We start from the raw sequence: 72,089 nt of genomic DNA on the forward strand, positions 1-72,089 counted from the left end.
CTGAGTCCAGCTCAAGGATTAATCGTCAGTCATATCTTTTTTGATGACGTTCCCCAACAAAACCTCTTATCAGATATAGGGTTTGCAATTATGTTTTCCCGTTCTTAAGTTGCCTTTTCATTTGTTGACTGTCTCCTTTGCTGTGCTGAAGCTTTTTAGCTTGATGTAGCCCCAACTTGTTTACTTTTGCTTTTGTTGCCTTTGCTTTCAGTGTCATATCGAAAAAAATCATTGCCAAGACCAATGCCAAGGAGCTTTTTCCGTATGTTTTCCTCTAGTGGTATAAGACAGAGGTCCAGTTTCATTCTTTTGCATGAGGGCATCCAGTTTTCCCAGCACCATTTACTAAGGAGACCATCCTCTCCCCATTACGTGTATCTGGCACTCTTGTCAACGACTAGTTGATCATATATATGCATGGGTTTCTTTCTGGGCTTTCTACTTTGTTTCGTTGGTCTGCTCCTATTCTTTGACAGCTTTCTATTACATTATAGTTCTCTTTTCTTATTTATTTGTGGGAGTTATTTATATATTAAGAAAAGTAGCCCTTCATCTGTGATAAGAGTTATAAAATTATTCCCAATTTACTGTTTGTTTTTTCCTAAGTATGTTTTGCTCTGCATATCTTCAAAAAATTATATAGTTGAATTTATTAATTCTTTTTCTGTTATAGTTTGAGTATTGTGTTACACTTAGAAAAAACCTTCCTCTTTTAAAGTCTCCCATGGTGTCTTCTAGTTCTTTCATGCTTCCATCTTTTTACACTTAATCTCTTATTCACTTGGAACTTATTTTGATTTTAGGTGTTAAGAAGTGATTAGGGGTTCAACTTTTTTTTCTCAGAGAACTAGCCTCTTGTCCAAATATCACTTCTTTAATTATTAAGTCTTAAAATCTAAAATGTATGTTCCATTTTATTTATTTTTTATTTTTTTAAAACCTCCTATAAACCAGCTGTTTTTTTTTTTTTTAACGTTTATTTATTTGTGAGACAGAGAGAGACAGAGCATGAACGGGGGAGGGTCAGAGAGAGGGAGACACAGAACCTGAAACAGGCTCCAGGCTCTGAGCTGTCAGCACAGAGCCTGACGCGGGGCTCGAACTCACGGACCGCGAGATCGTGACCTGAGCCGAAGTCAGCCGCTTAACCGACTGAGCCACCCAGGCGCCCCTGTATGTTCCATTTTAGCAAGGACCTGTTAAGCATCTATGAACACAGGCTTTTTTTCTTTTAAACTATTAGTAAGATTAATTAATTATATTAATATTGAATCATTCTTATATTTCTGGAATAAACCTAAGTCATGGTATATTATATTATTTTCACATGCTACCAGATACTTTAATTAATAAAACATTTGGCAGTTTTTGCATTGATATTCATAAGTGAAATTGGACTATATTATGTGTGCATGCTATCTTTGGTAATTTTGGTACCAATGACATGTTCTCTTCATAGAAAGAATGAAAGACTTTCTTTGTGTGTGTGTGCTCTAAGACAGAATTAATAGCACTGGAGTCAACTACTATTTACTATTTTGGTGGAACTTCCTTGTGAGAGAAGGTGGGCCACGTGTTTTGGAGGTGAAGGTGAAGGTGGAACTGAAGTAGTGGAAAGATAGTTCTTTGGTAACATTTTCTGGTTCTTCTATGGTAATCGTTTGATTAGATTTTCCATCTCAGGATCTATTTTGGTACATTTTATTTTCTTATTACATCATCCATTTTATCCAAGTTTTCAAATTTATTTGCTTAAAGTTGAGCAAAACTAGTCAAATCTATAATTTGTTTTCTATATGTGACTTTTTCCCACTTATTTTTTTTTATCACAGCAAATGTGCATTGCCCCCCCCCCCCGGTTAAACGATTTTGCTGTTATTAATTTCTTTTCTAACCTCTGGATTTATTAGCCTTTATTACTAGCTTCTTAATTTATTAATTTCTTTTATCATTACCAATTTCTTTATTCTGCTTTCCTATGTTTATTTTCGTATTTTTAACCCTTAAATTGGATAATTAATTTACTTCCACTATAAATTTGCTTATGAGCCAGCTTTAACTATGTCCAAACAAGCATCTGTATGCAGTATTTTTATTTTCTAGATATTCTGCAATTTCGGTTTGACTTCCTCTTTTTCCCAAGCCAACTAAAACACTTATTTAAAAGTTCAAGTAGTTGTGACTTTTTTTTTTATTTGTTTTTTATTTGTTTTTTTTTTCTCCCCTTTCTTGAGAACACTAGAAAGTTATGTATCTTGCCCTTCACTGCATTTGAGTTTTCCCCCGGGACTCCTCTTCCCCCACTTTCTCGCACCTTTAATGATAAAGATCAAGAGGAATGTTCTCCTTAAAGCCCGACGAGAACGAGGGAACCCTGCAGGCCAGTAGAAGAAACAGCAAGCCAGACCCGCAGGTCCTTTGGTGAATGAGGGCCAACCCCTGGTTCAGTAGGCACTGCGCCAAGGAGAAGTAGGGACCACACCTCCGCGGGCTTGTGGACGATTGGCCAACCGTCGCCTCCGAAGTCCTGCTCTGTTCTTTGATTGGTTTTGACGGAGAGGCCCCCACGACGCTTTAGAGGCCTAGCGCCTGACTGGGACCTGGACGGTGGCCTGTGAAGGACAATAGGCTTCCGGAGCGGAGGAAAGGTTTTGCAGGGAGTGGGAAGCAGCTGGTGTAACCAGAAGTCGGAGAGCGACCGGGTTGTGGAGCCATGGCGGCAACCTCTGCGGTGTCGGTGCTGCTCTTGGCGGCAGAGAAGAACCGGTGGCTGCGAGTCCCGAGCTTGCTGCTGCCGCCGAGGTAACGTGAGGCGGAGGGGCGGTGGATCAGCGTCCGGGGTCGGAGGCAGGGGTGCTGTAAATGGACTCCTGCACGCCGAGAGAGGTGCGCGGGGACCGAGGATCGAGCAGGAGGAGGGGAGAGCGTTAGGAAAACCCCAGCCCCTTTCACGGTGTTCTGCTCTGTCTTGGCATCGGGAGAGAGACCTGTTCACACCCAGCCCTTCCTTTTCTTCCCCTTGCTCCCCGTATCCACTCTGCAGCCTCTATTTGCCTCTGTTTTTCCATTTTCGGGCAGTGGGGGAGGGGTGGAGCTGGGCCTGCCACATCCCTGCTTCCCTCGCTACAGGGGCAAGAGAGACGCTTGTACAGCTGCTAACCGTTAACATGGTGCTTTCACTGCATTCCCTGTGTGGGGAGTGTTGATGATCCCCGTTCTGGTGAAGCTCAGAGGGGTCAACGACTTGCTCAAGTTTACACAAGGAGTAAGAAATGGAGCCAGGACGCCCCTCGAGCCCTTTTCGGTTCAGCTAGCCCCGGTCAGGTGTCCGGTTCAGAGACTCTGTGGAGTTCTTTCTCATTGTTGGAATGGATCAAGCTAACAAAAGTAAATTTACCTTCCAGAGGGTGAGAGGTTGGTTTGTTAAAAGTTCTCAGAGGCAAGTTTGAACAAAGCTATGACTCTAACTAACCTGACCCCAGATCAGTTTCAAATTTTGAGCTGTAAGTTTCAATGACAATAAATTTGGTAGTGAAGACATCCTCAGGTCTCCTGGTAGCAGGCTTCTTTACCTTGCTTTGTTTCTTCCTCCTCTTCACCTCCTCCTCTGTTCTGGAAAGACAGGGTAGCTTAGTGCTGAAGGGCACAGACTGTGCTGTCAGAAGCCAGGGTTCTCAGCTTTGCTACTCACTAGCTGTGTGCCCAACCTTGGGCACATTACTTAGTATCTCTGTGCTTCAGTTTCCTGACTTAGGAGGAGGTGATGATACTATTCCTAGAGGAGATAATATTAGTACCTAGCACTGTGTGAATTAAATGAATTAATACATGGAAAGAGGCTCAAACAATCTGGTGCATATGAATCAATCCATAAATACAGCTTTTGTTTGCTTTTATTTTCCACAAATTACTGGAGAGGTATTTAGATTTGAGTTACTTAATTGTAGAACTAGCCCCAGAGTAAAATAAGACAGTTGGTGAAAGTAATGTTAATGCTCTTTTCTTTCTCCTGGTTTTTCTTTTCTTAGGTTTCCAGGGCTCTTCAGGATATTACACAGACCATTTTCTCTCTCTTCCCTCTCCCTCTCAAATCTTCCCTACTGTGTGTAGAACTGTTCTCAGGTAGCTGTCATCCTGGAAAATGTTACAGTTGTTAATGGCATTAAGGAATTACAAATCTTATCATTATAGAGAGTATTTTCATGTCTTGTATGTCATAATTCTCCAGTAACAAAGAGAAATGAAGTCTAATGGTGGAATTTTAGAAATGAGAGTATACTGGTATAGAATTTATGTTGAATCAGGGTGGGATTATCTCATGGAAGCAACTTCTTAATTTTGTTTGTTTAAGCCATTGTTTTAAGCTATAGCTTGGATAATGGTGAAAAATGGAATAGACCTATCAAAACATCATTGAGATAGAGAGGATTATGTTAAGTAGTGTGTCTGTATGTGATTGTCGGTCTGTTTTCACTACAAAATCACAGAGGAAAACTTTAGTTCAGCAATGGCCTTGAAACTTAATCAGGATCTTAAGCTGGATTTACCAAGAAACAGCCATTTTATAGATAAATCTGTCCAGGACAAGCCTTGAATCTTATAAAAAACTTATCTGAAGAATGTGATGGGAAGATGCTGTGAACCAGAAGATACCTTTTAAAGATAAGGAAAAACAGTCTTTCTCCTTGAAGATTAAGAGAATGAGGTCAGTCAAATTGGAAAGAAGTGGGAAAGCAATAGCCTCCTGAGAAAGCTGTCTTGTGGGACTCAAGTGCCAAAGCTGTGGGTCTTCCCACCAGCCCTTCACGGATGGCAGCATCTGATTGAGTTTGCATCAGAGAGTAATGACTGTCTGACCTATTGTTATAATCCCGCCCCCTGCACCCCTGCCCCAGTGAAATGCTAGTTCTGTTCAGTTACATAGCTATATGCATAGTGTATACATGCTACACATACATAGTTGCTTAGTATCTAATGTACATTGTGGTTTTTATCGCCCGCTGTGTACATGATCTAAAATGATTAGTTCTTTATGACCATAGTTTTAACAAATCTCCCATGTATGGGTGGAAAAGCCTATGGTGGAATTCCTTCTGTAATTTGGTTTTTTCCCAGTGTATTCTTTTTAGCTGACACCAGATAGGCATTATACTTACACTTTTTTGTTCCTAAAGTAAATCTGGCCTGCTTTCTGTTACCTCTGGGTTAAAGTTTTGTTACTTGCTGTATCAATATGTATCATGGAACTTAAAAATTGTTTTAGACCTGGGGCGCCTGGGTGGCGCAGTCGGTTAAGCGTCCGACTTCAGCCAGGTCACGATCTCACGGTCCGTGAGTTCGAGCCCCGCGTCAGGCTCTGGGCTGATGGCTCGGAGCCTGGAGCCTGTTTCCGATTCTGTGTCTCCCTCTCTCTCTGCCCCTCCCCCGTTCATGCTCTGTCTCTCTCTGTCCCAAAAATAAATAAAAAACGTTGAAAAAAAAAAAATTGTTTTAGACCTTAGTAAACTTCTACCTAGTTAAGACACCTCAGACAAGTCACTTAGCCTCCCTGATTCTCCATTTCTTATTAATACAAGGATTCAGCTTAAGTTGTCTACTTTGAAAACTGAGAAGTATCTCTTGGTGTCTCCCGTCCTGTGTGAGGACACTGAAGTCTGAGTTGTAAAGTGAAAACTGGGTCTTGAGAGCGAAAAAATCTTAGATGTTACCATAGTTACTCCAAGGCTCGACCGCTCCTACAAAATCTTAGTATTTATGTTTTTGCATTAGGGGGCCATAATGAAAAAAGACTGGAGAAACACTGATGTAAAATGACTTGCCTGGTGTCACCAGCAGCTGGTCAGTGGGGGCTCTTCTGGCCCCACAGCCAGCAGTCTTTCTGCTGCCCTTGATCAGCTCCTTCTCTTTACTTCTCTGGGCTTAATTGTTCAAACCTTAATTATCAGGGGTTGAAGAAGATTGGTATTTTTCAAACTGTTGTTTGACCAGCATATTTTATTTAATAAAGTGGAATAGAACAGAAAGTATCAAAACACAGAGAAAATGTTCTGTCACGAAAATTCTGTTTTGTGTGTGTACCAACTTGTGAAGTCAGATACAATTTTACTTGAGTCGAAAGAGTTTGAAAAAGCTGAACTGTATGATCTTGAAGTACCTTGGCTTTCTAATTGTGACTCTGTGGCCATTTGCCAGCCTCTGGAGCAAGCAGGTTAGGTGATCCATTCAAGGACACACAGTGCCAGAGAGAACGGCCAGAACTGTAACTTCCGGTTTCTAGAGTAATTTTCTTCCCTCAAAGAAAGTCTTATTAAGTCACTTTGTAGGCTTCAGGCTTAACTAAGGTCATATCTAGACTTGGTTTCAGGTTTTGAATTAATAAATCATATAATGACTGAGGGGCGCCTGAAGCCTCCGACTTCACCTCAGGTCATGATCTCACAGCTGGTGAGTTCAAGCCCTGTGTCAGGCTCTGTGCTGACAGCTCAGAGCGTGGAGCCTGGAGCCTGTTTCAGATTCCGTGTCTCTCTCTCTCACTGCCCTTTCCCCTATGCACTCTGACACACACACACTCTCTGTCTCTCTAAAGTAAACATTTAAAAAATTTTTGATTCTTTTGAAATGACAATGACTGATCTTGTATATCCTGTTTAATTATTATTCCATTTGGATTCATTTGCTAGGAGATGGACTTGGAGACAGAGAACCATGAAGTATTCAACAACCGCAGGTACGTTCTTGATTTGCTTTGGCTTTGCAGATTATGAACTAAGAGAGGGAAATGCTTAATTCCTTAATTTGTATATATAATTAGTGCTCATATATTTTTGAAATTTGGAATTTTCATGATCATTTTCTTAGTACGTATTGAGCCTTGGTTTCCACCTCTTTTATGTCAAATCTCCCGTTGTTGAGTCTACAATATATACAGAAATAATTGGAAACATTTACATTTATGTCGCTACTTCGGTCTGTCTGATCCCGTTCAGTGCCATGAATTGGAAAGGCATAACTCTGATGGTCTAAATCAGTGCTTTAAAACCATTCTGATAAGTGGCAGACATTTTTTCAAATAAAATTTTACGCGGAATTCCCAACGATAAAACGTATGAAAGTGTAGACACGGTTGATTGGGTGCAGCTTCCTCCCCACAACACACGCATGCATACTTCATCCCAGCAGCTCCTGTGACCTGTGACAACTCAGACTCCATAGATCCCCATAGGGAAACATTGTTTTAAGTTATAGAAAACCTTATTTGTTTTAGAATAATAGCCATTATAAACTGCCCAGGAGCATTTATTTCATGTGTGATACGGAAGTGCATTTTACATATTAACACAGTAACATGTCCTGTGGCACGGATGCCAGTGCCCTGGTGCGGCACTCAGCGTTCATGCAAGAGAGCCATACGTCCCTGTGTTTGCGTGCAGAGGGATAGAGGCGATGGAGTTGAGTGACTGCAAGTTCAGATTCTGAGGTGAACCTAACCTGGGTTCAAATCCTGGACCTGCTATTTCTTTTAGCCAGTATACTTTCAGGACAAAATGAGCATAATTTCAGGAAAGTAGTATCTCTTTTAATTGTAATTCCTTTATCTTTAAAATTTATGTAACAATAATAGTATCTACTCCATAGGATTATTGTGAGGATTTAAATCCAGATTGAGTCTTTAGCACAGGACCTGCGGCATAAAAAGTACTTACTAAAGACTAATTATTATTAACTATGAGGGGTTTTTTGGGGCTATTGTAATTTGACCTTTGGCATATCAAAGCATCTTTTCATTTTAAAGTCGAAAAAGCTGAATAATATAAGAGTTTATGTTAATGAGGGTATCTTGGTTTTCGGGGGCATTTGGGTGGCTTAGTCGGTTAAGCGTCCGGCTCTTGAGTTTGGCTCAGGTCATGATCTCACAGTTTGTGACTTTGAGCCCCGCATCAGACTGTGCACTGACAGTGTGGAGCCTGCTTGGAATCCTTCCTCTCTCTCTCTCTCTCTCTCTCTCTCTCTCAAAGTAAATAGACATTTTTTTAGAAAAGGGTATCTTGAATTTCAGTGAGAGGAAATGCACTAATATTAGTTAAAATGACTATTTGAGACTCTGTTATGCTAATTTTACCAAAACAAATGTTTATCAGCTGATTAATATAATGGAATCTTTATTTTGCTTTCTCATTCTTTGTTCTCCAATAACATTTGTGTATGATTTTCATGGTGTTTAAGCAGGACGAAACATTGCCAAGGTCCTCATTGCAAACAGAGGAGAAATTGCCTGCAGGGTGATACGAACAGCCAAAAAAATGGGAATACAGTCCGTGGCTGTTTATAGTGAGGCCGACAAGAATTCCATGCATGTAGACATGGTATGTTGTTAAAAACCGAAAGTCAAATTTTGTGATTGTATTTGTTTATTATGTTGGTATTTTACTCCTTTATGTTGACATTTTATGTTTGCTAGTGTTAATAGGATATAAGTGGGTAAGTTCAAACTGCTCACTAATTATCCCTGTTGGGATACATTTTCCAAACGTAACACCAGTTGAACTGAACAGTGTGTTTTGCTGTGTTTAGTTGACTTACCAGCAAGGTCCTGTCTTATCAAGGGTTGGTTAAAACAGTTCACAGAATGTGGCCACAGATCATACTTTGAGTGGCACATATCCAGGTCCCTGATGTACAAGAAGGATCCAGATCCCAGTCTTAGCAACTACCACATACTGGCCAGGGGATCTTTGACAAGTCATCTGATGTTTCTGAGCCTTGGCTTAACTATAAAATTATAACTGAAAGGATCCCATTTCCCTGAGGTCTGTAAGTGCTACCAGTTGTTACTAGCTATTGTTCACCAGACAGAGCCAACCATGGGTGAATTCAACTACTGGCCCACAGCAAGATTGAGCAGCGACAAATTCATGGCAACCAGCCTCTGCTCTCTGGGCACTTTTCTCTCTCATTCTGTGTGTCGACCATCTCAAGCCTGCTTTGTGCCATTCTAGCTGGTGACTCTCCCTCCACCCACCTATTCTCAGCAGATGATCTTGATTCACAGGGAAAGCAGAACTGCGCTTCCTGCCGCAGAATCTCTTCACTGCATCTGTGTCTGTCCTTGTCCCGTTCAAGGCCACTTGTCTTCCTGTGCTCTGGAGTCCTCCTCTTACCTTTTCAAGGATCTTCCATCTTCTTTTCGCACTGTATTCTGTCACTCTACTTCGTCTGCTCCCATGGCTTTGCTAAACACTTCCGAACTTCTATTTCTAGCCCAGACTTCATTTTGAGTGTGATACAGGTATACCCAGCTGCCCACTTGACGTCTCCACGTGGATATGTGACAGGTACCAAACTAATATGCCTGACATGGAACTCATGACTTTGATCTGTGGTGAAGCTGCTTTTCCTGCACACTTCCCTCACTCAACAGATGACACCACCATTGCCCCTAAAAACTATAATGCCAGAGATCTGGGAGTATTTGAACATCTTCTGTCTTCCTGCCACTCTACATCCTTCCCCTTCCCCATCTAGACAGTCACCAAGTGCTGTTTATTCTGTTTCCCAAACACTTCTTTCCGCTTCTTTCTGCCCTCTGCCACCAGTACCTTAAGTCGTAGCTGGCATCACCCCCACCGGCCCGATGTGGTAGCCTCCTAAGTGGTCTCCCTACTTTCATCTTGACCTCTCCCACGGTATGTTCTATGTTTCATCCAGACTGATTGCCTAAAATCAGATTTTTGATCTTACTCCTCTGCTTTAAATAACTTAAGCCTTTTTATCATCTATCGGACTAGCAAGAATTAAAAGACGGATAATATTCAGTGTTGGTTAATGTGGTTAGAAATTGGTACATTGATGGAGATGTGTGTTGGTGACACCAGTTCAAGGGATGATCAACCAGCCTTCACCCAGCCTTGCAAACATACCTCTAGATCTCTGTCCAGAGACATGTTCACATGCATGTGCAAGCAGAGGCATGTATAGGAATGCTGCTAGCATCCAGTTTTTTGCCATTATGACCTAAATGTCTGTTCAGATGTATGTGATTAAATGAACTTTGGTGCCTCCATACTGTGGAACATTATGCCATTGTTATAAAAAATGAGGTAGACGTATGTGCACTAGCAAGGAAAGAGCTCCCAAGACCTACTGTTAATGAAAACAACAATTGCAGGAGTTTGATCCTGTTTGTGTAAAAACTAAAAACAAAAACTAAAACTGTATATGTTTATGTAAATATATATAAATAAATAGGAATATGGATATGGAAAAAATATGTCCCAGAGATCATAGTGGTTTTATCTGGAGGAGGTTTGAAGTGAGGGAGAAGGTGGTGCCAAAAGACTCCTTTGCCTTTGTATTATTATTCACATTATTTTAATTTTTTAATTTTTTTTTTTTAGAGATGAAGAGAGAGAGAAAGAGAAAGAGAGAAAGTAGGGGAGGGGCAGAGAGAGAGGGAGACACAGAATCCGAAGCAGGCTCCAGGCTCTGAGCTGTTAGCACAGAGCTCAATGTGGGGCTCGAACTCCTGTACCGCGAGATCATGACCTGAGCCAAAGTCTGATGCCCAACTGACTGAGCCACCCAGGTGCCCCTATTCACGTTTTTAAGAAGGAGAATGGATTTGTGTTTTGTGGAATTAAAGTTTAGAAACAAAAAATGACAACCAAAAAAACCTCATTATGTGTTACCTTAGGAGAAAATCCAAAGCTTTAACCTCCCGTGAGGCCCTCTGAAATCTGTGCTCCCTGGTCTGTCCAGACACATCTCTGGTCCCTGACCCCTTGTGCACTGGGCTCCAGCCACCCAAGCTTCTCTGTCAGTCCCTCAAATGGGCCAAGTTTCTTCCCACCCCAGGACCTTCATATATGTTGTTTGCTCTGTTTGGGAGGCTTGCCCCCATCTCCATTCCTGTTCTCAACTCCACATCCTACACCCATTTGTCTGGCCAAGCCCTGGTCATCCTGGAGGAGCCGCTGATCTTCCTTCCCAGTCTTTCTTTGAGCACCCTTAGGCCTGATCAGTCTTCCTCTTCGCCTGCATTGTGTCCTTTGTTTTTCCTTCATGACCTTTCTCACAGTTGTCATTAAATATATGAATGTGTGTTTGATGTCTGTCTCCCTCTAGACAGGGACATTGTTTACTCTTGTACAGGCAGCTCCCACCTCAAAGCATGGCACATGGTCGGCATTCAGTAAGTCTTTGAATAAATGAATGATGTTTTCTGTCTTGTCTGCTTCAAGGGATGCGGTGATTATGTGAAAGTTTTAAAGGATGGTATAAAGGAGTTCACAAATGGATAGAAAGAGCATTATCATCCTGCCTAAATAATTATACAAACTTCAGTAAACTTCATAATTTTATTTCTTGCTGTATACAACTGTCCTATGTTTTGTCTCTTGGCAAATTGGCAAAGTTTTGGCATTAGATACATTTAAAGTTATTATTGTTACTAAGGATGATACTGTGGTTAATGCCTATTGCTTTTTATCCTAAAGACATTTTATTTCACTCTATCTAGTGTTTAGTTTATACATAAAAATCAAGTTTGGGCATCCTCTTCTTGCAAAGATTCCAAACTGGCTTATTTTTATAACATAGACATGAGCTGGTCCTTCTGTTTCTTATTTCTTGCATTGTTCTTGAGGAGCCACCCTTTTTATTTATAATAATCAGATGACCCTGAAGCAGTTCTGTCGTGTACTAGTGTGTGCTAGCCGTGTAAGCATGTAATATTCCTCAACAGGCAGATGAAGCATATTCTATTGGCCCCGCTCCCTCCCAGCAGAGCTACCTTTCTATGGAGAAAATCATTCAAGTGGCCAAGATCTCTGCTGCTCAGGTAATAAGATCATGCCGGTCTGGCTTAGACTGGCAGGATGGATGGGGGCAAAGGTGGGGCTGATAAACACTGCATCCGGTTCACTTCTTTTTTTTTTTTTCCCCTAACGTTTATTTATTTTATTTTGAGAGAGAGAGCGTGAGCGAGAGAGGGGCAGGGAGGGGGGCGTGGAGAGAATCCCAAGCAGGCTCCACAGCTGTCAGCACAAAGCCCCATGCAGGGCTCAAACTCACCAACAGTGAGATCATGACCTGAGCTGAAATCAAGAGTCGGACGCTTAACCAACTGAGCCACCCAGGCACCCCAGTGTTCTGTTCTTTAGAATCAGTTCCTAGACTGAATAACTTAGGCATTAATTTATACACGCAGGTACTTAAAATATGTTTGTTTCTAAACTTTTTAGTTATCTCTTGGAGTAAAAAACCCCTCGGAATGTACAGAGATGATACTAATACATGGACTTTATATATTTCCTTAGGAATGCAAGCACTATAACAGAAATAGCACTTCATATGTTTATCACGTGTTTGAACATACATGACACAGTATTATTACCTCCATTTTACAAATGTAAAATCTAATGCACAGAAGGTTACATGATATCCAAAATCATCTAGTCTCGCTAATCAGAGCATGTTCCATGGCATTGTTTGGGAACACTGTAGAAATGCAGACTCTTAGGCCTCACCCCAAGCCACTGTAGTTTATATTTTTATGCATACTTTGCATTTTTATTAAGCTCCCCAGGTGCTTTGAAAGCAAAATTTATCATTGAATAAGACAGGATTAAACAAGAGTCTCCCAACTTCTAGCCCTATATCAGATGAGGCTGAGCAGTAGAACTTCGTTGCCCTGCATTTTGAGAAAAGGGAAGGTAGTATTTACTCAGAAATTTCAGGCTTCAGACACCTGGGTGGCTTACTCGGTTAAGCATCCAACTCTTAATCTCAGCTCAGGTCTTGATCTCGGGGTCGTGAGTTCAAGCCCCACATTGGGCACCACACTGGGTGTGGAGCCTATTAAAAAAATAATAAATGAGGGGTGCCTGGGTGACTCAGTTGGCTAGGCATCCAACTCTTCATTTTGGCTCAGGTCATTATCTCACGGTTTGTGAGTTCAAGCCCTACATCGGGCTCTGCACTGATGGTGCGGAGCCTGCTTGGGATTCTGTGTCCCCCCCCCCCCCCCCCCCGCCCCTCTCCCATTTGCTCTCTCTCTCAAAATAAATAAACGTTAAACAAAAATAAGTGAAAAAAATAAAGAGTATGACTTGTTCTCTCCACCATGGGAAGAACATATCTCATTTCTGCTTGAAGATAGAGCCAACAGCAACAACTTTGGATCTGTACATACGTTTGAACAAGCGCAGCAGAAAGGTTACAAACTAAAAGCATGGAATAAATTATTTTGGCAGAGATTTAAGGGTAGGAGACAACAGTTTGTATCTTTACTGGTAAAGGCATGTTAGTACTATGGAATGAACGACGTTAATAGGCTTACAATCCTGTGATCCACTAGAGTGAATTGGCGGCTAAATACATACATACTTGATGGCTAGAGAAATTAGCTCCCTGGTTACAGTAGTGTTGTTGAGTTTTCCTTTCCGATATATTCAAATGCTCAAGAATTCTGTGATCTGGATATATTAAATTGTTCTTAATATAAATCAGCTAAAACTTCTTGAGGCCATTCCCATAATGTGTGGTTGGACTTTATTTTTGTAAGGCAACAGCTGCCTTTCTTTTTAGTTATAGAGAAAGAATATTTATCTAGTTCATCAGAGTTCTCTTGAATTAAGTATCTGTTCAAAAGAAGGGAGGCTAGCAACACCTCACCTTGAAAATGAAATTAAGGAAACAGTTATATTCACAATAACATTAGTAAAAATCAGTTAGCAAAATCATTTGAAGACCTATGTATGAAAACTATAACATGTTGCTGCAAGAAAAGAAGTTCTAAATAAATGGATAGATGTATCATTGGAAGAATCAATATGTTACGACGGCAGTTCTTTCCAGATTGGTCTGTAAATTTAAGGCAGCCTTTATCAAAATCCCAGTTGGCTTTTTTTTGGTCAATATTGACAAGCTGGTCCTAAAATAGCCCAAAGGTCTAGTATATAGTTAAAAGAATCTTGAAAAGACAATAAATTTGTAGACTCTCAGATTTCAGAATGCATTATAAAGCTACAGTAACCAAGACAGTATGCTATCAGAAGAGTAAATATAGTCAGTGCAGCCACATAGGAACTCCCCAAATAAACTCACACATATATGGTCAATTCATTTTTTAACAAAGGCGGTAAAGTAATTCAGTGGAAAATGTAGTCTTTTCAACAGATTGTGCTGGAACAATTGGATATTTATATGCAAAAAGATAAACCTAAAATCACCAATGAAAAGGAGTGATGTGCTGATACATGCTAAAAAATGTATGAACCTTGAAAATGTTGTGTTCAGTGAAAGAAGCCAGTCACTAAGGACTGTATGTATTATGTGATTCCATTTATATGGAATGTCCAAAATAAGCAGATCTCTAGAAACAAAGTGGATTAGTGGCTCCATAGGCCTGGACATATGTAAGGAATGGAAGATAACTGCTAACAGGCATGGAGTTTCTTTTTAAGGTAATGAAAAGTTACATTATTAGATCTTAGTAACTTAGACTATGGTAATGATTGCACAATTCTGAATAATAATAAAAATCATTGGATTGGCTAAGTTTATGGCATATTAATTACATGTCAATGAAGATGTTTTAAGAATGCAGTATCACAAAAAAAAAAAAAGAAGAAGAATGCAGTATTACTGCATACACACTAGAAAGGCTAAAATCAAAAAGACTGATAATACCTCATGTTGACAGGGATATGGAGAAACTTAGAACCATCATACATTGCTGGTGGAAACTCAAAATAGTACAGCCACTTTAGAAAACTGGCTGTTTTTTAAGAAGTTAAGCGTATATTTACCATATTTTGACCCAACAATTGCTTGTGCTCCGGGGTATTTACCCAAGAGAAATGAAAAATATGTTCACACAGACTTACTTGTACATGAGTGTTCATAACAGCATTATTCAAAATAGTCCAAAACTGGAAAAATCCAAATGAATGATAAACAAAATGTGGGATATCCATTCAGTGCGTAAACAAATGTAAAAAGATTTATAAGAAGAAATGAACTATGATGCATACAACAAGGCTGAACCACAGAACATTAGGCTAAGTTAAAGAAGCCAGACACATAAGACTACGTACTATGTGGTTCCATTTATATGAGATTTCTTAACAATGGCAAAATTCTAAGAGATCAAAAAACAGGTCAGTAATTGCTTGGTGCTGGGAACAGGAATTAATCAATTATGCATAGAAGCACAGAGGAACTTTTTCAAGTGATATAAGTGTTCTAAAACTGGATTGTAGTAATAGTTGTACAGTTGTATAAATTTGTTAAATTCATCAAACTATACATGAGTGAATGCTGTGTATTGTAAATCGTGCCTAAAAACAAAAAGCTGCTAAAAAACCAAGGAGGACTGGGAGATAGACCTGTTTCACTTTGCCTCAAATAAATAATATTTGATATTTATATAAAATTACTAATATTGAACTTTGGTTTTTAAAAGACCTCCAACTTGGGGGGCACCTGGGTGGCTTAGTCAGTTACTTAACTGACTCTTCATTTTGGCTCAGGTCATGATCTCACGGTTCGGTTCATGAGTTCAAGCCCCGAGTCCGAGTGCACTTAAAGCATGGAGCCTGCTCAGGAGTCTCTTTCTCCCTCTCTCTCTGCCCCTCCCCTGCTTGTATGTGTGCATGTGTGTACTCTCTCTTTTTCTCTCTAAAAAAATAAATATAAACATTTAGAAAAAAGACATCAAACTGACATTAAAATGTGATTGTCTAGCATTTTATTATCTAGGATTTTGTTGTTTGCTGTCACTAAGATTTGGGTTTTTCTGTTCATGTGACTTGCCCAGATATCTGAAGGGCACCCCTTTAATTTTGAAACATAACTATTCTTTGAATTTATCTGTTTTGAAATAGTGTTGGCTGTGCTTTTTTCTTCTTACATCCTCTTGGTTATAATTATTATATATACTTATTATTTTTGAAGAACAAAAATGCCTTCGGGGCTGTTGAGGTTAGAGAAGAAGTTGCTTTATCCCTCACTGAATCATGTAAGCCTATTCTGCTTTTTGCTTTCCTCTGTATCCTCCCTTTTTGCTGTCAGTATGTTTGCTCTTAGGAATCATACTGTTCTTCGGGTACTAATTTTCCTGTTCTGTGGGCTAGAAAACCAGATAAATTTCTTAAAATTCTGAGTAAGTTGTAAGTGACTAGGTTAACATATAAGGAGGTCCTTGTTCACTAAAGTGTATGTAGACTTTAATATATGACTTTTTGTTTGCTTCTTAGCTTTTTTTCTGGAAAGGTGACATTGGCAGATAGTGACCTGAAGATAAACAAGGTATTATTGTGCTAGTGTGTTCCTTTCAGCTTTTGGGTACCATGGTTTCAATTCCAGGCCAGCTTTGTATGGAGACAGAGTGAACAACACCCGCCCCCCCCCCCCCCCCCCCCCCCCCCCGCCCTTTACTCCTGCTTGCAAATATTCAATTGACATTCTATCCTAATAGCAGTATAATTAAAATACCGATTTGGGGAGCACCTGGGGTGGCTTAGTCGGTTAAGCATCCGACTCTTGATTTTGGCTTGGGTCATGATCTTGTGTTTCATGGGTTCAAGCCCCACGAATTGACAGTGCAGAGCCTGCTTGGGATTCTCTGTCTGCCCCTCCCCTGCTCGTGCTCACACTCTCTCAAAATAAACAAATTTTTAAAAGCATGTAAAAATAAAATACAGATTCTTCTATATGATCCAACAATTTCACTTAAATACCTAAAAGAATTTAAAGCAGCGACTCAAACAGGTACTTGTACACTAATGTTCATAGCAGTGTTAGTCACAAAAGCAAAAGGTGGAAACAATCCACACGTCCATCAAAAGATGAATGTGTAAAAAAAACTGTGGAATATGCAGTAATATTATCCAGCATGAAAAGGAATGGAATTCTGACACATGCAACAACATGGAAGAACTTGAAAACATAATGCTAAATGAAATAAGCTGTACACAAAAAGAAATATTGTACAATTCCATTTATATTAGGTGCCTCGATTGGGTATTCACAGAGACAGAAAGTAAAATAGAGGTAATCAGGGACTGTGGAATTAATATTTAATGGGTACAGAGTCTCCGTTTGGGTGATGGCAACATTCTGGAAATGGATAGTGGTGACGGTTGCACGGCATTATGAATGTCCATTAATGCCAATGAACTGTACGCTTAAAAGTGGTTAAAATGGTAAATTTTATGTTGTGTATATATTACCACAGTAAAAAGAAGTATAGATTTTTCTGGTTCAGGTAAGTCTTCAGAACTTTAGTATGAACGTTTCAGATATGTCTTTGGAAACAGATCTTGATAGTACCCATAGTGTACCTATCACCAGTGTAGGGAGAGGCTTCCTCAGAAATATGACGTCACCTGCATCACAGTGCTAAGTTTGTCCTTCCATTCTCACTTCTAGGCTATCCATCCAGGATATGGTTTTCTTTCAGAAAACATGGAATTTGCCGAACTCTGCAAACAAGAAGGAATTATTTTTATAGGTCCTCCTTCATCTGCAATTAGAGACATGGGTATAAAGAGGTATGAGTTTATATCTTTTAAATATAACCATAGGAAGGTCAATTGAAATGGTCTATCTATAATAGATATGGTAATCCATGGTTGTTGTTATAGGCTTATGTGGTTTATCTGCCACTCCAGTGAGTTACAGAAGTGTTCGATTCATTAGCGTTTCTAATCAATATCTGGATTAGTTTGGGGAATTTTTTTTTTAAATATATTGTCAAATTGGTTTCCATACAACACCCAGTGTTCATCCCAACGAGTGCCCTCCTCCATGCCCATCACCCACTTTCCCCTCTCCCCCACGTTTGGGGAATTAAAAACAAGGTGGGATGAACTATCACATAAAAAACTGGATTCCTAGTTATCACAAGAAAACTAATATTTTAATATTTGTGTTAATATTTGTTGTCTCAGACTGCAGTCTTTTTTTTTTTTTTTTAACCTCTGGGATATTTTATTTAAAAAGTTCCCTTGTATTTTGTAGATTGGGCTGTTTTGTTCTTCTCTTGTATGAAATAATTCGCAGAATTGAGGCACCTCCTCTTTTTTATTCGAAAGCACATCCAAATCCATAATGGCTGCTGCGGGAGTGCCTGTTGTGGAGGGATATCATGGAGAGGACCAGTCGGATCGGTGTCTGAGGGAGCATGCGGGGAGAATAGGTTATCCTGTCATGATTAAAGCCGTCCGTGGTGGAGGAGGAAAAGTAAGATTGTGCGTGCTCATGTTTTTCATTTCAGGATAGTCTTCTCTGTTTTATTTAGTTTGCGGTCTTAACTATCTTGCCCTCTTAGGGAATGAGGATCGTTAGATCTGAAGAAGAATTTCAAGAGCAGTTAGAATCAGCACGGAGAGAAGCTAAGAAGTCTTTCAATGATGATGCTATGCTGATTGAGAAGTTTGTGGACACGCCAAGGTGGGTTTGGCTTTTTTTCTGAGTCAGATTTTTAAAATTAAACTTTAAAAGAAATGTAGGCAAACTATATGAAATGGAAAGTTCTAGTAGTACATAATAAGTACCTTAAATTCCCCAATCCCACCCCCTGATGTAACCACTTAGTGTAGTATGGTATGCATCCCTCCAGGTATTTTCTAAGTGAATAGAAATACACATACGTATACTCACAGAGTACAAACTACATACAGAAGTGCAGTGAGTAGAATCTTACATAGTATTACATGCTAATATTACATCATAGCCATCTTTCTGTCAGTAAATATAGGTCTACCTTATTCTTTTTATTGGGCTTAATAGTTCCATGATATTGATGTACCATTAATTTATTCAGTCAATTTCTTATTGATGGAACTTAGGGTTTTTTCCAAAATAAAAAAAAGGGGGGGCACCTGGGTGACTCACTCGGTTAAGTGTCCAACTTCGGCTCAGGTCATGATCTCATGGTTTGTGAGTTCGAGTCCCGCGTAGGGTTCTTTGCTGACAGCTCAGAGCCTGGAGCCTGCTTTGGATTCTGTGTCTCCCTCTCTCTGCTTCTCTCTCTGTCTCTCTCTCTCTCTCAAAAATAAACATTAAGATTTTTTTAAAAAATTCTTATAAAAAATTAAGTTTTATCTTACAGAACTCTATAAGCATCCATTGAGATTTTCAGAAATAGATACCTAAATTGAATTGTAAGTGATATGTTAACAAGTAATAATACTAACACCTCACCCTTATATTTCACTTACCATAATCTTACTGTCCTAATTCTGATCTAATTCCTGCAACAATCCTGTGGGTAGGCCTATTCCTATTTTGCAGGTGAGGACACTGAGGAACAGAGTGGTCATATGACTTGCTTGAGGTCTCCCAGTTGGGAAGTGGTGAAGCTGGGATTTGAATTCAGAATTCACACTCTAAGACACTGCACTAAACTGCTTCTCTAGGTACTGCTATAACAAATGCCACGTGAATTTCTAATTTTTTTATTTTCTGGAATTTTACTTTCACATGTATTGCTTAAAATAAGATACTGACTATAAAAGCTTCTCGTTTCATACATTTTGTGGTAATTATATATATGTATATAAAACCTGTTGGTTAAGTGACTCTATAAAGAATAATTCACTTGGGAACTATGTGAAAGGAGAGGGATTTACCTTGAAGGTAATATACCCTGAAGCTTCAGGCCCTTCCCTTGTCTGAGCCTCTTCTAAGATCTTATACCTAATTTTGTATTCTTCTTAAAGATGGCCCCCAAATTGTTTTTGTTTCAAGTGCTACAAAACTTCGAATTGACCCTGAGCATGGCATGCTAAGCTAAATTCATTTAGAGTTTGATAGTAAAAACAAAAGTGAATTTTAAAATAGGCCAGTTGATTAGGAGAGTGCGTCATATTTCCACCTTAGTGGAAAGTGAGGCAAAACTGGAGGAAATTCCAGGGTCAACTGAGGGCTCCCTTTCACAATACATTTCAAAGGAGAATAGGCTGACTATCCAAATTGGCATGCTCTTGAGTTAGAATTGCCGTGGAGCCATCAGCTAGCTATTCCAGTGACCATAACTCAATAACATTTTTCCAAGATGTAAATTCTTTGCATGTGAAATGTTAGCTGTATATTACCTCACATTGTAATTTGTTTCCCCAATAGCTTGGAAGCTCTTGGGAATCAACGACGTGGTAGTATGTTCCTTTTTGTTTTCCCCTATATATCACCTGGCATGCTACTTTCTTCATGACAGGCATCAATAATAATATTTTTTTATAATATAGAAGTAATATAAATATTACTATATTTATACTTATTATATTATTGTATATATTATTATAAACAAATATAAATTTCCACATTACAAACATGGAAAATACAGATGATAGAAAACAAAGTCACTCATAATCTCATTCTCCTAATATGAGTAATAGTATTTCTGTATATATTTATTCTGAATTTTCTAGTAATATTTTAATGTCATGGTAATTAACTATTTTACTATATAACAATTAATTATAGTAATTGATTAATTAATTACTAAATAATTAGCTGTTGAGTTAATGGAGTGCTGGAAGATTGTCAAGGTGGTGCTTATAACTGAGGAAAGTAGATATCAAGATGTTTTATAAATCTGCTCAGAACTGTTGAGCTTATCTGAAAGGCTGGGATAGAAAACAATCTTCAAAGTGTACTATTTTGGAAGATAAAAAAGAAATCAGCTTCCTCTCTCATTTTATATTCAATATATATTCTAGATGGGTTAAAAATGTAGTTAGGAAAATAAAAACTATAGAACTCTTAGAAAATACCAAGGCGTTCTTGGTTGACTCCAGCTGTCTCTGTCTATGTAGCCAGATCCCAGCAGTGGCTGAATTGGAACAGCTGAGATTTGGTGCACCTCCTGGTTCTAACACACTGTGCTGCAGGATCTCTATGTTAGATAAAGCAGCACAGCAAAGGATTAGTTAGAAAAAGGAAAATAACAAAAGCGATCCGAAGACTACAGAAATCATAACAGAACACAGATCCTCAATTAGTTTCTCTTATAAGCAGCGAAAGGAATAAGTATTTCCAACTTCTGAGAACTCGGAAAAAAAGCTGCGTTGTGCTGCTGGTGTGTGTTTCTTTCAAAACCTGGAGTCCTTGCTACAGTGCCTCTTTCCCGGAAGCAGCTAAAAGAAAAGGGAGTGTCAATAGAAGTAAAATTTTACAGTTGGAATTTGAAAAGCAAACCATTCGATTCCAACACGTAAAGAGTTTGGAGGTTGTCACCCGCATCCGAAAAGCAAGTAAAAATCTGAACAAAATGAGAGTCAGTGAATTTTAGACGCATCAGAGAGCTGGGGCCGCAGGGCAGACCACCACCCTGAAATCTGGATGGCGCATGAATACAGCGAATCACAGCCAAGGTCTGCTTGCCTAGAGCAGAAGCCACTGCACCCATAAACTGATAGGAACACTTCTGTGGGGATTTTGGTAACTTACTGGAGTCTGGGTGTTGACTAGCTTGATAGTGAGAAACTCCTCAAGGTCCAGTGTTAGGGGAACCCCGAATTTTCATGAGTTTTCCCTTCAAGAACACCACCAGGTTCTCACAGTGAGAATCCAGGAAAAATTCCCTCCTGCTTGGGGACAGAGAGAGGAGAATTGTAACCATTTGAAATAGGCCCAGAGTGATCTGTTGTCCCTAACAAAGGCCAGCTCTGCAGGGGAAATTTTACCAGCACCTTTTCTGTCCTGTGAGAAGGGCAGTTAGCCAACTCTCACCCCTTTCCAGCTTTCCTATTTTATGTAAAGAAAGAAAAAAATGCTAAGAAACACTTCTCAGGGGCTCCTGACTGGCTCAGTAAGTGAAGCGTGGGACTCTTGATCTTGGGGTCGTGAGTTCAGGTTTCATGTTGGGTGTACAGATTACTCTAAAGATAGATAGATAGATAGATAGATAGATAGATAGATAGATACAAAGAAAAAGAACGAAAGAAGGAAAGAAAAAAAGAGGATGGTGTGTTCATGAGCATAGACGCCTGTAGTATACAAGGATACAGGCCCACTAAAAGACTGAGATTAAGATAGATAGATAGATATAAAATAAAATCCTGAGATTTAATCATTAGATTACAGAATGTTTTCTCTCCCCTGCGCCCTTCTACCATGTCACCAGGGCCCCAGTATAATAATGGGGTAAGAACTGCAAGGCACAGGCTCTATTTAAGAAGAGTTCATAGTCAAAGACAACAGGAGAAACAAAACAAAACAAGGACCCTAGAGGATACAAGCCTTTGGTACCTACAGCTACTGCAGACATTAAACCCAGTCTCCTAGCTAGGTTAACATTAAACCTTACATTAAAAGTCTGTTTGCTTTATTTATCATTATGTGATACCTCATGTATGGCTTTTAACAACAAAAAAAAAAATTACAAGGCATGCTCAAAGGCAAGAAAAAGCACGGTGCAAGGAGACAAAGCAAACACCAGAACCACAAATTCTGGAATTATCAGATATAGAGGTTAAAGTAACTGATTAATATGTTAAGGGCTCTAATGGACTGAGCAGACCACATGCAAGAACATTTGGGAACTGTAAGCAGAGAGACAGACATTCTAAGAGAAAAGTCAAAAGAAAATGCTAGGAATCAAAAACACTGGAACAGAAATAAGAATGCATTTGATGGACTCCTTAGTAGACCGGACACAGCTGAGGAAAGAATCAACGACCTTGAACATATGTCAGTGGAAACTTCCCAAATAGAAATGCAAAGAGAAATAAGAATGAAAACAAACAGAACATAATGTCTAATGACTGTGGGACAATTTTAAAAGAAGTAAAGTGTATTATTTGAACACTACAAGGGGAAGAAAGAAACCAAGAGAAATATTTGCAGTGATAATGACCAGAAATGTTCCAAAATTACCAAATTTTCTAATGTCCCAAAAACCAAACCATAGCACCAGGAAGCTCAGAGGACACCAAGCAGGATAAATATCAAAACATTTTTGAATACTATTCAGACTGCAGGAAACCAAAGACAAATAGAAAATCTTGGAAAAAAACACAAGGGGTAAGAACCCCTTACCTATAGAGAAACAAGGATAAGTATACCAGGCTTAAGCAAGAATAAGGTGGAGTGAAATATTTATAAAGCGTTGAAAGAAAAAAAAAACCCTAATATAGAATTCTGTGTCCAGTGAAACTGTCCTTCAAACATGAGGGAAAGAGAGAGACTTCCTCAGACAAACAAAACTTGACTTGTAAGAAATGATAAGAGAAGTTCTTCAGAGAGAAGGAAAATGATACTGATCAGAAATTTGGATCTCCATAAAGAAAGGAAGAGCGTTAGAGAAGGAATGAGTGAAGGTCAAATAAAATCCTTATTTTTCTTTTCCTAATTGATCTCACAGACAACAGTTTGTCCAGAGCAGTAATAGCAAGAGATTGTTTGGTGATGATAACTTAAAGGTAAATGAAAGGGGGAGGAAAACTTAAGAAGGCAGATCCAAAAACAAGAAATCACCTCCTATTATTTTGTCAAGAGAATGTGTTGGACAGTTTGGAAAATTTTAAATCGAACATTCGGTAGAAATGGTATATCAAGAAACTAAATTCTTCTAAGTGGTTTAATGAAGTGGCTTCATGTGGTGAACAAAAAGGAACAGAAATGAGCTATTGTGCTAAAACAGTACATTTACGAGAACTTTCCTGTTTTTTTTTTTCTTTTTGACAATTTTTATTTTTAAAAACAGGAAAAGCACTTGCTGATCACTCATTTCTACATCATGGTGGTGAATATTTGAGGTGAACTACAGAGTGAACTTATCAAAATAAAGCTACTGAGAAGAGTGCTTTCATGTTCACCAAATGGTCTGTTTATGCTTATTTTCCATAGTGTTATGTACATCTACTCTTTTTTTTTAAGTTTATTTATTGAGAGAGAGAGAATGAGCAGGGGTTGGGGGCAGAGAGAGAACAGGAGAGACAGAATCCTAAGCAGGCTCTGCACTGTCAGTGCATGACATGGGGCTTGATCTCACAACCATGAGATCGTGACCTGGGCCAAAATCAAAGTATGCTTAACTGACTGAGCCACCCAGGCGCCCCTGCATTTACTCTTAATATGATTTCTCAAAATTTTACTATGTTAGACTCCACTTTAAAGTGCCTTTTTTGTTTTTATGATATAATGGTCTTTTTTTTTAATTAATCATCTATATTACTTTATTTCTTAACCTTTTTACGGATGAGCCATTGTAATTTTTAGTCTGCCTTAGTTGATAAAGTCTGACCATAAGAGTTGATTTTTAAAAATCCCCTGATTGGGGTGCCTGGGTGGCTCAGTCTGTTAAGCATTTGACTTCGGCTCACGTCATGATCTTGTGGTCCAAGAGTTTGAGCCCCGTGTCAGGCTCTGTGCTGACAGCTCAGAGCCTGGAACTTGCTTCAGATTCTATGTCTCCCTATCTCTCTGCCCCTCCCTTGCTTACACTCTCTGTCTCAAAAATAAATAAACATTTAAAAAAAAAATTTAAAAGAAACAAAAACTAAAAATTCCCTGATCATAAAAACGTTTTCATTGGCTTTTTGAACGTGAGTATGAAATGTGTCTATAATTTGTAATTTTGAGGTAGGATTTATCAGTGTTTTCCTTGACAGTTTGTACTTGTGATTTGCCCCTACTCTGAGGTCATAAATATAGTCTCCTATGTTTTCTGTCTCATTTCCTAATCACTTCATATACATAAATTTTTTTCTAGAATGTTTATTCTACAAATGGAAACTTTTTCATTGTGTTTTTAAATAGGCACGTAGAAGTCCAGGTGTTTGGTGACTACCATGGCAATGCTGTATACTTGTTTGAAAGAGATTGTAGTATACAGAGGAGACATCAGAAGATCATTGAGGAAGCCCCAGGGGTAAGGACCTTGTAAAGACAGCTTCTCTGTAACATAAACCTCAATCGCTCTGATTTTCACATCAGAAATCTGTGAAGTTAGTGTCTGAATAACTGCTTCCCAGTGGTAATATAATGGTAAGGCCCCACTGCAGCATTGAGGATGAGGAGGGAGTTGATATTCTTGGGCTACCATAGAGGGCACACAACAGGGCCGTGATTCTTCTGGATGGTATCTAGGAAAATCTACTCTGATCCAAGTACAGACTGTGCCTGACTTATGGTGATTCAACTTAGAACTTTTTTACTTTACACTGGTGCAAAAGTGATACATACTTAGTAGACATCATACTTCAAATTTTGAATTTTCATCTTTTCCTGGGCTAGTGATAATGTGGTGTGATGCTGTCTTGTGATGCTCGACAGTGGCTGCAAACCACGGCTCCCAGTTAGCCACACTGTCATGAGGGTAAAGGACTAATATACTTAAAATTGTTCTTATCCGTGCTAGTTCTTACACTCAGTACTCAGTATTCAACAAATAACATGAGATACTCTACCCTTTATTATAGAGTAATTTTTACTTCAGATGATTCTGCCCGGCTGTAAGCTAATGTGAGCGTTCTGAGCATATTTAAGGTAGACTAGGTTAAGTTATGATGTTTGGTAGGTTACGTGTATTAAATGCATTTTCAACTTCTGATATTTTTAACTTATGATGGGTTTATCCAACATAACCGTACTATAAATTGAGGAAGATCTGTGTCTGACTTACAGTGAGCAACTGCATAATGTTTCCATGTAGATTTTAAATTATATTTAATGGGAACGTTTGAGGAATGGATTGGCCTGGTTCATTGAATGTATTTTTTATGAAGAAGATTCTTTATCTTAACTGCTATTTCAGATGTTCCTAAAATATATTAGTCCTCTAATATATGCCTTAGAGGTTTCTTATAGAGGAGAGAGATTTGCTCCTATTTGGCAACTTTTGCCCCCTTGGAATTAATTGTTTACATTTCTTTGACCCTGCCTCTTGATTGATTTGTTACCTCTTCTTCGATTTGCATTTCTTTTGAGCCTGCTATTGTCCAGAGGCTTCTCTCTTGCCCAAGGTTTTATACATGTTTCCTTTTCAGTAGGTACTTCTAGAAGGTCAGGATCTGAGGTTTCTGTTTAATCAGTTTGTTTAAACAGTCTCACACTGTTTTCAAATTTTAATTTTTGTTGTAGAGTACATTGTATGGTTTGAGGTAAATGTCAATAATAATTTCAGTAAAGCTTTTTTTTTCAAACGATAATAGCTTAAATATATGTCTATTTTTAAATGTTGAAACCTTTGCCTACTTTTTAACCTACAGTTCTTTTTGTGAACCTGTCTTATTAACTTGGAATATCAAGGTTTACCATTATTCTAAGATAATTGTTGGGCACGTGGCCCAGATTGCTCTGTCATCTTTAAACAAAATAGAGATCACTCAGAGTTTTCATATTGGTGCATGTAATTTGAAGCAGGAATATAGTCCTGAAAGTAATGTAGATAAGGAGATAAGTAAGTCATTCTGCTGAATAATATCTGCAGTTCATAGAAATTACTCACAGAACCATTAAAGTCTGGTATAGGGACAGTTGACTATGGTATGGGATGTATTTCTTGATGAAATGTATAACATTAGCTATTTATCCTCATTATCGCTTCAGTGTTTGATACCTAGAAACGCAATATTGGATCTTAATGGAAATTTCTAGTAGGGCAAAGTACTAATCAAAATTTATTTTAAATATTTTTTTCACAGCCTGGTATTAACTCTGATGTAAGAAAAAAGCTTGGAGAAGCTGCAGTCAGAGCTGCTAAAGCTGTAAATTATGTTGGAGCAGGTATGCTAAGATTTACTTTGAATAGAGGAGAAGCAACATTTATGTTCAGAAGGCAAAAGAAACATATAACTTTAAATCATTGGTTTTCAAACTTTTACAAATTATATCCACATTAAGAAATACATTTTGGGGCTCCTGGGTGGCTCAGTCGGTTAAGCATCTGACTTCAGCTCAGGTCATGATATCACCGTTGGCGGGTTCAAGCCCTGCATCAGGCTCTGTGCTGACAGCTCAGAGCCTGGAGCCTGCTTCAGATTCTGTGTCCCCCTCTCTCACTGCCCCTCCCTCACTCTCACTCTGTCTCTCTCTGTCTCTTGAAAATAAATAAATGTTAAAAAAAGAAAAAGAAATACAGTTTACATTGAGACCCAGTATATGCACATAAGTATTTATGTTTATATACATGTATATTTGAAAAAAAAATTCACTAAACAGTACTTAACCCTAATTATGTGTAATGCTATTTGATATTTTCTATCCTATTTTAAAATAAAATCACTAAAATGATTTCTTTTGCATTTTTTAAAATTAGTAAATAATTTTTTTAGAGCAGTTTTAGTTTCACGGGAAACTTGAGTGAAAAGTACAGAGAGTTCCCATACCCCCATGCCCACACTTGCACGGCCTCCCCAACTATCAACATCCCAGTGATTCATTTGTTACAATGAATAAACCTATAATGACATGTCATTATCATCTAGAATCCATAGTTTACATTAGGGTTCACTCTTGATGATGTACATTCTATGATATTGTTATACATTATACATTTGGAAAAATGTAGAATGACATGTATCCACCATCGTAGTGTCATAGAGTACTTTCAATGCCTCTGGTATCCTCTGTGCTCTGCTTTTTATCCCTCCCTGTCTTTAACTCCTGACAACCTCTGATCTTTCTATTGCCTCCATAGTTCTGCCTTTTCCAGAATATCATATAGATGAAACCATACAGTTTATAGCCTTCTAAGATTGGCTTTTTTTCACTTAGTAATAGGCATTTAAGTTTCCTCCATATCTTTTCATGACTTGGTCATTTCTGTTTAGTGTTGAATCATATCCCATTGTCTGGATATACCACAATTTATCCTGTCACCTACTGAGAGACATGTTGGGTGCTTCTAAGTTTGGCAGTTATAAATAAAACAGTTATAGGGGCGCCTGGGTGGCTCAGTCGGTTGAGCGTCTGACTTCGGCTCAGGTCATGATCTTGCAGTTTGTGAGTTCGAGCCCCGCGTCGGGCTCTGTGCTGACAGCTCAGAGCCTGGAGCCTGTTTCAGATTCTGTGTCTCCCTCTCTCTGACCCTCCCCCATTCATGCTCTCTCTGTCTCAAAAATAAATAAACGTTAAAAAAAAAAAAAAAAAGATCAATTATTTATATAGGTTTATTTCTAGGCTATGTGTTCTGTTTCACTGATCTATTTATTTGTTCTTTCCCTAGTACTTCATTGTTTTGAATACTGTAGCTTTATAGTAAGTCTTGAACTCAGATAGTGTCAGTCCTCCAACTTTGTTATTCTCCCTCAATATTGAATTGGCTATTCTGGGTTTTTTCTCCATATAAAACACTAGAATCAATTTTTTGATATCCACAAAATAACTTCCTGGGGTTTTGATTGAGATTGTGTTGTCTCTATAGAACAAGTTGGGAGAACGGACATCTTGATGATGCTGAGTCTTCTTATCAATGAACATGGAATATTTTTCCATTTTGTTCTTTCTTGACTTCTTTCATCAGAATTTTGTAGTTTCCTCATATAGATCTAGTACATATTTTGTTAGATTTATACCTATTTCATTTTGGGAGTGCCTGTGTAAATGATACTTTGTTTTTAATTTCAAATTCTATTTGTTCTTCATATATAGGAAAACAATTGACTTTTATATATTAACCTTGTATCTTGTAACCTTGATATGATCACTTATTAGTTTGAGGCATTTTTTGGTCAGTTCTTTTGGATTTTCTACATAGATAAGCCATCTGTAATGAGACAGTTTCATCTTTTCCTTCACAATCTGTATACCCTTTATTTCCTTTTCTTGTTTTGCATTAGCTAGGACTTACAGTATGATGCTGAAAAGGAATGGTGAGAGTGGGCATCCTTGCCTTATTTCTGATCTTAGTGGGAAAGCTGGTTTCTCACCATTGAATATAATGTTAGCTGTAAGTTTTTGTAAATCTTCTTTATCAAATTGAGGAAGTTCCTCTCTATTCCTAGTTTGTCAAGAGTTTTTATTATAATTAGGTATTGGATTTCATCAAATGCTTTTCTGCATCTATTGATATAATCTTATGGTTCTTCTTTAGCTTAGTGATATGATGGATTACCTTGATTGATTTTCAAATGTTGGACCAGCCTTGCATTCCTGGGATAAATCCCACTTGGTCGTTGTACATACTTATTTTTACACATTGTTAGATTTTATTTGCTAATATTTTGTTAAGGATTACTGCATCCACATTTATAAGAGATTTGATTTGTAGTTTTTTTGTAATCTTTCTCTGGTTTTGTTATTAAGGTAATATTGTCCTCATAAAATGAGTTAGGAAGTACTCTGTCTTCTGTCTTTTGGAAGAGATCATAGAGAATTGGTATAAATCTATCTTCAGTGCTTGGTAGAACTCATCAGTGAGCCAATCTGGGCCTATTTTGGAGGTTTTGGAGGTTATTAATGATTATTTCAACTTCCTTAGTAGATATAGGCCTATTCAGATTGTTTCAGAGTGATTTTTTTTCCTTGTGTGACTTTTGGCAGATTGTGTCTTTGAAAGAATTGGTCTATTTCATCTAAGTTATCAAATTTATGGGCATAAAGTTGTTCATAATACACATTTAATATCCTATTAATTATTAATAGGATTATTAATTTATTATTATTAACAAGACCTATATTGATTTGCTTTCTTTCATTTCCAATATTAATAATTTGTCTCTTCTTTTTTTCTTAAATAATTTGGCTAGAGACTTGTGTATTTTATTGATCTGGTTTTATTGGTTTTCTCTATAGATTTTCTATTTTGAATTTCATATATTTCTACTCTATTATTTCTTTTCTTCTGCTTACTTTGGAATTAATTTGCTGTTCTTTTTCTAGTTTTCTATAATGGAAGCTTAATTTTGATCTTTCTTCTCTTCAAATATATGGATTCAGTGCTACAAATTTCCCTCTAAGCACCGCTTTCAATGCAGCCCACAAATTTTAAAGTTATATTTCTATTTTTATGTAGTTTTAATATTTTTAAATTTCACTTGGGATTTCTTCTTGACCCATGTGGTACTTTGTAATATGTTATTTAATCTGCAAGTATTTAAGAATTTTTTTCCAGCTGTCTTTCTATTACTGATTTCTAGTTCAATTGATTTTTAGTTTAATTGTGGTCTTGACAGCAAACATTGTATGATACCTTTTCTTTTAAATTTGTTAAGGTCTTTTCTATGGCCCTGAATGTGGTCTGTCTTGGTGAATGTTCCATGTGAGTTTGAGAATGTGTAATCTGCTCTTGTTGGATAAAGTAGTCTATAGACATCAATTGTATCTAGTTGATTGGTGGTACTATTAAGTTCAACTATGTCCTTACTTCTCTGCCTGCTAGATTGTCCATTTCTGATAGAGGACTGTTAAAATCTCCAACTGTATCGGTAGACTCATCTGTTTGCAGTTCTCAGTTTTTTTGACACTCTGTTCTTAGGTGCATACACGTTAAGGCTGTTTCTTTTTGGAGTATTGACCCTGTGTCACTTTCCTTCTCTCTAAAGAACTTCTTTTAACATTTCTTGCAAGGTAGATCCACTGCCAATAAATTCTCCCAATTTTTGTTTATTTGGAACAATCTTTATTTCTCCACAAGAAATAACTGTAACTCCACAAGATACAGAATACTAGGTTGATGATTTTTTTCACTCAACACTTTGAATAACTCACTTCACTGTTCTTGCTTGCCTGGTTTCTGAAGTCATATGTAATTCTTACCCTTTCTTCTTTATAGGTAAGGTGTCCCCCCTCCCGCCCCCAGCTTCTTTCAGGATTCATTTATTCATTCGTTCATTCATTTTTATTTTCTGTACTTTGAAAATGATATGCCTAGGTGTAGGGGGTTTTTGACATTTATCCTGCTTGGTGTTCTCTGACCTTCCAAGCATGTGATTCAGTGTCTTGACATTAATGGGGAAATTATCAGTCATTATTGCTACAAATACTGTTTCTGGTCTTTTCTTTTTTGTTTTTCTGGTATTCCCGTTATGCATACGTTACACCTTTTCTAGTTGCCCACAGTTCTTGGATATTCTGTTTGGGTTTTTTTTCGTCTGTTTGTTTGTTTTTCAGTCTTTTTTGTCTTTGCTTTTAGTTTTGGAAGTTTCTGTTGTCATATCCTCAAGCTCAGAAATTCTTTCCTTGGCTGTGTCCAGTCTACCGATGAGCCCATCAGAGGCATTCTTCATTTCTATTACAGTGTTTTGATTTCTAGCATTTCTTTTCAATTCTTTCTTTGAATTTCCGTGCTTCTGCTTATGTTATCCATGTGTTCTTGCAAGTGTCCACTTTTTCCATTAAAGCTCTTAGTGTATTAATCAGCATGTTTTTAAGTTCTTGGTCTGATTATTCCAAATTTCTGTCATTTCTGAGTCTTGTTCTGATGCTTTTTCAATCTCTTTAAACTGTGTTTTTTTGCCTCTTAGTATGCCTTGTGATTTTTTTTGATAGCCAGACCTGATGTATCAGGTAAAAAGAACTGCAGAAAAGAGGGCATTAGTCATATGGTGGTTAGGTGTGGGGAAGGGGAAGTGTTCTGTAGTCTTGTGATTAGGTCTGAGTGTTTTGGTGAACTTCATCAGTGCTTCTCAGTGTGTTTTTTGTGTACTTGTTTTGATTTACTCACTTCTGTGGGACAAGATGGCTGGAACTGTGTATTTCCCTCCCTCCAGTTACGTTAATTAGGCTCTGATGACACTGCCATAGTTTAGGGTCTAGTAACATAATTTCTCTTACGGACGAATCTTGTCCAGGACAGAATTCCAGTGTACTTCAGATGGTTCCTTTTCCCCTTCCACTGCTAGAAACTCAAGGGAGTTTTTCTCTAGTATTCACTGTGAGGACCTGGTAGAACTCCTGCAGGTAAAACTCACAGAAGTTTGGCGGGGCCAGGGGTCGTGGGGGACTGTCCTTGGGGTTTGTAACCCTCAGAGTTGTCCACACTGAGTGTCCAGCAAATAGTCAATCACAGTCCAGTTTTTCCTCCTCTGGTACTTGTTCCTGCAGAAGTTTTGTTTGTGGGTTTCTGCTTCAGTAAGTTGAGAATCTCTGTATTTGCCTGTCTTTCTCTGTAGGTTGAGGGGCAGTGGTTTGCCCTGTGACCTCACGTCTCTGATGGATCTGAGACACATTGTTGATTTTTCAGTTTATTTGGCTTTTTACTTTTGTCAGGTTAGAATGATGACTTCTCAGCTTCTTCTGGGCCAGAAACTGGAAGACTTCGCTAAATCTTTGCAAGCCACTAATCAGTTATGACCCACAATTTGAAAAAGTCTTAAATTATATGGAACTAACTTTCAGCTAAGTGAAAAAAACTCAAACACAAAACACTACACACTATACGATTTCATTTATATGACATTCTAGAAAAGAACTATGATAGAAAACAGGCCAGTGATTGCTTGGAGCCAACATCCTGGGGAAGGGACTGACTGCAAAGGGGAACAAGGGAACATTTTGGATGATGGAAATGTTTTGCATTTTCATGGTGGTGGTAGATGTATGACAGTATTCAAGTGCTGAAACCCAGCATACTGTGCTACACTTTAAAAAGTTAAATTTTATTATATGAAATTATGCCTTAATAAAGTTGGGGAAGATAGAGCTTTAGTTGCTAAATAATCTTCCAGTGCATCACCAGCGAAAGGACTTTTTTTTTTTTTAATTTTTTTTTTAATGTTAATTTATTGTTGAGGGAGAGACAGAGTGTGAACGGGGCAGAGAGAGGGTGAGACACAGAGTTCAAAGCAGGCTCCAGGCTTCAGGCTCCAAGCTGTCAGCATAGAGCCCCATGTGGGGCTTGAACCCACCACCAGCTGTGAGATCATGACCTGAGCTGAAGTCAGACACTTAACTGACTGAGCCACCCAGGCGCCCCCCAGCAAAAGGAGTCTTTTTTTTTTTTTTTTTTTTTAATGTTTATTTATTTTTGAGAGAGAGAGACAGAGTACTAGCAGGGAAAGGGTAGAGAGAGAGACACACACAGAATCCAAAGCAGGCTCCGGGCTCTGAGCTGTCAGCACAGAGCCCGATGTGGGGCTTGAACTCACGGATGGCCGCTGGCGGGATCATGACCTGAGCCAAAGTTGGCCGCTTAACCAACTGAGCCACCCAGGCACCCCAGCAAAAGGACTCTTAAAGGAAACCTCCAAAGCTTACAGTCTGGAGGAAACAATGTTATATTTTTTCTACTGGGGGAGAGTGAGATGGGATGTTTCAGTGTGAAGTTCCAGGGGTCTTGGTGCACCGAAGCCATAACACATGGTCCAACCATGTTCTCATTACTGCGACAGTTGAGACTATTCATAGCTTGAGCTACCATTTGCTCAAAACCCCAGACATACTTTTCTATTGCTAGATTTCGTGTGGTACCCTATTTTTGATTAAGAATCATTTGCTGCTGCAAAATGTAAGATAATTTTCTTCACGAAATGCAAAATTTTAACATTGAATAAAGGTAACAATAAAAGTTGGTGTAATACATCACGGAAGGTTTTGATTTCTACTTATTATATGCTGTTGAAATGTGACTGTTGTGTTTTATCTTTTAGGAACTGTGGAGTTTATTATGGACTCCAAGCACAATTTCTACTTCATGGAGATGAATACAAGGCTGCAAGTGGAACACCCTGTTACTGAGATGATCACAGGAACTGACTTGGTGGAGTGGCAGCTTAGGGTGGGGACGTTTTTTCTGTTAAAGATCAATCTTGAGAATATGTTACCTGCTGGCCTTCTGAAAGAAGGTGTCCTTTAGGATAGGGGTTCAATTCTTGTAGTTGTCACGAGGACAGGAAAATGGGATATTACAGATGATACTTCATTTGTTGCTGTGACATTATTGTCACTTTATGGACTCATATTTCTAACCTGTCACTTCCTATCATTTCTCCTTAGGCAAGGCGCAGGTGAGCTGTTGCCCCTGAGGCTTCCTTGTGACCGCAGTATCTCAATACCAAAGCCTTGTGCTCTGCTTGAGGCCACATTATTCAGGGCCAGGCACTTGATTTTAGAGGCAGGATAGATGCTAGCCACTGTGAAATGAGCTAAGGAAGAGTTGGGAATGAAGAGCCAAAGTAACAGTCTAGACCAACACAGTGAGCCACATGCAATTGCTGACTTGTACACCATTGTTGGCCTGTGGTGGGATAAGTATATCCCATTCAGAATAAGTGTTTAGAAATTTTTATAGCGTTTTTGCCATTGCTATGTTATTTATGTCTACTGTATGTTACCAAAACATAAGTCTATAATTGTTCCTTTGTTATAAATAGTTTGAGAAGCCCTGGCTTTAACTAGAGTTCCACAAAGCATATTCCTTCAAATGTGAATAATAACTTAGTCTGTTTTTCTCTTATTATTGAAAACAATTGATTTCACAGCTTTTTTAATACGAAAAAAATGTTTAAGAAGTGTAAATATTTTTGATCTCTGTAGAATTCTTAGTTCTTTATATATTCTGAATCTAAATTTTTTTTTTGCATGTTGTGATGTTAATGTCTTGATTATTTTCATAATTTGGTCTTTTCAGAACTTCTGTGGGCAATAATATGATGTTATTTTTTTTGGTTCATTGGGGATGATTGGTGATTTTAATTGAACCATAAGATTCTTTTGGGCCTCTGTAGCCTCCAGGGCTAATGAAAACCAGGCACATCAGACTAGTAAGTGTTAGTAAGTAACAGGAAAATTGTGGATTTAGAAAGTTTTGGAAAGAGTGCTTATGTTTCCAGAATTCAAGGAAAGGGGGAATTTTTTTTTTTTTTTTTATGAAGCAGTAACCAAGAGAGTCCAGAATTTTGAAATCATGATGGATAAAATGTCTCCAGGGAATAAGGGAAAAGAAAGCTTTTGGATATAAGGAGAACTAGTGGACTTTTATTTCTGCATCTCAAGAAATTGTAAGAGACTCTTCAAAGAGGCTCTTTAAAAAGGGAAGTAGGCTTTTCTTATCTGGGGAGGGATTCTAGAACTTAAGTATACCACTGGACCTCATTTATAATGCTCAAGGTACTTTGGAGTCTGGCTTCCAGGAAGAGGTAACACAAGGAGTCTCGCCACTTATTGAGTCAAGACTTCAAGCTCCAGGACCAGCCGCCTTGGACCAGGACCTCCCTAGAGTGAGGCTACAGTGATGTGAGCGTCCAGGCTGCAGATGCAATTGGCTAGCCATGTTCAGGGGGAGCTGGAAAAGTATCCAAGGTCCAGAAGTTCCAAAGAGTCAAAGTCTAAGCCTGAGAGAACTCCCATGGCACAGATGTCCAAGTATGCAGAGGCATGGTTAGGGTCTATCTCTTCTGAGCTCAGACAGAAGCCAACCTGAGAGGAAAATAGATAGGCAAAGACAAGCCAGACTGAAATGGGGCTATATAGTCAGAAATAAGATCACATCTTGAAATATGGACACATGGTTATTCTTTTCTTTGTGTGTATGTGTATGTATGTGTGTATATACACATACACACATACATACACATATACATACACACATATATATATACATACACCTATATATACATTATATAATGTATATATAATATATATTGTGTGTATATATATGTATACACACACACACACACACACACACATTATTTTAGAGAGAGAGGGCATGCACACAAGCAGAGGAGAGGGACAGAGGGAGAGAGAGAATCCCAAGAAGGCTCCATGCTCAGCACAGAGTCCAACCCAGGGCTTGATCCCACAACCCTGGGATTGTGGCCTGAGCCAAGATCAAGAGTCTGATGCCCAACTGACTGAGCCACCCACTCGCCCTCCTTGTTTATATTAAGACAAATGGAATTCTTTATTAAAATATTAAAAAGTAATTCACTATAAAGGATATGAATGAAATGACAATAGCTAACACTTATGTAATGCTTACTATATGTACTTTTCTCTGAGGCATCAAGAGGTTAAGAAACTTGCCCAGAATATGAGTATGCCCAGAACAGAGTTAAGTATAGAGAAAGAATCTGAACCCAGGCAGTATGGCTGCAGAGTGTGGTTCAAAACACCATGCAGTAAAGACATTCAATTTAGTCCATTTTCCTTTCATTCTTAACTGCTGTGGTTCCCGATTTACCTTATCTACAGATTTAAAGAGATGAAACCTTTGCCTCTTTTTCAAGCTTACCTGTTTAGTTCCAAGTGGTGCTAAATTACTTGTTTTTTTTCCCCTATATCTTTTGCTTTCTTGGTTTGTCCTTTTCCCATCTTGGAGGAAAACTTAAGGAGGGAGTAAAGAGAGAGAGCGACAGCATGTTTTCCAATAGCCTTTCCAAATGATACTAGTTGAAGAGAGAGAGTCATTGTACTGGTATGTAATAGTCAAAATAATACAATTGTAGTAGTGATAAACAATAATGATCATCCTGTTTATAATCTGGTATCATACAATATATGTTAATATAACAAAATTGAAAAACCATTATGTTCCCCTTTCTGTCTTGCTTTATCACTCTCTTGGTGATGAAGAAGACAAAGATGGGGGTGCCTGGCTGGCTCAATTGGTAGAGCATGTGACTCTTAATCTTGGGGTTGTGAGTTTGAGCCCCACATTGGGTATACTTAAATAAATACACTTAAAAAAAAAGATTCAAAGATGAAAAATGCCACACTTTAGCCATAACTGTGAGTGTAGTCCTAAACACCAACTAATAATTAACTATTAAAAAAAAAAAAAAAAAAGATTGGTTTGGTAACTGAGCGCTAAAGTTTTAAATGGAAACTGAGACTATCTTGCCAGTAAGAAATTTTAGTTGTGATTACATTGAAGAAACACAGATTTTTATATTTATGATTTAGTTGTCAGTTCTCCTGCTTTCTCTATTTAAAAACTCTAGAAATCCGTTGTAATTAATATATTATTTCCAAACTGCATGTGTTTTTAACCTCTTTTTGCTTTTGCCCAGAACTTGGGTAGGTGGATAAAATTAGTTTGTATTTGGCTTCATTATAAAGCCCTAATATACATTTTCCATAGAAAAAGGCAAGACCATCAACTTCCCAAGTCTCATAGGTGCCATAAGGTGGATTTTCACAGAAGCATATACTCTTCTTTTATCAGATTGCAGCAGGAGAGAAGATTCCTTTGAGCCAAGAAGAAATAACCCTGCAGGGCCATGCCTTTGAAGCTAGAATATATGCAGAAGATCCTGACAATAATTTCATGCCTGGGGCTGGGCCTTTAGTGCATCTCTCCACCCCTCAGGCAGACCTTTGCACCAGGATTGAAACTGGAGTGCGCCAAGGTAAAGTGAAATAAAACAAAAAGTCTCCGTCTTTTTTTAAGTGCATGATTATTTGTGGACAGCCTCTTTTCCCTGTGTCTTGTGGAAATGCTTTGTATGTTTCAGCATAAAGGATTTAATTTATTTCTCATTAATCTTTATTTATCTTTCTGGAATAGTTATTTTTAAAGAATAACTAGTGTTTTTAAACAATACACCCTTTTTTAAAATGTAGCAGTACTTGTTCATACCTAAATAACAAATTTTGTGTGTACTGTTTTATATTTTTACTCTGCCTACTTCTAAAAGTGATTAAAGGTCACCAATACCTGCTATGCCCAACACCCTCCAGCCTCCAAGGGACTTGATATCAAGCTGAAGGATTAATATATCAACTTAGTGTAAGCTAAACAATAATAAGAGAAATAAAGAAAAGTGAAAAAAATAGTAACAGTGCAAGAGCTCTCACAGTTCGGCATATGATTAATAACAATGATCATAACAATTATTTAGCATTTACTATGTACTATGGACACTGTTCTAGGTGACTTTTTTATGCAGGCTCCTTTAACCATGAGAACTACCCCGTGAGTAGGTGTTCTTAGCACCCCCATCTTCCAGATGAGGAAACTAAGGCACAGAGAAGTTAAGTGACTTGCCCAAGGTCACTCTTGGAGCCAAGATTCAGACCCAGTCTTTCTGGCTCCAGAGTCCATGCTCTGAGTTACTACTACCTTGACTTTAGTTGCCAGAGAAGTTTTGCAGATGGTGAATGATGAAAAGCAATTCTCAAGATTAGATGTTATATTAGGCTAGTACAGCCAGGAGCCAGGACACATTCCTAAGAGGAAGTCTGGAGTAGATTTTTGTAGGCAGATTAAAGAGCACACAGAAAAGTGAAGAAAGGAGAACTTAGCTAAAGATGTGTTTGAAGAATTGTAAGAAAATAATGTGGCTGGAGAAAAGTGTTCAGGATGGTGAATAGTTGGAGATGCAGGTAGAGATACAGGTTGAGAGCAAATCACACAGGGTCTTGAAAGCCAAAATGAGGAATTAGGACTTCTCGATGACAAATTGGCAGAATTTTGAGAGCTCTGGCTAAACCGCAGCAATATTTGATATTAAGTTTTTTTTAACTTAACAGCAGAACATTTTAGAGAGGAAAAAGAACAGTTGCAATAGAAAAGAAAGAATCTGTGGGGCAAGCAAAACTTGCAGTGTAATGTAGTAAAGGTATTCCAAGAATAACAGGTGTAATTCCGAGAAGGACTCCCAGATTTACATCTTAGCGCTGGGAGGATAATCCATTCCAAGAAATTTACCCAACCTTTCTCAACTGCGTTCCCCGAGCCCCTTGTGGATTCATTGGGCCCTTTTCTTATTATATCATTTTACAGTAACCTTTTACTCCTTGTCTAGTTTTCCCATTATATTGTAAGTTTCTTAAGGGAGAGACTGTGTCTTCCATGTTATCTTGCTCAAGCCTGGGCCTAGAAGGTGTTCAATATGTGTTGGTGAGTGCTGGGCTGGGTAGGTGGGTGGATGATGGATAAGGGAGTGTAATCTAACCCCTTGATTTTATAGATGATGCCCCTGGAGTTCAGAGGGGTCAAATGACCTGCCCAAAATCACACAGTGGTCCTAGAACAGTATTGTTGATAACACACCACATCCTTTTGACCTGAACCATTTCTAACCAGTGAGATGTGCCTGGTTCAGATTTTTTTTTTTTTTTTTTTTTTTATTGTTCCAACCAGCAGCTTGGTTGGCACAAGCTCGCTTACAACTGGGTCTTCGTGTGCATGGCCCTGAACTTACAGGGCTGCCTGGTTCAGATTCTTGTTCTCTAAGACTCTGTCATAGCAGTGATGGGTGCTATTTGTTTATCAGTTCTGCCAGGTATGGCACTTGGCCTTTTTACTGTCAATCCTCCTAAGAACCCTACAGTATAGTTGGATTGTTATCTGTATTTTTCTCATGAGGAGACTGAGGGGTGGAGGAAGGGGGATGCTAAGGGCAGAAGGGATTGTGACAGGAGAAGGTAGAAGCAGTTTGCACTGGCTTCCAAAATGAGAAGGGAAAACAAGGTTCAGAGGAAGAGAGGATGGGGACAGCCAGCCTGTGTGATATTGGGTCACTATTTTAGGTGCTCTTGGATAGCCATAATCTCCTTAGACTTGTGGTGAGTTTTTAAAGCCCTGTGAGCCTCATTTCCTCGTGAATGAAACCATGGTAACGACTACCATGCAAGAGCTCCTGAGGATTAGGTATGAAGTGAACGTTAAAGCCGCAGCAGAATGTCTTGCATGTCATATTTTATCATGTTAAGTTTGGACTTAGAGTGGCTACTGTGGTTTTTCAATTTCAGGAGATGAAGTTTCAGTGCATTATGACCCCATGATTGCGAAATTGGTTGTGTGGGCAGCAGATCGCCAGGCGGCCTTAACGAAACTGAGGTACAGCCTTCGTCAGTACAACGTGAGTGACCTGGGGCCATGTTAGGGACCTTATGATCTGTGTATCTCCACCGCCAAGTATGTCTGTCACGATTGGTCAGCCTTTGTCCCTGTCAGCTTCTTTCCACCAATGCATCAGGAACAAAATGATTTCACATTCCCATGGGTCAAAATAGAGTTTAAGGACTTCTTGATTCAGCTAGAAAAGAAAAATTGCAGGACTAAAACTATTAATGTCAGTGTTATACTTCACTGAAATCTGATATGAAACTCATATTCATCCTGTAGATAAGACCAAGTACACAAGTGTGGCCTACAGTCTGGTATTATTTTCTCCAAAGGAAAATAATTATGTTCAGTTTTACCCATTTGACAGAATTTGTTGCTTTTCTGTAGCACATGAATTTCCTTGGTGCACTAAGCCCCAGACCACACTGATGTAGCTTCATAAAAGGATTTCATATTAACCTGTGATATCCAGATTGTTATATGTCATTAATTTGATCTAACCTCTGATCTCTGTGTCTCCAACCACACTGGTCTCCTTGCCATTCCCTAGACATACCCAGCATGGAACCATGTGTTCCTGTTCTCTCTTCTGGAATGTTCTTTCCCTACATGATCACAAAACTCCCTTCTCAGCATCCTCAGCTCCTGTTCACCTCAGAGGTCTTCCCAGGCTGCCCAATTTTTTTTTTTTAATTGAAGTATAGTTGATACACAATGTTATACTAGTTTTAAGTGTATAGCATAGTGATTCAGTTCTGTACCTTACACAGTGCTCACCACGTTAAGTGTAGTTACCATCTGTCACCAAAGGTATTCCAATATTATTGACTGTATTGCTTATACTGTACTTTTCATCCCTGTGCCTTACTTATTTTATAGTGAGAAGTCTGTACCTCCTAATCCCATTCACCTATTTACCTTCTCCCTTCACAACCTTCCCCTCTGGCAACTACCAGGTCCCTGTTTATGAGTTCGTTTCTGTTGTTAGTTTGTTTTGTGGTTTAGATTCCACAATATAAGTGAAATCATATAGTATTTGTCTTTGTCTCACTTGTTTCACTTAGTATAATACCCTCTGAGTCCATCCATGTTGTTACAAATGGCAAGATTTCATTCTTTTTTTTTTTTTTTTTTTAAGTTTATTTATTTTGAGTGAGACAGAGAGAGCACAAGCAGGGGAGGGGCAGAGAGAGAGGGAGACAGAGAATCCCAAGCAGGCTCTGCACCGTTAGTGCAGATTCTGACTTGGGGCTTGAGCCCATGAGGCTGCAAGATCATGATCTGAGCCAAAACCAAGAGTCAATGCTTAACCAACTTAGCCACCCAGGTGCCCCAAAGATTTCATTCTTTATTTTGGCTGGGTAATATTCCATCATGTGTATACACCACATCTTTATCCTTCATCTGTTGATGGACACTGAGGTTACTTCCATATCTTGACTATTGTAAATAATGCTGCAATAAACATAAGGTTGCATATATCTTTTCTAATTCATGTTTTCATTTTATATGGGCAAATACCCACTAGTGGAGTCACTGGATCATATGATATTTCTGTTTTTAATATGGGGGGAACTTCCATACTGTTTTGCAGTGACTGTACCCAGCATGTCCTTCCTACCAACAGCACACAAGCGTTCTCTTTTCTCCACGTCCTCACCAACATTTGTTATTTACCGTCTTTTTGATACTAGCCTTTCTGACTTGTGTAAAGTGGTATCTCATTGTGGTTTTGATTTGCATTTCCCTGATGATGAGTGATGTTGAGCATCTTTCCATGTGTCAGCCATTTGTATGTCTTTGGAAAAAATAAATGTCTTCTCAGGTCCTCTGCCCACTTTTTAATTGGATTATTAGCTTTTTAGGTGTTGAGTTATAGGAGTTCTTTATATATTTTGGATACTAATCCCTTATCATACATATCATTTGCAACTATCTTCTCCCATTCAGTAGGTTACCTTTTCATTGTGTTGATGGTTTCTTTCACTGTGCAAAGGCTTTTTAGTTTGGTATAGTCACAGTAGTTTAATTTTGCTTTTGCTTCCCTTGCCTCAGTAATCATATCCATAAATATGTTGCTAAGGCTGACATCCAAGAGATTACTGCCTATGTTTTCTTTTAGGAGTTTTGTTTTGGGTCTTACGGTTAGGTCTTTAATACATTTTGAGTTTATTTTTGTGTGTGGTGTGAGAAAGTGGTCCGGTTTCATTCTTTTACATGTAGCTATCCTGTTTTCCCAATATCAATTATTGAAAAGATGGTTTTTTGCCTCCTTTGCCATAGATTAGTTAACCATATAAGTGTGGGTTTATTTCCACTTGTTCCACTGATCTTCATTTCTGTTTTTGTTTCAGTCTACCATACTGTTTTTATTACTACAGCTTTGTGGTGTAGCTTGAAACCAGGTGATCTTATTTAAAATAGGACCCTTTGCTGTTCTCGTACCCCTTAACCAGCCTTATTTTTCTTCATATGACCTGATGTCATATTAGATATTTGTTTAAAGATATTGTTATCTCTGTGAGGTTTTGTTCTTCATCATGACCCCAGTACCTGGAGCAAGGCCTGGCACCTAAAAGGTGCTCAGTAAATGGCTAGTAAATGAATATATGAATGGACCCAAGGCTCAGATAGCTGGTTTTACCCTTGACCCCATTTATTGGATGGACCTAGGTTCAATGTATACCTTTTTATTTTTATATCAATGTGTAAAATTTGGATTTTAGTGTTGGAAGGAAGCTCCTTTGAGCTCATTTAATGCTGTCCCCTCCTCAGTATAGAAATCCTATGCTCTGTTTTCCTATTTTGTGGGAGTGTTCCGAGCAGCAAGTCTTCAGTATCTTGCAAATAAATCTCATATAAGTTTCTTAACATTTATCACTTACATAGCCTGAGGCAATTAAATGTCTCCACACTACCTAACCTACCATCATCTCTTATGTCCTCTTTATCATAAAGAATAAAATGTAGTTTACTACTTTTAAAATGTGTTGTGGGGCACCTGGGTGGCTCAGTTGGTTAAGCGTCTGACTTTGGCTCAGGTCATGATCTCACTGTGAGTTTAAGCCCCACGTCGGGCCCTGTGCTGACAGCTCAGAGCCTGGAGTCTGCTTCAGAATCCGTGTCTCCTTCTTTCTCTGCCCCTCTCCTTCTCTCTCTCTTTCTCTCTCTCAAAAATAAACATACATTAAAAAATTTTTTTTAAATGTATTGTAAAATGTAATTTTAAGTGTTAAGTCCAGATACATAGTGTTGGTGAAGTGAGTTTTTTGTTTTGTTTTGTTTTGTTTTGTTTTGCTTACGAGTTGTCCTATCGCCATGTGGTACCTTAGTAGGTTTTTCAATTTTCTTAAGAGTTGCCCCTGGTGAAATATCTTTAGTACAAAGAACAGATTTCTATGGCAAATTTCTATGGAAAATGTTTTTTTCCCACTCACTGGGGATATGGGCTTTATTCTCTTCCTAGATTGTCGGACTGCACACCAACATTGACTTCCTTCTTAGCCTGTCTGGCCACCCAGAGTTTGAGGCTGGAAACGTACACACCGATTTCATCCCTCAACACCGCAAAGAACTGTTGCCCATTCGGAAGGCCACAGCCAAAGAGCTTTTATGCCAGGCAGCTGTGGGTCTCATCCTCAAGGAGAAAGCTATGTCTGATGTTTTCAAAATTCAGTCACAAGGTATGGAATGCTTTTCTCTTTCCTCTGCTTGTCAGGATTTTATAAATAATCATTGGAGGTGCTTTTCTTTCTTTATGACACTTTTGTGTCCCTTTTCTTCTCTCAGTGGTTGACACTGTCCTCTGCTAAGTGGTTTTTTAGTATGAAGTAGATTCACGTATCATGGATGCATCCATAAACACTTTTTTAATCCATTAAATGTAACTTAACTAATTGCCTAATAGTGTTGAGCTGGGGCTCTTTTTTCAACCAAACGCTGGTCCTTCCTGTACCCTGTGCTGACCCCTTCCAAAGCTTTTTTAATTCGCTGCTTCTCAAGGGCCTACTTATTGTATCCTTGTACCTACCGTAACTTCCTTGGTCCTGGGGACTGAAGACAGAGCACTGGGGACTCTCATTACCTGTTAATTCATTGTTGAGTTATTTCCTCCTCTCCTTTTCCATTCTGTGATCAAATTTCTGTCTAACTAGAGACCTAGGCACTTCCTCCAATCAGAGGATCTAAACATGGGAAGGAAAATGGCAGAGATTCATCCTGGTTGCCACGCCCACACATCTCTGCTTCAGCTTCCCCACTGAGTTGTTGCCCAACCTCTCCCTAACACCTCAGGAAGCTAGAAATTCATAATGAAAACTCATTAGCTTATTACAGTTTCAGTCAGTTCTCCATTAAAATGTTCTTCCCTCTAAATTGAGCAAAATCTGGGGACACAGGGTGGCTCAGTCAGTTAAGTGTCTGACTCTTGGTTTTGGCTTAGGTCATGATCTCACAGTTCATGGGTTCAAGCCCCGCACTGGGCCCTGCACTGACAGCACGGAGCCTGCCTGGGATTCTCTCTCTCCCTCTCTCTCTGCCCTTCCTGTACTCTCTCTGTCTTTCAAAATAAATAAACTTAAAAAATGAAATAGATTGCTAATCTGAAAGAATGCAAAACATAAAATAAGATAAGATAAGCAAAATCTGAACTCTCCCCAACTTGCTCCAAAATATATACTTTAGGCTAACTCTGAGCTTTGGAGCAAACAGGAAAAAAGAAAAATTAATCCATTTATCTCTTCATTATTTTTAGGATTATTATATTATTATAGGATTTTTTTATTAGGATCTTTAATTTCTAGATTCATTCAAGAAAGTTATATTGAGAGCTTAAAATATATAACTACATCTTTAGGAGATGTATGCTCTATTCTCATTCTGTCCTTTTACAATTCTAAATGAAATGCCTCCAAATATGCCCATACAGTGTTGCTAAGCCTGAATATAGCATTGTTACAATCAAGCATCCTCTTACTCTCTCCTTCCTTTTTATAATGTATACTGGCACACCCATGAACTTCAGAATAAATTGCTTCAATTCAGCTATGCCGTAGCTCCTGGATATTGTCCAACAGACACGCCTGTGGGCAGGACGAGTGACGCACAAAGAGGCTAAGTGAAAGGAAAAGTAGTGAGTGGTGGAGATTTTGGTGACCTGGAACGCATTTGCCCAAGAAGGGGAGACCACTGTGCGGCTTGTGCCCCCAGAGGAAGAGAGCTTGGGCTGCAAATACTCTGATTTTAGCCAAGCTGGAATTTTTCATATAACCTTTTCTGAGATGTAAATTGAAGTATCTAATTTAAATTTAGAGCAATGAGAAGAACAAAGAAGACACATTTGAGCTGCCAGTGTAGGACAGGTGTTTTATGTTTTCTTTTGAAAGGTATGAAGTCAGGCTTGGTGTTTGTAAATTTGTTGTTGAATTTGAATTTTTTTTCTAGATCGGTACTCCCCTTTTGCATCCAGCAGTGGAAGAAGACTGAATACCTGTTACACCAGAAACATAACTCTCAGGGATGGTAAAAAGAGTAAGTAATGTTTTATTAAAAGAGAAATGTGCTTTATAGAAATATATCACTTATCTGGAAAAAAAGGATTCAGCCCAGACATGATCGGTCAATTACATTTTTTTTTTTTTCAACGTTTTTTATTTATTTTTGGGACAGAGAGAGACAGAGCATGAACGGGGGGGGGGCAGAGAGAGAGGGAGACACAGAATCGGAAGCAGGCTCCAGGCTCTGAGCCATCAGCCCAGAGCCTGACGCGGGGCTCGAACTCACGGACCGCGAGATCGTGACCTGGCTGAAGTCGGAGGCTTAACCAACTGCGCCACCCAGGCGCCCCTGTCAATTACATTTTTTAAGCTCCCTAGCCTAACCATTGGAAGGAGTACTAGAATTGATTGGCTCAGGTGGTACATTAGTGCTATTTTTCTTCTTTATACTTTTTCTGTATTTTGTAAATATTTGAAAAATATGTCACACAATATACATAGCAAAATGACTGAAATGAAATATGCCACGATGTTAGTGAGGTTACCATTGGGTAGCAGGATTTAAGGGGATTTCCCTCCCTCCATCCCCACCCCCATCATCCTTCTTTGTTCTCTTTGCTTTGCAGTTTTTCTTCAGCAAGAATGTACTACTTTTAAATAAGAAAAACAATATCCAAAACTACTCCAGTAGGGAGGATTACCCACCACTCAGGCATTGTTTCAGGTGGAAGAGGGTTACTAAGAAGCTATGATTTATTAAGTACCTGATCACATGTAAATTTTTATCTTCACTATAATTTAATTAAGGGGGAATCCCTATCATACCCATGTATGGCTGATGAAACAGGCAGAGAAGGTGAAGGAACTTACTCAAGGCTAGTGAGATTGACATCCAGCCTTTCTGACCTTGACTCCTGTGCTATTTTTACTTTTCCAGTGGAAAATTGATTTTTGACTGCAAACTAATTTGAGTAGGCTGAGGGTGGGACTGATTTATTGTAATTGAAGCCAGGAGAGGCTAACATCTAAAATTTTAAATTTTTTATAAATTTGTGGCTGGAACAACGTACCAGAGGGATCAGAATCCCATGATAGCAGCATCCCTTCTGCTGCTGGACAGTTTGCATAGGAAACAGGATGGGTGCAGAGTCAGAGCCGAGAGAGCTAGTTAACCTTAAATGTGAGGTGTCATTAAACCGTGAATGCTCCATTATAAAAATGTACCCAGCAGGTAGAACAGAATCTTCTTGCCGCTCATGGGAACCCCCTCCCCCCACCCCCAGACAAAGTAGAATCTTCTTTATCTCAACTCTGTGTAGACATGCACTCAGTTTTTAGCAAATCCCCTTTTCATCTAAGTTGATTGGATTAAAGCTCGAGATATTTTTTCATCATGAACCTAGATGGGCATTACTTCACATGCACTGAGTACATGGAAAGAAAGTTTGCAAACATCCACTAGTATCTACTAATACCCATTTTATACTAGTGTGTTTATTCATTTCATCCTAAAAACAAAACCCTACAAAATCTGGGATTATCTTACTCTAGACTCCTATATACTGAATGTAAGTATCAGCAGCAGTAAAGTTTCAATGACCTCTTCAACCTAAATTAAACAGAAAATCATACTTGTGATTAAACTTCAGATGAGCCGACTGTGTTATTTGGTATGGATCTTCACTGAAGCACTTAGCAGTGTTTTGAACTATGCTGCATTTCTTGGAAATATTTAAATTTTTAAATTAAAAAACAAATACATTATTGAAAACCAACATGATCGCTGTTCACTACATCCTTTTGGTAGTTATTTTTCAACGATAACCCAGGCCTGAATGTAATAGTTTTCAGAAATGTTCTGGTGGGTCTCTAATAAATGCTTATTAACAGTAACCATGATTGAATAAGTGAGTACACCAAACAGGAAGTCTTAAGAAGTCAGAAGCATTTATGAATCTAAAGTAGAACTAATTCTTAATGATCTCAGTGAGAATTATCAAGTATTTTAAATATTTAAGGCTTGAAAAATATTCTTACTTGGTTGCTAGTGGCCATGCTTCACAGAATCCTGCCCTACCCTCAGTAGTAACAGTAATAGCTAAGATTTATTGAGCTTTTGGTATATGCCAGCTATTAAGTTCTTTCCATGGATTATTTAATTTCCATTTTCAGAACAAGCCAATGAAATTGGTGTTGTTATTAGTGTCAACTTTATAAATGGGGAACCAAAGTTTAGAGAGATTAATAATTTTCTTAAAATCATAACAAAAGTAATTGGTGGAACAGAATTCAAACCCATACCCCAGGGTATATGCACTTATCTAACACTGCACCATGCTAAACTTCCATACCTTATTAAATACATTAAGAGGATAGGATACCTGATTGGTTCAGTGAGTAGAGCATGTGACTTGATCTTGGGGTCATGAGTTCAAGCCTCGTGTTGGGCATAGAGCTGACTTGAAATTAATTAATTAATTTAAAAAATAGGTAAGAGGATGTTTAAGGTTCTCTTGTGGAGGTCTAGAGATAACTAAGGGAGGGAGGAATAAGGTCAGTTGCCCTATAATATATGAAAGAATTTATTCTCTTTGATGTAATTGTAAATGGGGTTGTTTTCTTTATTTACCTTTCTGCTATTTTATTATTAGTGAATAGAAATGCAGTAGGGGGTGCCTGGGTGGCTCAGTCGGTTAAGCCACCGACTGTTGATTTGGCTCAAGTCATGATCTCACAGTTCATGAGTTTGAGCCCCTCATCGAGCTCCGTGCTGACAGCAGGGAGCCTGATTGGGATTCTCTCTCTGCCCCTCCCCTGCTTATGTGCTCACTCTCTCTCTCATTCTCTGTCTCTCAAAATAAATAAATAAAACTTAAAAAAAATTCAGACTTTTGTGTGTTGATTTTGTATCTTGCAACTTTCTGAATTTACTTATTAGATCTAATAGTTTTTTGGGAGAGTTTTTAGGATTTTCGATATATGGTATCATATTGTCTGCAAATAATGACAGTGTTACTTCTTCCTTATCAGTTGAATACCTTTTATTTATTTTTTTGTCTGATTGCTGTGGCTAGGACTTCCAGTACTGTATTGAATAAAAGTGGTGAGAGTGGACATCCTTGTCTTATTCCTGACCTTAGGGGGCAAACTTTCAGCTTTTTATCATTGAGTATGATATTAGCTGTGGGTTATCGATAGATGAATAGATAAAGAAGATGTGGTATATATACACAATGAAATATTACTCAGCCATAAGAATGAAAATCTTGTCATTTGTGATAACATAGATGGACCTAAATGGTATTATACTAAGTGAAATAAGCCAGAGAAAGACAAATACCATGTGATTTCACTTATATGTGGAATCTAAAAAACAAAGCAAGTGAATAAACAAATAACAAAGAGAGAAACAGACTCATAAATATAGAGAACAAACTAGTGGTTGCCAAAAGAGGTGGGGGCGAATGAAATGGTGGGGAGGATTAAGAGGTACAAACTTCCAGTTATAAAACAAGTAAGTCATAGGAGTGAAAAGTACATGATAGGGAATATGGTCAATAATACTGTGATACACTTATCATGGTAAGCATTTCATAATGGATATCATTGCTGAATCACTATGTTGTATATGCAAAACTAATTTAATATTATATGTCAATTATAATTCAAATTTTTTTAAATGTTCTTAAAAAGACTTTTCCTGGCAATGTGTTTACTGTGATTCTATTGGCATTCATGTCAGCTAAATACTTTTCATATTTCATAAATCAAAAAAAAACCTAATCTGGTGTAAGTGGATGCATTTTCTCTTAAGAAGGAATGAAAGATATTGACAAGACATAGGGTGGAGAAGTTTCATTTACTTATATGTTCATTACAAAGTTTCTGAAAAAATAGATGTTCTGAGTAATGTGAAGAAGAGAAAAAAAAGATGTGTTTGTCCCTACTTTTCTTCCTTAAGGAATTTACCATCTGGCAAAGGAGAAGTGAGTATGTTGGGAAGACAGATGGTGCAGTGGTTCATAATGCAGACCCTTGAGTTAGACTGTTATGGGTTTGAATTCTGGCTCCTCTGTTGTCTGTGACCCTTGGGCAAGTGACACACTCTCTCTAAGCATCAAGTGTCCTCACCCATAAATGGGAATGGTAGTGGTAATTACTTCCTTGGGTTGTTGTGGATATTAAATGAGACAACACATCAAAAGCTCATTGTATGTCACATAGCAAGTGGGCAATAAACACTAGTTGCCGTCATTATCATCATCATCATTAAACTTGCTACTATTGAAAGACAAAGTGGATATGTATGTCACATGTTAATTAAAAAAAGGTTGGAAAAATAAATTTTTAAAAGTTGGTTGCAGTATGTGTAAGAATATGTTATTTTTATAAAAGAAAAATACTAGTTTGCATTTTAAAAAACTTGAAGGGGCTCACATGTTAAAGAGTTCAATAGTAGTTCTATCTGGGCAATAGAGAGGACTTTCACATTTTGCTTGATGTACTTCAGTATTTGACCTTTGTGAAGTTTTATTTTTGCAATTTTTAAAAAAACGGATAAAGAGAAAAATTATTCCATCATAAAACTGGATGAGGAAAGAATCATAATGGTGTTCTATATGCAGAAGTGTGTCTAAATGTTCAGAGAAGAGCAACTTCATTCCACATAGACAGACTTTTCCCAAAGACCACGAATGAGCATGATGTCAACAAGGGGCAAGGTTTCAGTTGGGGTGGCTGGGACTGGTGACACAGTGAAGGGGGAGTGGAGCAAAGAGGCACAGCGGGGCGAAGGCTGGAGGCACATATGGAGAATATTAATTGGCCCATGTTCCCATTTCGTTGTAATATAGGGCTGTGTAGAAGAAGGGTGGGAAATACGACTGAGTTTAGGGCCTTCAGTATCAGGCCAAGTATTTTGAATATAGAGGAGACATGCTAGGCAGCATCAGCTGGAAGGGCTGAGACAGGAAGCAAAAAGTTCCAAGAAGACCTCAGAGTCAGCCAGGCCTTTGGCCATCAGCCCGAATCAGGGTTGAGTGATGGGAACGAAAGGAAGAAATGAACAGGACAGGTAGGGAAGGATGTGGCAGCTTTGTAGTGGCTATTGCATGTGGAAAGCAAAGGAGAAGGTAAGGATGACAGGTTTTAAATCTGGGTGACCAGGAGAATACTAGTGCCAGTCATGGAGCTCCCAGGGCGGGAGGGAATGCAGGCAGAGTGGGGACATGATTTGATTTATTGGACCTACCATGTTCACTTTAAGGTGCTGATAGAGCATCCAGCTGGGAATGACTAATCAGAGTTCTGGAGAAGGAAGGTCAGGGCTGGAAATAGATGTGAGCTGGCAGCATCAAAATGGTGGTTAAAGTATCAGGAGTCGATGAAGTGACTTTGGTCTGCATTCTCTGCACCACAGAGCTTTTGATTTCCATCTCCTAGGAAAGTCCGTAACCAATTCTGTGTCCACAAAATAATATGAAATATATTGTATATTATATTTATATGGTCGGTTACAGTTTACACAGCAGTTTCACATTTATTTAATCACTGTTACATTCTCATACCCATTTAACAGGTCAGAATGGAGCAGAAAACCAGGACTCAGATTTTAAAGGACAGTCAAGATCACAGAGGTGATCACACCACAGATGGCAAATTTGGGTCTTAAATGAGAATTTCTCTCTCCCAATTCATTGCATTTCCTATTTTAACACTTTAACTTTCCTTGTTTAGAGAAAAATATCTAAAATATCCTACAACATTAGAAGAGCTAAAACTCCCTCTTTAAAAAAATTTTAATCTAGTATAGTTAACATACAGTGTTTTATTAGTTTCAGGTGTACAATATAGTGATCCAGCAATTCCATATATTACCCAGTGCTCATCAAGATAAGTACACTCTTGATCTCCTTCATCTATTTCACCCATCCCCCCCATCCACCTCCCCTCTGGTAACCATCAGTTCTCTATAGTTAAGAGTCTGCTAAAAGTCCATTTTTTAAGAAACAAAAGTTTGAAATTCACTTTTATTGGAACTCACCTATAGATTTTTAAAAATCTTGTCAGGGAGTTAAAAGATGTTGGTATCCCTAAAGGCTGGTTATCTTTAGGTTGAAAGAGATTTTTAGAATCCCCGTCTATGATTGTCTTCTAATTTTTCTTCAATTTTCCCCCCTTTTTCATAAAGATGTAGCCATAGCTGTCACATATAACCTCGATGGGTCATATAGCATGCAGGTAAGCCTTACTGGTTTTCTTTGTACAGTTTAGAGCTAATTCTGATCTCTCTCATACAGAGGAGGGTCTTTTTTCACACTCTGGTTTCTCCCAAGCCATTGGACTATAGTTAGGAGAATGTCATGTGTTTTTATTTCAGACCAATTTGGGGAAATTACTACACTTTCTGATTGTTTCCTCAGTTTGGCTGTGGTTCCCCTAAGTATGAAAACCTGTTTTAAAAAATAGCATTGAATTAGACAGCTAACGAATTCCTGAAGTATGTGCATGTATTCACATCTAAAGCAGCCATTCACAAACTTTTTGGTCTCAAAATCCATGGATACCCTTACAAATTACTGAGACTCCTCAAAGAGCTTTTGTTTGTGTTGATTACATGTATTAATACTTACCATTTAGAAAATTTAACTGAGCATATTTTTCTTACTGTTATTTTTAATATATATTTTACAAAAGTATACATAATGTAAAATATACCATTTTAAACGTTTTTGAGTGTAAATACCATCACATTGTTGTACAACCACCACCACCTTCCATCTCTTTTTTCCTCTTGCAAAACTGAAACTCTGTACCCATTTAAACAGTAACACTCCATGTGCCCCCTTCCCCGCCCACCCCCCCTCAGCCCCTGGCAAACACCAGTGGGCTCTCTGTGTCTATGAATTCGATTACTTTAAGTACTTCATATAAATGAAATCACTCAACATTTGTCCTTTTGTGATTGGATATTTCACTTAGCATAATGTCTTTAAGGTTCTTCTATGCCATAGTTTATGTCCAAGTTTCCTTCCTTTTTAAAGTGGAATGATACTGCATTGCCTCTGTATATCGCACTTCGTTTATTCGTTCGTCTCTTGATGGAATTGGTTCGTCTTGGTTGCTTCCACCTTTTGCCTATTATGAATAATGCTTCTGTGTACATGGGGGACACATATATCTTTGAGACCCTATTTTCAATCCTTTGGGACATACACCCACAAACAGAATTGCTGGTTTGTATGTTCATGTTCTATTTTTAATTTTTTGAGGAACTACCATACTGTTTTCTGTAGGGGCTGCACCATTTTACATTCCTACCAACAGTATTGGAGGGTTTCCTTTTCTCCACATCCTCATCAACATTTACTTTCTGGGTTTTTTTTTTTTTCTTTTTTTTAACAGCCATCCTAATGGGTGTGAAATGTTATCTCACTGTGGTTTTGATTTGCATTTCCATAATAATGATGTTGAGCATCTTTTCATACGCTAATTGTCCATATCATCTTTGGAGAAATGTCTATTCATGTCTTTTGCCTTTTTACAATCGGGTTGGTTTTTTGTTGTTGTTGAGTTGTAGGATAAACTGAGAACATTTAAAACCTAAGATTACACAAGCACACGTTTATTAGCTATCAGAGTAATATTATCACATGTCCAGTCTCTAGAAAATCCCACTGTTTGTTCATGAGAGAATGAGAATTTTTTAAAAAGGCAAATACCATTAGTATTATTATGAAGTAGTTTGATATTGTGGACCCCAAGAAGGGTCTTGGGGACCCCAAGAGATCCACAGGTCCTAATTTGAGAATCTCTAGTCAAAATGTTTATGATAGCCCTCAATGAAAAGAATCCATTACACTGACAAAATGAAATGCTGAAAGGGTTAAAAAAACAATGTGAGAACTCAACCACATTCCTATATATTAAAGTACAAAATCAGAGACTAGAATAAATCATTTGTAATATGAGCCAAACGACGTTAAGTCCAACAAAATTGATTGATCAAGGATACTTTGGATCTGCCAATACTATGAGATACCATTTTCTTTCTTTCTTTCTTTTTAAAGCTTATTTATTTTTGAGAGAGAGAGAAACAGACTGTGAGTGGGCAAGGGGTAGAGAGAGAAGGAGACACAGAATCCAGCAGGCTCCAGGCTCTGCACTGTCAACACAGAGCCCGATGCAGGGCTCAAACTCATGAACTGCGAGATCATGACCTGAGCTGAAGTCGGATGCTTAACCGACTGAGCCACCCAGGCGCCCCTGAGATACCAATTTCTTAAACTGAGATTCAGAAAAACTAGGGGGTCAACGTATTTTAGTATATGAGAGTTGTAACTGATACTCGTACCTCTGGTTTGGGGAATGCTTCATATCCCTTGGTAAAGTTAACTCCAGATTGAACTACTACATTTCACAAATTTAGAATGTGCTTGTGTAAATCTTTAAACAAAACTGTTCCCCATCTAACCTTTATGTCCTGAGAATTTCACAAACATTCACATGGCTGTTTTAGTAGGTTACAGAGCACAGTAAAATGTCATATTTAACTTAGGATAGATGAGAAGCAGCATATAAATACTGCACTGTAACCTGTTTCACCTTAGCCTACATCGTATATTTGGAAAGAATAGCCACAGGACTTTCACAGTAACCTCATGGGAATTGAAATGAAAAATAGAGAAGATTTAAATGGATTTCCTGTGTGTGAAGGAATTTTTTTTTCTTGGGTGTGTATGTGAGAAAACATTTTTTAAAACAGAAAGGTTTCATGTCCGTTTGTCAGCTTCCTTGAAAGATCAAGTGTGAAGTCTGTTTCTTGTCACTCTCTCCTCAAGGGCAAAAATTGTGGCTGTCTCCAGCTAGTTAATCTTCTTAACTCATAACTCAAACCCATAAATTTTATCTACATCTTGGGGAGATAAAAGATACACCATCTAATTAGGTGGTTCTGGCCTTTTTCTTTACTGACATTGGCATAGTAAAACCAAATTTGACCTCAGGTACTCAGAAATGAATACTTAACATGTAATATAGTCAACCGAATTGTGATAATTTTACTTAATTTGATTTGTATCTCTATTTCACATTTTTATTGTTATTCTTAAATGAACATTTATCTGTAGCATTATGGCACTATAGATATGTTCTCTGGGTTTTTTTTTTTTTTTCTTTTAATTATCTTAACTGCTATTTCTATGTAGAGTACTTTGTTTCTGAATCTTAGGGGCAAAGTTCCTGCAGGGCTTTTTAAAAAAAATATTTCACCTGTTACCTTTTGAAACTGTTAACAGTAAAGAATTGATTCTGATTGTATTAATTCTGTAGGGTTGTTTATTTTTTAAGAATCTTATTTTTCTGTTTTTTGTTGTTATTGTTTTTTCAGATTCAAGATAAAACTTTCCAAGTCCTTGGTGATCTTTGTAATGAGGGAGACTGCACTTACCTGAAATGTTCTGTTAATGGAGTTGCTAGTAAAACTAAGCTAATTATCCTGGAAAACACTATTTACCTATTTTCCATGGTAATGTCCCTTTTTTATAATAACACTGTTGAGGTTTGGGAGAAAATTGCTTGACCGGAGGCATCTCACTAAAAGATTAGAAAGACCTTGCTTCCTTCCATCACTGCCATGACCTTTCCTCTGTGTTTCCTTCTCCACTCTGTTTCTTTGCCACATTTCTGCCTTCCCTAGTTCTTTTGTCCACACATGTTCTCCCTGATAGACACATACCATTTTCTGCCTTTAATTCTGAAACATGCCCTTACATCCTTATTGTCAGAGAGTATCTTACTGCCCATTGGGCAGTCTTCTCTCTGAGATTTGATGCCTGAATACTTTGCCCATCCTCCTGGCACTTGGAATTCTGGGGATTTGGGAGGAGGTGACCGCTGAGAGCGAGTCTATGAACTGGATGTTTCTTGTGGGGATGGGGGCAGTCAGAAGGGGTAGTGTCTTGGCAGTCAAAGGATGGTTGATGATCGAGACAGGCCTGGCATATCTTTGGTCAGGAGCTTATTTCCTGACTCATTGCTCTCACGGGCCTGCTGCCTGATGAGCCCATAGTTTCTGCACGGGCAGAAAAGAAAATGTATTATCAAATACACTGTGTCCTCTTCAGAGTCTTCTCACATTTGAAAAACACCTTACAGATCATAGTCCTTTATATTCCAGTAATTAAACTACTGTATACAGAATCAAGGATGACTTCACTTTACTAGGCATTCCTTTCCATAGTTATTGCCGGAACAATATGGTGGTGGAGACAGTTTGGTGGAGTGGTGATGAGCGGGAGTTCTGGAATGTGAAGCTGCTTTGGTTCAAATCTTGGCTCTACCTCTGAGCAGCTGTGTGACCTATGGCAAGTTAAACTCCCTGGCTTCAGTTCCCCCATCTATAAACAGGAATAATAACAGTACCTCCCTACCTCATAAACTTGTTTTGATGACTATATATATATATATATATACACACACACACACACACACATATGTATAAAACTGTTAAGAACAGTTTCTGGCTTAGTCTAAACACTTGATAGTGGAGATGCTACTCAAAATGGCTATCAGATAGTGGCTATTTTTTAGCAACAGTTACGTACATTAATTCCTTTAATCCTGTTGTGAGGCATGATGCCAATACTCCTTTATAATGGGAAACCAAGACTAAGAGGAGTTCAGTAATTGCTTAAGGTCACAAAGCTAGATTAGAACCCTGGTATTAAAGATTTAACAAATAGCTTGGAAACAGTCCTGTATCTCAGGGTACAGTGATTTGAAACAGTGATTCAAAACTACAGCGATTTGAACTTGATTTCAGTTCCAGTTTGTTTTCTGTTTACAGACGGGAAGTACTCAGATTGACATTCCAGTCCCCAAATACTTGTCTTCAATGAGCTCAGATGGAACTCAGGAAGGTGCCATAGCTCCTATGACGGGTACCATTGAAAAGGTAATCATGTGAATGTATACAGAATGATGTTCAGTAAGGCCCAGTAAATATCTCCATTGAACTTAGTCATATATATTATTTTTCTCTCTCCAATCTCTCTCATTGGGAAGTATCCTCTTGAAGAAAACAAGAGACTGGGACACCCAGCTGGCTTAGTCGGTAGAGCATGTGACTCTTGATCTTGGGGTTGTAAGTTCAAGCCCTGTGTTGGGTATAGAGATTACTTAAAAATAAAATCTTTAGGGGCACCTGGGTGGCTCAGTCTCTTAAGCCTCTGACTCTTGATTTGGGCTCAGGTCATGATCTCATGGTTCATGGGATCAAGCCTGGCATCAGGGTCTGCACTGACAGCATTCAGCCTGCCCGGGATATTCATTCTCATTCTCTCTCTCTCTCTCTCTCTCTCTCTCTCTCTCTCTTCTCCCCCCCACCTCAAAATAAATAAATAAACATTTTTAAAAAAATAAAAAAATAAAATAAAATCTCAGGGCTCCTGGGTGGCTCAGTTGGTTAAGCATCTGACTCTTGATTTCACCTCAGGTCATGTCATGAGATCGAGCCCCCGCATCAGGCTCCATGCTGAGTGTGGCCCTCTTCCTCTGCACCTCCCCTGTTCGCTCACTCTATAAAAGCAGGCAGGCAGGCAGGCAGGAAGGAAGGAAAGTCTTAAAACAAGAGACTATGTGATAGATTGATTTTCTATGTTCAGTCTTCAATGAAAATACCCGTTTACCTAATTTATGATACTGTTATTTTTGAAAGTGGAAATTTCCATCAAAGTATAAATAATCTAAATTTGTCTTTTTATGATTAAAATGGAGCATTCACCAAGCATTACCCAAAAGGGCTATTTTTTAATGTCAAATTTAACACAAACAATTTATCATTAAATAACATTTTTTTTCCAATGTACATAACTACATGTGTGTTAAAATAAAATTTGAAAGGCTGGTACTGATGAAGAACAATGAGGTTTGGTGTTTGAATGCTGTATATATTCAGAATTAAGATCCATGCTGAAGTAACTTCAAATGGTGGTAGATTAGTAGTCTTTTTTATATATACACTTGAATATAGTAGAGTTCCTTTAAATGCATCCAAGTCATAAAAATTCAACTCTATATTGTTGGTACCCAAAAAGAAGAAGGAGGCAATAACTATTTAAGTAGTGAAAGTGATTGCACCCCCTGTTCCCCTCTGCACATGTTTGTCCCAGAGGGAGTATGAGCTCAAAGACTTTGATCTGCCTTTAACTCACTCAATCTCACTTTCCATGTACATTCCAAAATGTAGGCATCCCTGAACATCTATAGGGGAAAAATGCACATTTTCCCTATAGCCGCCCCCTAGACCATTGATTTCATCAAACACTGTTATAGCATCACCCAGCATTGGGTGATTTGGGGGCTTTCAGAGGTGTTTCTCATTTTTCACAATTTTGGCTCTACACATTGACTGTGGAACCTAATTCCACTGTGTGATGTTTCTAAAAACTCCTTGATAACCATGTTAACTAAGAAGACAGTGAGACCATATGGGATATATGAGTTCACTTATACATGAAAAATGGAAAATAAAGGTTTGGGTTTTTTTTTTCCCCAAGGTTGCCAATAATTTAATTCTTTCACATGAAGACCGTCTATACATTTACCACACAGGACACTCAAAACTTGGAGCACTATCCTAGACTACCTATAAAATCTAGAAAACCAGGCATGCCCCACTACCCTGCCCATGACATTTAAGTGCATTGGTTCTTCCCCTGTTGGTGGTATGTCTTGTCTGTACATTTATTAAAACACAAAAGGACCTTGAAATATATAAATCATATTCATCTGATTCAAGGAAAACTAGATGGTTTGGGGTTGGGGAGAAGGAGCTAAGCAGTGCTCCCCACTGACAAGAGGGCCAGCAGTGCAAGATTGATCTGTAGGTCTCTGATTTGCACCTGTACACCTGTCTTTGACAGATAAGACAACCAGACAGACCCATACTTCTACTGTGTACATTTATATACCACCTCTGTGGACCACGAGGGACCTCTGTGTTTAAAAAAATTTTTTTATTGTTTATTTATTTTTGAGAGACAGAGACAGAGCATGAGCGGGGGAGGGGCAGAGAGCGAGGGAGTCACAGAATCCGAAGCAGGCTCCAGACTCCGAGCTGTCAGCACAGAGCCCAATGTGGCACTCAAGCTCACGACCTGCGAGATCATGACCTGAGCCCAAGTCGGATGCTTAACTGACTGAGCCACCCAGGCACCCCGGAACCTCTGTGTTTTTAAATATTAACCTGTCACTCTTAATCTCTAGGTATTTGTGAAAGTCGGAGACAAAGTAAAAGCTGGAGATTCTCTAATGGTTATGATTGCCATGAAAATGGAGGTAATGAAATCATAAGTTCACTTTCCAATTAAACTTAGGGAACTATTAGATCTAATTGTTCTTTTGCCTTACTTTGTAAGCTAATACCCATTTTAAATATTAAGAGCCATGGATTGATGAAACATTAACTGCAGGAAACAAAACTAAAACCATCCTCCCCTTAAATATATTTTCATTTTAATTTGGTGAAACTGCACCTGTCAGTTCTGATGCTAAAATCAAAGAAATTGTCAACTCCTTAAATTCAGGCAGTTAGCCAGTTGACTGTTAACCGTTGGTATTTTCTAAGGCCAAACTTAGGATGCCAAGCATCAGTATCAAAGTGAAAACCTCAATCAAACTAGAGTAGCTATTTTAGGTCTTTAGAAATTGTAGGCCAATAGTTCTCAGCCGGACCACATGTTACGGTCATCTGAGGGGGAGAGCTTTGAAAAACTACTTCCCCAGACTGGTTGAATTGGGATCTCCTGGAGTGGGGCCCAAGGATCGTCCGTTTTTAACAGCTTCCCGGGTGAGACTCTACTGTGAAACTTGTTGAGAATTACCAGCTAGACTAGATAGAGCTTCCCGATTAGCGACCTTGCAGGTGTTACAGGTACGTCAAAGTAGTGACTCCTCACAACTGCAAAGCACACCATAAAAATGTTATTTCCTTCGGGTGCCATGCTTGAGAAACCTCAAAACAATTGGCTTTATTTTTCACTTTCGTCTCTGTTGCCTTACTGTGTGCTCAGTCTTCATTAGTATTACAGCCACGGTCGTGTCTTGTGTCCCTGCAGCTTACCATAAAGGCCCCAAAGGACGGCACAATCAAGAAAGTGTTCTACAAAGAAGGTTCTCAGGCCAACAGACATGCTCCTTTAATCGAGTTTGAGGAAGAGGAATCGGACAAAAGAGAAGCAGAATAAATGCCATCAAAGAAATGTCCAATTAAGCAGTATCTTAAATATAGTATCTGTACACCAAAAAGAGAAAGTGCCTTCCTGCTTTTCTCGGAGTCTAATAAACATCAGTTTTACTAAATGATTGTACAATTAGGCTAATATTTGAGAATCATGTACTTGGGTCACAAACACAATAAATTATCTATTTCATACTAATAAATTGAATTATATTTTTTTACTGGAAGCTAATATAGTTTGTTTCTGCCTCAAATTGTATACACTGTAGTGTCTTTTAGGAAGGTGGGCAGCAACTTGATCAAAAGAGAATGGAAGAGAAAAAGTTGTTTAATTATTTCCCATTTACAATCATGATGAAAATGGACGTGTTTCAGAGACGGATGCAAATCTGAAAATATGATTGAGTTGAAAGTAATTTTTCTGGGGCACCTGACTGGCTCGTTTGGAGGAGTGTGCCACTCTTGATCTCCTGGTTGTGTTCAAGCCCCATACTGGGCGTAGAGGTTGCTTACATAAATAAAACCTAAGGGGTGTCTGGGTGGTGCAGTCAGTTAAGCGTCTGACTCTTGATCTCGGCTCGGGTCATAATCTTGTGGTTTGTAGGTTCTGTGCTGATGGCATGGAACCTGCTTAGGATTCTGTCTCTCCTCTCTACCCTTCCCCCATTTGTGCGTGCACTCTCCCCCTCTCTCTCTCAAAATAAATAAACTTTAAAAAAATTAAAAATAAATAAATAGGGGCGCCTGGGTGGCTCAGTCGGTTAAGTGTCCGACTTCAGCTCAGGTCACGATCTCACGGTCTGTGAGTTCGAGCCCCGCGTTGGGCTCTGGGCTGATGGCTCAGAGCCTGGAGCCTGCTTCGGATTCTGTGTCTCCCTCTCTCTCCGCCCCTCCCCCATTCATGCTCTGTCTCTCTCTGTCTCAAAAATAAATAAACGTTAAAAAATAAATAAATAAATAAAACCTAAAAAAAAGTTATGTGGGAAAACATCAAACCCAAAATTGATCTATCTCCTGGCTGCCAAGAAAGCAATTCCATTGTCAAGAGAGTGGTGAGGATGTCCCAAATACTAAAATTGGAAATGTGGAGTTCTCAAATCTGATTACACATCCTAGTTAGAACGTCTATTTTTCCAACAAGGCAGGATGAAACTCAGTATCCTAAGATGTGGGTGGGGGTGAAGACCGATGTCAAGTGACTGGTGCAGAAAATAGGCATTTTAGGGGTTGGGGTGAGAGAGCTCTGTGGGCAGGTGTAATCAAGGCAGACCTCATAGAGGAAGGAGAACCCAGAGCAAGAGTGGGGAGGGGGAACTTATAGACTAGAAATGAAGAAGCAAGGCTTCACTATTGAACATGAGTAAGGTGTGTTCTATATCCAAGAACAGATCTGCCCAACAGGAGTGGGAGGTCCTTGGGAGGCTATATGAGAAAACGTGTGGCATTTAGGTTGGGGCCAGACTAACTGGCATGGAGGAGTAGGTTTGGATTTTATCTTGCGAGGGGCAGTTATATTGAATTATTTTTTAGCAAGGAAAATTTGGGAGAAAATTTGGCTAGTAGAGCCCCTCTGAGAAACTTCGACATTATTTCACAAGGTTGAACATCTGCATACCCTATGACCTGACTTCTAGAAATGCACAGATGCACTTGTGCACCAAGAATGTTCATGGCCACATTACCCATAACACTGGAAGCAATCCCAGTTGGTTGGCAGGAGAAGGGCTAAGTAACCCTGGTATGCCACACAGTGGAATACTATGTAACAACAAAATAAACAGGGTAAGAATATCCACAGGGATGAATCTTGGAATCATAAAGTTAAAGACAGGGTATTTAAAGTATTAGGTATTGGGCCAGGGGTTGAGATGGGTGAGGCATATAGAGGTGGATGCCAGCGACCGCTAGTGTTCTTGTAGGGCTGATGGTTGGTTATATTTATCAAACAATTATGCTTCGTATCTAACATGTTACATAGGAACGTTTTATAATTCAAATGGTATTTTTAAAAATTTCATCTGGCAGCAATATGCCAGTGGATGGAGGAAGAGAAGAATAGAGCCTGGAACACCCATTGGGAAGAAGTTCCTGCAGGTATTTTAGCATGGGGTAAAAAAGGAGAAGGCCATCTCAACCAGCGCTTTTTGAAAACGATATTTTTCACAGCAGAGGCTACAAAACTAAAACAAACAAAACTCTAAAAGCGGGAAAAGCAAAGGCACTCTGGTAGAAATTTGGGGTTGCTATTTGCCCCCTTTCATCTCTTCCAGTGGAATAAGATCAAGCTCTCGGTTTCCTTGTTACCTCGCTGTGTTGGTCAGAGGTAATAATGTTCATGGAAGGAATTTAAAGCCAGTTGTACCCACATGCTGGTGAAATTCACCGCCTCCTGCGGTGCTGTGTGGACAGAGTTCCTTTGCACCTGACTGCCTCTGTTCCTCCTAAAGACAGAGCGGGTACCACCATACACACCAGAGCATCTGGAAACCAAGATGGTAAGAAACGTTTTTTTTTTTTTGCCCTTGCCCTAATTAATGGGAAACAGGATCCAGCTGTGTAGAACGCACCATAATTCATAGCATGATACACCTGTGCACTAGGTGCCACGGGGGCCAGGTGGGCGGCGTCATAAATTCTACTTTGGGTTGGGAAGCTGAGGGAGAGGCAGTGACATTTGAACGGGGCTTTGGAGTACAGCCATTTGCCAGCGGAGAAAGAAGGTAAGATAAGGCCATTGCAGGGAGAGGGACTAGCAAGGGCTAATAATAACAGTAAGGCATGGAAGTACGCTCAGCGTTCAGGGCACAGAGCGATCTGGCTTGGGCTGGAGCACCGGGGTGCGGCAGGCAGGGGCTGGGGAAGTGGCTGCCCAGCAGGGAAAGGACTTTATTCTGGAGGCAGCTAGAGCCCTGGAGATTTTCAAACAGGCATGTTTTTCAAAGCTGTTTCTGTCCACAGTCTGAAGTACAGATTGGTGAGAGGAGAGAGACTAGAGACAGGGAGTCCAAAACAGGCACCAGATACGGATGCCTGAGCTGGACGGGCCAGGTGGAGAAGACAGAGCTTGGTACACATCTCCAGGACTTAAGAGTAGCTTTTCTTTTGGATAACCTCCATTTGTAAGCATGGGTCAAAACCAGAGGTGTATGACTGGAAGACAGCAGTTGGCTACTTTATCTCCGAGAGTAGCATTCTGGACGCGTTGTGTTCGGGTCTAGGACAAGGAAGAAAACAACAAAAGTTAAGAGCCCTGATGGCTGCTTTTTAATTGCTGGCGAGGCCACGTAGCATTGTAGTCTAGACAGCCTTGGAAGTTAAAATTCTTGCATTCAGACCCTCCTCTCGCCGCTGCTCGCTGTAGTGTCTCTGGCAAAGTCATTTACACTCCCTGAGCTTCATCTGTCAAGGTGGGTGGCAGTGCTACCTCACCGGGTTGTTTTGGAGATTAAATGAGAAAATGTAGAGGTGGCCTTCAGCACTGTGCCTAGAACATCATTTACACACAACTGATAGTATTAATTTTTAATTGCTGTTACTGCTCCAGAGCAATTAAGGAACTGCTCTAAATCCAGCTCAGCTGGTTATCCTTGTCAGCAAAATTCCCGGGTCCTGGGATGGTGAAAACCTCTACCTGGACACGCATCACTCCGTCCCCCCCCCGGGCTCTGGTCTGTTCCAGTGTCACCCAGGCACCTGTCAACCACAGGCAGACTATGGTGCCATCTGAGGAAGCCTCCATGGTCCCCTCCCTCTGCGACAGTGGGACTCCAGGCTGGCATGTCCTAGAGCCTGCATGTTAATGGAACAGCAGCACGCCCAGAAGCAGCATGTTTCCTGCACAAAGGACGGGCTGGACTAACTCCATCTTTTACATACATTGTGACACGTGTGTGTAGATGGCACGGGGGTGGGGGGGGTGGGGGCGAGGGCCTACGTTGTCTGGTTTCAGCCTCTGTGTGAGTGGGTGTCACCACTTCCGTAGGGTGGCCGAGTAGGGAGGTCTCTTCCTTGGCTGAACTCACTGTTTTTCCTCCACGACTGTCTTCTCTTCTCACCCTTGCACGCTTGCCGTTCTTAACCTTCAAATAGTTCTCTTAGGAATATTAAAAGTTGAAATGTACATCTATGTTCTGTGTACACGTGACACTTGTGGTTAAAATATTTACAGTGTTGATAGTAATACCTTGCACTTCTGTTGCACCTTTCATCAGGGGATCTCCAAAAGCACTCCTAGATATTCACACCAAGCTTCAAGACACCCAGAAAGAGGAAAATGTGATTTAAACTGTGTGGTGAGAGGGAAGGAGATGGATGTCCCCAAATGCTTTCCTCCAAGCCCAGAGCAGGGAGCCTTGGGTCATTAGTGCCTTCCTGCTAATGACACACTGCTCCCTGAGGGCTGGCCCCAGGGAGCTGCAGCCTTGGGGTAGCCGTTCTACTCCACCAGACTCTAAGTATAGGGCATCCCAGGAGGCTCAGCCACGCTCCACAGCTCTCAAAGTCGCAGCCTTTGCCTATCCGACTAAGAACAGTCTTGCCTATCTGCCCCCATCCCCCATGAAGAACCCTAGGTTCCTTCTGGACCAGGGAGTGCCTGGATCATTAGCAGATCCTAGCTGATACCAATGATTACCCTGTCGCCCTGACATTTGTCTCCCACGTGCTGGATGATGGGAATCAGAATGCCCTGTGCCTCTAACTGGCTCAGACTCCTACAGCGAGTTGCAAGTGCAGTGTGAACATTCTCCCCTTAAACCTCCCAAGTCACAGCCTTGGTGTAATTCCCTCCCTCCTAAGATGGCTAACATCATTCTTTGTACATACCACCCCTCATTAGCTTTGTGCTGAACCCTTCATTTAGATTAGAAATAATTCTCCAAATCCACCACCTCCTCACCAAAAACAAAAACAAAAACAAAAACACTAACAACAGCAACAAAAGATAACTTGGGACTTCTCTCTCTTCTCGGTTATTGTTACTCCTTTATCATTACTACCTATGTCATCAGGCATGGTGGTTTTTCCCCCATTACTGAAAGCAGGTGTCATGCTAATCACAATTCAGACCGGCATCCCACCTAACTCTGTTCTCCTATTGACCATCTGGCCCCACTTAGAGCTTCCATTTTTGATGTGTCATTCTAAGTTGTCTACCCCATCCACAATGAGTAACACTTGCCCTCAACCTTCCTTACTCCTCTGTAGCCAGACCCACCACACACCCTAACCCTGGAGTCATTCCACATTAATACAATACATCAAGCAATTATTGAAGATCTATATGCAAGACGGGTCATAGGTCTTTAGTTCCTTGGCCATGTAAGTGCCATTAGTCTCTTCTCAGATAAGTATTAATGTTTGAATAGGTAATACATGCCCATGGTTCAAACCCTAAAAATGTATTTTAAAAGGTATACAGGGAAAATCTCCCTCCTATCCACGGCCCCCACACCCCTGGCAACCTTGAGCCGCTATTAATTGTTTGTTGTGTATCCTTCCAGTGTTTCTCCATGCACTCAAAACCAAATACAACTCTGTGGTCTAATTTCCTACCTTCTACAGTAAAGATCAAATTCTGCACTTTGCTTTTGTTATTTAACCATGTGTCTTAGAGATGCTTCCATAACAATATACAGGGAGTTTCCTTAGTCTGTTTCAGAGCTACACGGTTTTTCCATTTGTTCCATTTGTCTCACTAAATGGACATGACTTATTCAACCAGACGTTTACTGGTGGATATCTAGATTGTTTTCAAAGCCTTGCTATGACCAAAAAGTGCAGTGAATAACCAGACAATATTTCATTTTGTGCATACACAATTATATCTGTTAGGATAAATTCCTAGAAGTAAATTGCTTGGTCAGAGACTAATAATGAATTATTTAAAAATTAAGCTAAAAAACATTTGAAGGTATTGTTATGGTGCCCGCAATAACAACTCACATTTATAAGGCATTTTATGATGTGCTGATATTTTATCACCAAGGGAGGAATCACCTATATTATCCTCATAGCAATTTGAGGGAGCTGAGATTGTGAGAATAATTTGCACACAATCATACTTCCCACACCTGTTGGGACCAAAACTGAAACCAGGACTTTTCATTCCCAAATCCTCTGCTTTCTTGTATAACGCTACCTCCTGAAGTAGCAAGGCAGAGGGAAAGGCAACTTTACTCATCCAAACTTGTATTCCCCTCTTCACATTTTCTGAGAATGTTCCCTCCTTGGCCAAATATCTCCTCGTTCTTTCAGATCTTCACCTGGAGAATTTAATGGTACCGTGGCCCCCATGTTTGACCAGAGAGTCACAGGTGTGCTACTTGCCAAGCCATCCTACTAGAAAATTCAGTGCAACTTCCGGTGGAGTTAGAACCTTGGAGATAAAAACCGTTCTTTCAGAATGGGGGTTAACATTCAAACACCCTCCAGACAAGCTGATCTTCTGGTGGTCTCCTTTCCAGAACAAGATCATTCTCTTGAAACCTTAAGAGAAATACCATAGCTCAACATCAGTGAGGAATTTAATTTCCCGGATGAAACGGTGGGAGTGGGGCGTAGACGGACAGGGGGGCAGGCAATGTGGTCTAACTTTCAGAGATTTGTACTTCACAAAAAGACTTTGGACATCTCTGGTATTTGGGAAAACTTATTTAGCAGGTAGATTCAGTGATCATTTATGTCTTTTAAGCAGAAGGGTAAAATTTTGCCTTTCTTGTGGACAATTGTGGAGACAGATTAAGAGAAAAGATAGGACTCCTGAAGGCCAATATTTCATTACAAAAACTGAAAGAATTTGTTAATTTCAAACAATTTCCAGGGGCACCTGGGTGGCTCAGTCAGTTAAGCATCTGACTCTTGATTTTGGCTCAGGTCATGATCTAACAGTTTGTTTTTAAACCCTACATTAGGCTCTGCACTGACAGCACAGAGCCTGCTTGGGATTCTCTCTCTCTCTCTCTCTCTCTCTCTCTCCCTCTCCCTCTCCCTCTCCCTCTCCCTCTCCCTCTCTCCCTCCCCCTCTTTTGCTTGTGTGTGCACACTCACTTTCTCTCTCTCTCTCAAAAGAAATAAAGAAACTTTAAAAAATAAAGACAATTTCCACAGAGAACAATCCTATGCTGCAGGATTGAGTGGGGGATGGGCAAAATGGGGTGAAGGGAGTGGGAGATCCAAGTTTCCAGTTATAGGATAAGTGAGTCACAGCGATCAAACACACAGCATAAGAAATACAGTCAATGATATTGTAATGACATTGTATACAATGATATTGTATAATGACAGATGGTAGCTACACTTGTGAGCATAACATAACACCTGAAGTCGTCCAGTCACTACGCCCTACACCTGAAACTAATGTGTGTCAACTAAAATTTTGTTAAAAGCAATTTTCTCACCAACTCTGCTTTACAGATTTTATTATATTGTCTGAAGACTTTTATTTGCTAATGTAATTCTTTCAAAAAATCTGATTTACTTGAATGTACAAAAAAGTTAAAAACGATACAGTAGAATCTACATAAGAAAACTTTATGGGCAAAAGAATTTGCCCCTTCTTCAATCAGAATAACATACACACATGCCCAGAAATTTCATTTTGTTTAAGTGGTTTGATTTCTCAGAGATCAAACAGCTCTAAGAAGAACACACAGAAAAATATATCAACACCTTAATGATGAGTTCTTGATTCACAGTGAAAGGTGTACCTGTGAGTCAAATCAGAATACTCAGATTGATTTGACTGCTGTGTTTCTCCTGGTGTGAAAAGCACAGGGAAGCCACATTATAATGACAAGTGTTCTTGATAGGCAGGGACCCAGATGAAAGGAATTTGGTGCATTTTATACGATCTAACAATTTGATGCATCTCTCCCCACAAAAGAAATGCATACCAGCGGCTAAAGAGCCTCAAACAGTTGAAATCATGCTACCAGTTTTCTCTTCTGGGATTTCCTACTTTTCTACGTTTCTCTTGGTCACCCCCATTTTACTAACGTGTTCTTTCTTTAGATTTATTAAGTCACCATTGACCTATTCATCCTAAGCTTTCCTAATGATAGGAATCACCTGGAGTACTTAACAAAAATAGATCTCTGAATAAGAATTTCTAAGAGAAAGGTCTGGTGTTCTGTATATTTAGCAAACATCCACGTGATTTTTCCCAGGAGTGTTTTTGAACAGTTAGCTCAGTGTATCTCCAAATGTAACCTTCTGAGGTGCCTGGGTGGCTCAGTGGGTTGAGCATCTGACCTTAGTTCAGGCTCAGGTCATGATCCCACACAGTCTGTGAGTTGGAGCTCTGCATCAGGCTTGCTGCTCTCAGAGCATAGCCCACTTGGGGTCTTGTGACCCCCTCTCTCTCTGTCCCTCACTCTCTCTCTCTCTCTCAAAAATAAATAAAACATTTTCAACAATGTAATGTTCCTACAAACCACCTGCTCCTGATTCCATTGGTCTGGAAAGGGTCTGAGATTCTCCATTCCTAACAAGCTCCCAGGCCTCTAGCCAGGGGACAGACAGCATTTTGACTAACAGGTGGCAATGGTTCTCAAAAAGCGTTCCTGCACCAGCAGCCTGGGCAAAACCTCAGAACTTCTTAGAAATGCAAATTCCCAGCCCCACTCCACCTACACCTAATGAATCAGAAAAGCTGGGATGGGACCCAGAAATCTGTTTTAACAAGGTCTCCAGGTGAGATTTTGATGCATCCTCAAATTCAAGAACCACAGATCTATAGTTATGTTTAGCTGCTTCTCACTGCTTCTGATTGGGAAGTTATTTCATTTGAGATGAACCTTTGCACATTTCTGATTTTATTCATGTTGTATATCGTTAGTTTAACTCCATTTGGGGGATACCTTATTAGCACCTTTATAAAGTGCTGAGGAAATATTGGTACCAGAAACTCATCTTGGAGTATCTTGGGGGAACCTACTCCTTGTTACCTTTAAATTTAATTTGTATTAATGCAAGGTAATAGTTAGATCAGGGTTCACAAACGCCTCCAGGGACCACGCACTCAGAATATTTTTTTTAATTTTTTTTAACGTTTATTTATTTTTGAGACAGAGAGAGACAGAGCATGAACAGGGGAGGGTCAGAGAGAGGGAGACACAGAATCTGAAACAAGCTCCAGGCTCTGAGCTGTCAGCACAGAGCCCGACACGGGGCTTGAACGCATGGACCACGAGATCATGACCTGAGCGAAGTCGGACGCTCAACCAACTGAGCCACCCAGGCGCCCCCAGAATATCTTTTAAGTGAAGCAGCAGGGTTTCAGGGAAGAGATTGGCTTCAGAAAGAAGCTGTCCCTTGGCTCCACCCAACCAGTGCCAAGGGGGAATGTGGGCTCAGAGGGGTCATGTCTTCCAATTGCTTAAAAGAAGTCAGAAAGCCAACTTTTCACGTGAAATCTCTTGATTTTTCAGTGTTGGCAAACTATTCAGATTTGTTGTAAATATTCTGTGTGCCTAACAAGCTAGGCTTCTGTTCGTGACTCCACAGTGGAGGGACTAGTTACAAAGGTGATTAATTCACCAGCCTTGCTCCCTCGACTTGTGTTACTGTCTCTCAAGAAGAGGAAGCCAGCTCTGGAGGTCCACTGCTGTGAAACCCAAACCCAAACCATTTACCATGTTCTCATGAAAGGCCAGTCAATTCTTCTAAGTGGCTCCCTCAGAAACATGTGGAACATTTCTAATTGGGAAATGGATGGTGTCACATTGTGTGATCCATCTGGAAGCAAAGAACGTCTAATAGTCAGGATTGCTCTGCCTAGGGGCAGATCCAGATTTTGAGAGGCCTGAGGCTTTTACAATTTGGAGGGACCCTATTTAAGAAAAATAGGTGAAGTTATGAATACAAGATTATTTATGAAAGTACAAAGAAATCTTAATCACGTAGGAAATATTTACTTTTGCAAATTTTTGTTAAGTTTATGTATTTTGAGAGACAGTGCAAGTGGGAGAGGGGCAGAGAGAGAGGGAGAATCCCAAGCAGGCTCCACACTGTCAGCACAGAGCCCGACACAGGCTTGACACAGGTCAAGCCCTGTGCTTCACATGACCTGTTCACATGACCAATTCACATGACCTGAATTGAAACCAAGAGCCGAACGCTAACCAACTGAGCCACCCAGGTGCCTCTATTTTTGCAAATTTAAAAAGAGCAAATGCCCACTGCCTTGGAAGGGCCTATACATCAGGGGCCTTAGAGCATCCTGAGTGTCCCCACACATCTGCCTCTGTCCCAGTGACCACTGGGTTGCAGGCAGGGGTTAGGATGAGGCTGGCAGTGTTGGCATTCTGGGTGCTGATGTTCTGTTTCTTGACCTGAGTGGGAAGGTCGATACCTTTATTTTACAATCTGTTAGGCTGTTCACTTACATTTCTTATAGTCTTATGTATATTTCATAACTTGAAAAATCATTTGGCCTTTCTACGTCAGCAAAAATACTCATTGGGTAAAGTAGTTCTTCAATAAACATTTGTTGAATGAACAAAAAATTGAATGATTTCAAATCTATACAGCTAATACCTGTCAAGGGCTTAAATGTGTAAGGATCCCTGCTAGGTGCTGTGTTATTAAATACATTATAGTATTTACTATTTAAGTAACAGAAGAGGTAAAATCTAATGAAAGAAATAAAATAGGGGTGCCTGGAAGGCTCAGGGTAGAGCATGTGGTTTTTGATCTTAGGGTGGTGAGTTCAAGCCCTACATTGGGTGTAGATCTTATTTTTAAAAAAAGAAAGAAAATGATTTTATTTTATCATATCTTTAAAAGTTTATTTAAGTAATCTTGACACCCAATGTGGGACTCAAACTCATGACCCTGAGATCAAGTGTTGCACACACTTTCAATGGAGCCAGCCAGGCACACCTATTTCATCATTTTTCAAAGTTAATCCTATTCCTTTACTATGTAAAAGTTTTGTGTTTTTTTTAAAATTTTTTTTTAACATTTATTTATTTTTGAGACAGAGAGAGACAGAGCATGAACGGGGGAGGGGCAGAGAGAGAGGGAGACAGAATCAGAAGCAGGCTCCAGGCTCTGAGCCATCAGCCCAGAGCCCCATGCAGGGCTCGAACTCATGGACCGCAAGATCATGACCTGAGCTGAAGTCGGACGCTCAACCAACTGAGCCACCCAGGCGCCCCTACTATGTAAAAGTTTTATGTATAAAACTAAAAATATATTATTTTTTATATATAAGCTGAATGCAGACTTTGAAAAGAAAACATCTAAATTTAATGCCATTAACCAAAGTTTTATTATTTTCAGCTTTAAGAAGTTTTAATTTATAATTATACAATTTTTAAAGTGTATTTATTTTGAGAGAGGAGAGGGAGAGAGAGAGACCGCGCGCGCTTGAGTGGGGGAGGGGCAGAGATTGCCTCTACAATCATACAATTTTTTAAAGTGTTAGCTAGAGGGAGCAGAAAAACAACATAAATTGGTATTTATCCAACATATTCTAAAGGCCAGATGAATAATATTTTGAAAAACATGTATGGGGTGCCTGGTGGCTCAGTTGGTTAAGCATCTGATTCTCAATTTCAGCTCAGGTCACGATCTCCTGGTTGGTGAGATCGAGCCCTGTGTTAGGCTCCATGCTGCCAGGGCAGAGCCTGCTTGGGATTCCTTGTGTGCTTCTCTCTTAAAAAAAAAAAAAAAAAAATTGTGTATAATTCAACCACACTAACATAACCACTCTTATTATTTTGTTTCCTTTGGTCTTATATTTATAGGTACACTTTTTACACAGTTAAAATTATAGTGTCCATAAAATTTCAACCCTGATTGTTTTTACCTAACACATCTTAAGCATTTTCTATGTCGCTACCTGGTCTTTATAATTCTAACTTTAAAAACTGCATAATTATTCCTTAGCTATTCCCAGTAAATGGTTGGAATATAATTTATATAACCATGCTTCTAGTCTTAGACATGCAGATTATTTTTAATTTTTGCTATTATAAAATAATGCAGCTCTTACCATTTTGATGTACATAGCTTTCTTTTTTCATATTAGGGTCATATGCCTATGGATACATATCCTTCCATTTTTTTCCCTATAAAGTCCTCTATTTCATTTGTGCACTTTAAAAAGAACCAGAGAAAAGTGAGAGAGGGAAACAGGTGGGGAGATGGTATGAGAGGGAACATCCTGTGCAGAGATATGCAACATTATTTACCTTGATTGAATATGAGACGGAACTTCAATTTTTTGCATTAAAATTCGTAGAACACATTTTTCTCCTATCAGAGGTGTTCTATTTCTTTGGTCCCCATGGATATTGTGCCAAAACCAACAGAATGGGTCACTCTCTGAAAATCCATCTCTCAAGTTGTCAGAAATTATGACAGCTAGCAAGAGAGAGTTTAAGTAGCCAATGTTACAGATTTGCAATTGCCTAATTATGCTACATATGACATTTCATTCCAACTTAATTGCAGAAATTGAGCATCTATATTGTTTCTGTTTTCTGTAGCAAAAATCTGGACAGGTAATGTGGTAATTTTTTTTTTCTGATTTGTGAATGTAATTACATGAAGAGTCATAAAAAGCTCTTTTATTATACATGTACTTAATTACCTTTTGTGTGAAATCTGGGCGTAAGTCTGGGCAAAACACTCAAAGGCAAGCATAAACAAAACACAGACCCTCTGCTCA

At 39.1% G+C, this 72,089-nt stretch overlaps 1 protein-coding gene across 4 annotated transcripts; it reads left to right on the forward strand.

The window, feature by feature from the left end:
• Positions 1-2,607: 2,607 nt before the first annotated feature.
• On the forward strand, positions 2,608-59,452 carry MCCC1 (methylcrotonyl-CoA carboxylase subunit 1). Of its 4 annotated transcripts, none has more exons than XM_049628515.1 (19): positions 2,608-2,802; positions 6,681-6,727; positions 8,224-8,363; positions 11,741-11,836; positions 17,431-17,552; positions 18,096-18,243; positions 18,332-18,453; positions 24,766-24,877; positions 26,652-26,733; positions 33,537-33,664; positions 37,052-37,235; positions 39,583-39,692; positions 43,146-43,362; positions 45,122-45,208; positions 51,365-51,414; positions 54,563-54,700; positions 56,021-56,128; positions 58,441-58,512; positions 59,292-59,452. In XM_049628515.1, exons 1-19 carry the CDS (start codon positions 2,714-2,716, stop codon positions 59,418-59,420), a joined length of 2,181 nt encoding a protein of 726 aa, XP_049484472.1. In that variant the 5' UTR covers positions 2,608-2,713; the 3' UTR covers positions 59,421-59,452. The 4 variants fall into 4 exon arrangements, with proteins under 4 accessions (XP_049484472.1, XP_049484473.1, XP_049484474.1 ...); XM_049628516.1 differs by having other exon boundaries at positions 8,227-8,363; XM_049628517.1 differs by lacking the exons at positions 2,608-2,802; positions 6,681-6,727 and adding an exon at positions 16,257-16,308 and having other exon boundaries at positions 8,275-8,363.
• Positions 59,453-72,089: the final 12,637 nt, after the last annotated feature.

Source organism: Panthera uncia, chromosome C2 (assembly GCF_023721935.1).
Source record: "Panthera uncia isolate 11264 chromosome C2, Puncia_PCG_1.0, whole genome shotgun sequence".
NCBI lineage: Eukaryota > Metazoa > Chordata > Mammalia > Carnivora > Felidae > Panthera > Panthera uncia.

Bases quoted from the DNA above. Each gene is read 5' to 3' on its own strand.
- MCCC1 (XM_049628515.1), top strand. From the start codon at position 2,714: ATGGCGGCAACCTCTGCGGTGTCGGTGCTGCTCTTGGCGGCAGAGAAG. The intron at 17,553-18,095 runs GTATGAGTTTAT...TTTATTCGAAAG, and splicing joins AGAGACATGGGTATAAAGAG to CACATCCAAATCCATAATGG. The intron at 43,363-45,121 runs GTATGGAATGCT...TTTTTTTTCTAG, and splicing joins TTTCAAAATTCAGTCACAAG to ATCGGTACTCCCCTTTTGCA.